General features: G+C 41.6%; 1 pseudogene across 1 annotated transcript; it reads left to right on the plus strand.

Annotated features, from left to right (window-relative positions):
* The first annotated feature begins 1,799 nt into the window (after positions 1–1,799).
* On the plus strand, positions 1,800–47,725 carry LOC307062492 (frataxin, mitochondrial-like; annotated as a pseudogene). Its single transcript has 5 exons — positions 1,800–2,226; positions 3,026–3,089; positions 6,024–6,125; positions 46,687–47,314; positions 47,678–47,725. The product of its transcript is annotated as a frataxin, mitochondrial-like (transcript).
* The last annotated feature ends 24,364 nt before the right edge of the window (positions 47,726–72,089 follow it).

The raw sequence follows: 72,089 nt of genomic DNA on the forward strand, positions 1-72,089 counted from the left end.
TCTCTCCCCCTTCTCTCTATCTCCTGCCTCCTTTTGTTTGAGCCCCATCCACACCCCAAGGGAACAGACCCAGTGGAAGATGATCATTCAAGGCTGATCCCTTTCCTGTTTTCCTGTTTCCAAGGGGAGTAAACTCCTATCTCGGTCAGAGTCTCTATTCACCCCTAAAAAACCTCATTCAAACATGAAGGACAATTTCATGATACTTTTCTGAGGCTGAACTTTACATCAAAGTGGTGATTAATTACCAATAAGGGTGTAATAAAACACTAAAGCATTTTGTAATTAACCAGCTTAGGAACGACATCCTCCATCTCTCCATGAGTGACACGCTCACAAGTGCTCGCGTGCGCACAGACACACACACTCACAGAGAACTTTTTGAAAAATGCTTTATTTGGCTATTAATCTCAGCAGTGCCCTCAATGTATTACATTCTTTAAAAGCCACATATATTTTCCTCAATGAAATATATAATCCATCTCGAGTGTAAGAAAAGCCCCATACATAATTATTTCATCGTGACAGACAGTGAGTTTTTTAGCTATTATTTTTGACGGTGCTGTCATGGATGCCAGGTGTATACAGCGGTGGGAACCAGCCAGCGCTGGGAAACCCACCTGGAGAGCAGGTTCCTTTCTTCTCTCAGAAAAGGTTCCCCGAGTTTGACAGGTCCACCATTCTGGTTAAGCTTAATTAGTCAAGAGAGAAAAGTAACCGACTTCAGAGTGTTAGGGTTGGGGCTCCCCCTCTTTTTCTCCTTTCCACTCAAACTGTGACATTCTTTGGAGAAGACGCAGCCCCAAGTGGGATGTGTGTTTCGCGTGTTTCGACCCTCTCGCCAATTCCCCCGCACGACACGCTTTTCCCGAGATCCGTCTTGTGTCTCCCTGGCCGCTTAGAATGTTCCAGCTTATCTGTGGGGCCTCTACATGAGCAGAACTGATGTGTTGGCTCCAAGAGAAAAACGGATTTATTTCAGGATGAAACTGGCTAAAACGGCAGCCACCAGGATTTGAGCTGGCTGGAAGAGGGCGCCATCCCAGTAGTGGGGTCACACGGCCCCCATTTCTTTGTCTCTCTGTGTCTACGCTGTTGCCAGTGGCCTTCCACACCAACGCTGACCGTGGTCATGGAACTTGTCCTGGCCGATGGGACAAGAGTCCACACAAGCTGAGCTGAGAAACGTGCTTTTGTGTTTCCACTTTCTTTCTTGGACACTTGCTCCTCTCACGAGGACACTGGCTTGTTGGAGGGTGTGGGATGTACAAAGGGGCTAAGCTGCCCCAGCCAAGGCCATGCCCACCGGCCAGTCCCCAGCGAGCCATCCGCTGGTGGCAGGTGAGTGAGTCCAGCCAGGGTCAACAGAATGGCACGGCTGAGTCATAAAGTTGTGACAAATGATAGGTTAGAATTTAAACATGAAGCCTCTGAGTTTAGGGGTGGCTTCTGATGCCCTAGTGGCTTGCTGGTACCCAGGGCTCTTCAACACAAAGGTTCACCCCTCCCACCAGACGCTAACCACTGCTAGGGTTCTCTCTCTCTCCCTGTGGCCCAGCAGACGGTTGGCACCTACTCACCAGCAGGTGTTGGCTGTGTGAAGGACAATTATGGAAATTGCAGGATGGGGAGGTGAGGGGCCAGGCTCGCAGGGAGGGGTGAAGGGGGCAGAGAGGTGCAGACTCTCCCTGGAGACCACGGCAGGGGTTTCTCTGGCTATAAAGTGTAGTCACTGTTCAACTAACCAAACCTCCTGCATCTGTTTCTATTCAACTAGTTAAACTCGACAAGAAGACAGGATGAGTCCCGGTGGGGAATCCGTCGTGGTGAGCACTAAAGAGAGCAGGGCGCCAAGTGAGACCCGGTGGGTGAAAGGCCGCTGGTCTCTCTGCAGAGTCTATGGGGGGCAAAAGACTGGAGAGGGCAGAGAGCTGTTTAGGGTCTGGTTCCCGCCCGCCCCCGACCCCAGGGAGACGGACCAGCGTCGTGGCTGGGAGCTTCGGTGTAAAGTCAGACCCACCTTAGTTCACATCCTGCCTTTGTTCAGTGGCCGTCCGAGCTCTGCCCCCTTAACCTGTCAGAGGGTCCCTGTAAGGATCAAATTGGGGAACAGTGTGGCTGGTCACACACCACCCCTCGGCACAGCAAGTATTCCATGGACAGCAGCCAGCACCATTTTTATTATTGATGTTGTGCCTGTGTCCAGAGAAACTCCTGAGTTCTGGGGTGGGTTAGGGGTCCCAGCCAGGAAAGAAAGATGCATCTCAGGGGCACATTGGGGCTTACAGAAGAGCTCGAAAAGGGACGATTTGAACTGTTGAGAGATCACTGCAGGGTCAAGACCCCCGTGGGGTTCCTTGCTGCCATTACCCAGGCTGTCACCCCTGAACCAGGCAATCCTAATAAGAATGGCTTCAGCGCCTTCAGTTAGTGAGTTTATAAATCACGAGATTTTTAAAAGGAAAAAGTGACAAGAAACAAGCAGAGTGGGTGCTGGCAATTCTGGAAGGGCAGCCTGGGGTATCGATAGAGCCCTGACAATGGAGTTCCTGGGCCTTGGAGTCCCGGCCGGTTGCCACTGGATACTGTCCTCGGACAAAACACCCAGCTTCTGTGAGATCACAGTCCTTCACTTGAAACTGGGAATAATTACAACCACTTCTCTCTCTGTCTCTCTCTGGAGTAAGGTGAGCAGCACACATGGCACTGCTCGTAAAGATGGTTTGAAATCTGTTCGATGCTGAGCAAATGTGTGGAGCCAATAATAATAAGGCTTTAGCGACTCCCACTTGCTGAGTGTTTACTACCTGCCGGTCGCTGTCTCTCCACGGTGTGTCATCTCCTCCGTCGGTCTTCACAACGATCTTGTACAATGCGTTCACTTATGTTTCAGTGACTTTTAATGTCATGATCATCACGTGACATCCATCATGTGTTGCATTCCATGCCACTGTGTTTGGCTGTCCACGCCCCCAAACACTGAGTCATAAAGGCGTTAACCCTGTGACTTGGGCTCTCTCAACAGCTTGGGTTGCTACGTGTTGTGTCTGGATCAGCTCGGGGCGATGGGCCTTTGCCGAGATTGAAGGGTGCTCACTGGCTACAAAACTGGTGATGGGATGGTCGGGCATGAACCCCCCATCCCACCCAAAAAAAAGCACACTGGCATCATGAAATCCTGATAGACAGTTCCCTCCTGCAGATGGAGCACATGTTACAAGACGAGGCAAATCCACACCAGCCACTTGGATGTGGCGAGGCCATAGGCAGACGTCCAGAACTTTCCATCAGCTCAGGGGCTGGGCCTCCTTGTCTCTGTGTAGATTTAGCCTTCCAGGGCTCGTGCAGACAGGACTCAAGATGATATCCTTCTCTGAATGTCCCTCTGATTGCTCTTTGTCACCACCTCAACTGTCATTTGAGCTGAGCATCAACAAGAGGAGAACTGCGTGATCCACGCCATATTCTTTTCCCCTGCTATGATTACACGCAGGTCAGGATTTCCCCCTCTTGTTTCCCTGATACTATAAACCTCTTTTTCAGTCCATCCTAAATACCACAGCTGGACCTCTGACACTGTTTCAGCTGTGGAACACACTGCTCGTACACCCTGGGCAGTACCAATTCTGTCACTGCTGGCAGCCCCAAGTCCCAGGTCCAGACCCGTCCAGACAAGCTTGGATCTCCTCCATGACACCCCTGTCCCAACGTGGACACTGAGACACATGCACACGTGCCGCCCAGGTGCTCAGCGGCAGGCTTCGAGAGGTCCCAGGCTGAGCCCCTGCTCGGCACCCTCACCTAGTCTGTGCTTCAAGTTACACAGGAAATGGGAGAATTCAATACAGTTCTCGACTCCCAGCCACCTGCTTGCTAATGAGTGACATCATTTAACACTGTTTTGAAAAGAGAGATTTAAAGTTGTTTTGAAAACTGAAGGAAAAATACAAATGTTTGAGTGTTAAACATTTTGCCCAAATACTAAAATGTTAATGTCTTTTTATTATGACAGTTCTACAGGAACCAAGCTTCAGAATGCCTAGGGTTGTCAATGAAAATCTGAGCACTGAGTTTGGTAAACATTATGGCAGTAGAGACGCAGCTGAAAAATCAAATTTAAAGAAAAGAAATGAGAGGTGTTCGAGTTTCTTCAGATTTCCCCAAATTCACTCAATATTTCACTTTCTTTTTTAGTCTTTTAACTAAAATTTTTGAAAAGGCCTCAAATTCTCTCCATATCCTATAATTGTTATTTACTGTTTTCTCTGATTATAAAATATATGCTTTCAGGAGGAAATTTGGCAAATACAGAGTTGTGAAGAGTAAAAGAAAAATCACCCCAAATACCAAACCTTAGGAACAATTGTATACATATCCATATTATTTTGAAGCATACATATTATACTCCAAATGCTTAAGAACAAAATTTGGACAGCACTTTAAACAGAAAGTTGTATTCTGATTTTGTCTCTTAATATTATAGTTTTCAAAATAGGGGTTTTATTACTTTTATCTTTCTTTATTACACAAGCTTATAGACTCTTTATAAGAAAAACAAAAATACAGAAAATAAAGATAAGGAAATAAAAATCAGTAAAACTTCCTTCACTTAGAAATGACTACTGTTATCTATTCAGTTTTTGTTTCTATTTTTATACACTTTGAATAAAAATAGTATTATATATGTGTGTAAGTATATGTATATAAATATCATTATATATTTATATAAATTATATATGATAATATATCTTATAAAAGATTATTTAGTTTATATATTATAATTATATATAAATATATATTTATGTAAGCTTATGTGATTATATATAATGCATATAAATATATACACATATACACTATATAAATAGTTTACATAATGATTTAATTTTACAATAAATAATATTATATAACTATAGTGAATAATATTCCATATGATCATTTTTATTAGCTGCATGGTGTTCTACTGTTAAGTAACCTAACAAATGATCTATTATCAGACAGATTGTCATTAGTCTTCTATGATTTTTAATGAAGCTACAAACATAACTTGTGGCTAAATATTCATGGAGACTCCCTAATAATTCATTTCTGAAATAATGCATAAAGTAGAATTTTAGGATCAAAGAAAGAAAACATGATTTTGTTACATTCAGCTGATATTCCGTTATATGGCTCTACCATAATTTACTTAATAATTTTCCCATCTTTTGACATTTCATACATGACAATGAACATCCTTGAAATTTTTGTACTGATTATAGGTTGTTAGGATAGCTTTCTTGAAGAGAATATAGGGTCAAAGGACATGAAGTAATTAAAGGTTAAAATGGAAATTGCCAGATTGCTTATCTCTAGAATCGGGGTCTGAAGAATAGAAATACACTATTTTGGTATTTTTCCTTTTTTTCTGTCTTAGTGAGTCATACTAGCTACCAAAGTAACCTAATGCTAATCCTAATAATTGTATGGGATGGAATGAATGGTTTGGAAAGTACATGATAAAACAGTGTGTGTGCGCTGGTGATATGAAGTCTTGCTAGAAGGGAGAAGAGAAATAAACATGGGAGTACAATGGAAGAGGGTGAGGTGATAAAAGTAGCATTGCACACAGACACTCCAGTTGGTTGTAATGGGGATCGACCTGTATTTGGACTGCAGACCACTGGGATTAGCATCTTTAGATGCCACACACAAACTGACTTGAGCAATTTCACGTGAAAATTTGGGTGCAAAAGAAGTAGAAGCAAAATGAAAGTTTTTGTCTTGGCACAGAGTATCTGAACTGTTAGTAACGGAGCTTAGGAACCTTGTTTACTTCCGGAATTTAGATCATCCACTTACATAGCTTACTTGGATTGAGAGTGTGAACAGTCCGAGGAATGATCTAGAGATTCTGCATGGTAGTCAAGTTATCAGTAGTAAAAGTTAAGAATTTTAATGAAAGAAAAGGTCTCACAAGAGGTAACAGGCTAATGAAAACCAAACTGATAATCCTGTAATGCAGAATTTTCTTCCTCTCGCCCCAGATGTAGCTTCCTCAACACCGGTCAGCCAACTGCAGGAACAATGCACGTGGCGGGCACTGTTCTAGGATGTGGGCTAGATTTTGGAAATACTGAGAATCGAAGGTGAGGTGCTTGCCCTCATGCTCACGGTTTAGTAGGCAGATGGACATGTACACTGATGATTGCGTTACCATATAGCAGGTGTAGTGGAGGCTATACATAGGCTTTTAGTTCCTTTTTTAATGCCATTCCCTCACAGTAACTTTGACACCTGGAAAAATCTTATGCAAGGGCAAACAATACAGATCGTTGAAGGCATTTGGAATTTGCCAAGGTTCCTTCTGTGGGCTGTCTCTGATGAGACATTACAGCCGTGCATCCCCAGCAAGGACCTATACCATAGCTTTCAGAAGAAAGTGCTTAGGGAAAATGAGAGAACTCAGGAACTTGGCATAGACTTTCAGACTCTGCAAAGGAAAGGACAGACACTGTCCTTGCCTCTCTATGCAGCGTGGGTTGGGTGGGGCTGGCAGTCATGGTACAAGGCAAAGGAACTCCGTCCTTCACCCAGGTGGCCTCACCATGGCAGAAACGTCACATCCTGCCCTTGTCATCACACCCCATCATCCACAATTACTCATCATCTCTACACAGACAGCCCTGGAGGAGATCATCAATTGCCATTGCAATTCAGCAGATACACTTCATAAATTTTAATTACATTCCCACTGAAAATGAATGGTCAGAAAATATAAAACATCTGCCATCCAGATCATTTACATTTTTCGTACAATAAATCATCAACAACATCCAAAACCATGGCTTAAATCATGGGAGCATGTTAGGTCATGAAGAAGGAACGCCATCCATCGTGAAATAACGGCTTGGATCCCAGCCCTTCTACAGGGTGTGGGAAGCAGGGCAGAAAGGCTGGGGTGCACCCAACAACTCATAGATGTGGTGGAGAGCATTTTGGCCTGGTCCCCTTAGCTGTGAGTTCCCAGGTCTTATCTAGAAACTGCTAATTGATCTCTTTACTATATCGTGTCCATAGTTAAACAGGAGCTTGTTTAAGTAAAAGAATATTTGGCCAATTATGACTAGGAAAACCAGGCATTTATCACTCAAGTGGCCTGTTTATTTACCCTGCAGGTAGTATAAAGAGGCAGCTTCATTTTCAAAAATCAATTTTTATAAACATTATATTCATAAAACTCCCATTTGCCTCTAAGCATTTTCCACGTCATAAAGCATGACGTGGGAGCATTCCATAGAGATGGGCCTCCTTGGCAAAGCTTGGCAGGCATGGGCCCTACTGCTAAGGAGAAATAGCAGCTCAGCTAAGGTGTCCTGAATTACCCAGGCCACAGCCAGAAAACAACCTGTAATGGACCCCCGGGAAGCAGATGAAATGTCCTAAGGGAAGGTCTATACAGCTACCTGATATGTTACCAACCCCCCCCCCCCTTTTTTTTAAAAAATTCATTTGTGAGGTGTTCTTTCTCTGTCTCTTTTCCAAACATTTGCACCTCTATAGAATGAGAACAGCGATTGGGAGCCATCCCACTTCTCTTAGTAGAGAAGCCTCTTTTCCTGGATTTGGCGGAACTGCTCCCTGATATGCAACGTCAGTGAGATTGTGTCCAATAAAGAAAATGCCCATCGAGCAAGGGGCTCAGAGGTTGATTCAGAGGTGGGTGTGGTGTGAAGCCACTGGTTCTGTGATTCCTGTCATTAAATACGACAGGAAAAATGAATGACTGTTACCTTTCTAAAAGTCAGAGAGACATTGGAGTATTAATTCTAGGTCTTTATGGTTCAGGACACTGGGGCTCACAGAGGTCAAATGACCCACTCAGTCACCAGTGCTCCATCTTCACAAACTGGGTCTCCTGAGAGCTGGTCGAGCACTTATCTGCTCATATTCTCCTTCTGGGTTTATCGAGCATGGCTGTAGACTCTTCTGACCCAAATGTGTGCCTTTAAGACAAAGTATTCACTTGTGTGATACAGAGTTGAACTGGGAAATATAAAAAGGGTGGTGTAAGATATGGTCCACCTCTCAATAAGACAAGCCCCAAACCCGAGTGTCTGCGGAACAGTATATGAGCATGTGATGGGAAGAGTGAAATGGGAAGTGTGATAAGATTGGTAGGTGTTATGTTGAGTTTCGAGGCCCTGGGCTCCTTCTCTCCCTGCCTAAGGTGCCCCTTTGGCCTTGATTCAACACGAGGATGCCACAAGCGTCCTTCACTGTCTCTTTGATCACTTTGGACCACACATTCCAAAATTTAACAGACAATTCTCTTCCTGTCTCCCCAAATTCTGACTCTGTTTCCAGATTCTGGTTGGTGTTTCTTCCTCTCCAGGGCATGTCTCCTTTGACATGGTCTCAGGACACCCCACAGGTGTACGGGCCTTGCTCAGGCTCTGACAAGGTGTGCCTGGGACCCACTTATAAACATACTGGACACAGCCCCTTCCCACAGGGTGTACTTGGAACTCAGAGCTGATTTTGACATGATGTTTTACAAGTTGCTTTTGTATCTCCCCCTAAAGGGAACTGAGATACCTAGTAATTTCAAACAATACAAATGACTTAATATACCTGTAAACTTGATAAAATCATTAGAAGACATCATTCAAAGTTAATGGACATTTAAGAAAATCTCTAGTAGAGGTCATTCTTTTCATAGGCATTTTTCAAAAATAAAATCTTAAAGTTTACTGAACAATGGTTTTTTTTGCTCTATTCTATTTTGAGTGAGGATGTTCTGGCGGCCTAACATTCTCTTTACAGATTCAATTGGATATGGTTCTCCAGTGTTTCTTGGCTCTAATTATAGTAGAATGTGCCTGCGAGGTGTCCAACAGCTGCCACGTCCTTGTGAAAGGTAGCTGCTTTTGAAAGTTAGTCTGGGGCTAGATCTCCTCAGAAAAAGTGAGTTAGAAGTTGCCATATTTGTCTAATAATTAAGAATGCGATGTGGTAAAAGTGGGTCTGAATTTCAGATGGGCGCTTTCTTTCCTGCTTGGATGTAATTGAAAAAAATGCAATTGGTTTGGCATTAGCATATTTCCACCTCCCAGAAAAAAAAAATGTTTTTCATTGTAACTGTATCTGACAGGTCTAGAATTCTCTAGAAGACTGAGGGTCCTATTTGCCTAACAGGGAAATATTCAGCACACCTGTAGAATTTATTATTGAAGGTGGATAATATTTTTCTCCCACTGAGTTTGGTAGATGTTTCTGACCGTGTGGGATTATGAATCTTTACTTTTCTCATAATTTTCTAAAATCATAAGAAAAGAAAAAACTAAAGACATTTTTTGGATAAATTTTTCCATATTTTTCATCTTCTCCCAAAGCATCATTTTTGGGAAATCCTGAAGAAAATTTATTTAACTTTAATAGGTATAAACGACTAAACTGTTAAAACTCTCTAAGCAAATTAGATACATTTTGGCTAAATGAAAAACATTAATATTTCAACTTTTCCTGGTCTTGACTTTAATGAAAAAAGGTCTTCTGAGAAATTTGAAGGAAAAAATAATAAAGAAGATGAATCACAGGTGCACAGTGGGACTGGTCCAGCCATGGGGACTAGTGACCCTTCTTTTCCTCTCCCGTGGACCGTAAACACAGAGCATCCAGTTAGATAGGTAGTTCTGAGATTGTTGTTGTGTTTATAGTTTATAAAAACAAACAAAGTCACCAAAACACATTCACTCATGAGCACTCAGCCAGTGCCACATCACCTTCACATCAAAAAAGAATGTTCCCAAAGTGTCTCTGAGAAACTCTTCCATAGTGGGAAGTGGTCTGGGAGCCCTGTCACCCTATAAGTAAGCTCATCTGAGGACGGAGAGCTGCATCAGAAAAGAGTAAGACAAACATTTAGGTGGTTATTTTAACACATTTTAAAAACCCATTATGCAATTAATTGTTGACAAATGCCCATAGTAACATGGAAAAAGAAGAAAAATGAATGAATCAGGTGAGATTTACTTATATTTTAATATAAGTAATAATTTGCATTATGTGTGATGAGTAAAATTATCAATACAGATGCTCCTAATTCCATAGCCCACCGAGCCTTCGCAAAGGACAGGTAAAAACAACAGGGGCCCCATAGGTTCATGGAGTACTTCCTGTGTCAGGCTCAGCTGTGCTAATGCTTAAATGTTGTTACATTTAACCTCCTCTGAAGCTTGGCTTGACTATCAGATCAGGAAACAAGTGTCAAAGGCTTAAAGAATCTATGAATGGGGTCATCCGGGCACATCACTCTTCCGTTTACAACCTATGATGGAGTTCTAATGCCTTCAAGTAAAATATAACTATGTGAACATGTTATAAGCAATGTATACCTATGATGATGTCCTCTTCCATGTGTCCATGATAATGAAAAATCGAGCCTACTCGTTTGTCTTCCTACCATGTACCTCTGTGTTTATTACTTCCTCAATTCCTTGATGATTACTTTTTCTTAAACTATGAAACTGATCAAATTGGTGACCAGCACTGTTATCCTTCGGTTAGCCTGCTTTATCATGATGATAAAGATTTGGTCTGATTTTGCAAATACCCATGCTGCCACAAACCGAGCCACTGATGTTTTGGTTCAATGACTCAGCTTCTTTCACTTTAAGAATCTTGCTCAGTCACTGTCCTAAAACTATCTTCCAACCATGAGAGTCAGCCAGCTTTGTAACACTGTCTTACAGATCCAGTTCAACTTTTATTGGTCATAATTTGTTTCCCTAAATTTATATGGCTTTCAAACCTTCAAAGTTAGTGATGCTTTCAGCCAGGAGGCATCTGTTTACAGAGCAGAGTGGGTGGTTTTTGGAAGCCTTGCCATGTTAGAACCAGGCTGGGAAGACAACATGCAAATGCTCATTGAATCCGCATTTCCTACTGAGAATGCAGTCCTTAAGACTTTGAGCCCTTTGCCAATAGGAAAAATTAACACCCCTTAACATTGAACCTGCCCCAGTCCTGTGATCTCTGTCCTGATGGCTTCCAGTTATTGTCAGTTCATTTTTTCCTGACGTCATGAGCTATGTGCTTCTGATACATTCCTGCTTTGGCCAGAAAATACACTGCCCTTTCTGGTTGTTGCTTTAAACCATAATGAAGACAATAGTTGTGTATTCACACTCAACCATGGTGTAGTGAGCTGAATTCATCCTCTGAGCCCAACTATGTGGGGAAAACTGTTTCTCATGTTCAGGAAGCAAGCTTTGTGTGTCCCCTTGGTCTCATCTCTAAATGCCGTTGAACATACTAGTTTGGACAAATAAGTCACAAATAGACATCTTCCCTCTCCCTACCTCTGTCCCTACTATGTCCACCTTCATGGTGTTTCCAAATATAGATTACACAAGCAAACGTCACAAACCCAAAAAACCAAATACAAAAAAAAAAAAAAAGAACAGAAAACAAACCACTGCTACCCACAAAAATTAATTGTGTTTTCCATGAATGATTCCTTTAGAATTCATTAGTTTTATATTCTCCAACAAATTTGTGAAGGTAATACACAAAGATACAAACACACTGATATTCCTGAGTTTGAGGAAATATCATAGCTAGCTAAAGTACTGATTTAAAACTCTAAAATAATCCTGGTACCCCAAGCTGAAGGATACCTCAGTCAATGATTTGCTATATCTCTTAAAATTTTGACAAGATGCATGCATGAGTACATGATGTTTGTATTTGGAGCACTTCTCACTTACCTTTGCTCCCTCTTGGTCCCCCTGAATCCCGAGTACAGAAAAGTAGCTGGCTGTGTGCATCCATGGTTCATCTTGTTTGGAGGCCATGCTCGCTAAAGCAGCACGAGCCAGCGTTGGTCAACCTCAGCATCTTTTGGGTCTGATGAAACAGGCTAATCATGGATCCACAGAGAAAATGTTAATTTTGACTGGGAGCCCTGCCATTCTGTGACTTTATTAGAAATAAAGAGACGTACGGTTAGCCTGAGGATGTCTCTTTTCTTTAAGACAACAAAAATGCCATTGATAGGACGTCTCTAAAAGGCTCCTTCTTATTCACTTCATGTCCTTCCAATGTTCCTCCACTATTCCATGTCGGGGGAAGGAATTGGGATATGTTACTACAGGATCATGGGTAGGGATGATACAGGATTTTAGAACATCTTTCACACTATTTATTACCCATTATGTAAACCATTGATACTACAGAAGTCAAGCATTGATGCAAAAGATTGCTCCTAGAGTCCTGCTGCCCCAGCACAGGTGCCCCTGCCTGTCTTCCCTGGACCAAGGAATCCTGTCTTCTCTAGCTGCCCCCTCCTCTACTATTTGTCTTTTCCTTCAAGCTTATCAAAAGCATTTCTACCAAGATTTTTCCTTCTAATTTTGATTTGATAAAGTCAAATACTTGTTATCATTTCGCATGCAACATCCTTTTTCTTAGACTCTTTGCCTTTTGTACTCTTGTCGTTTTGTTGTCTGGATTGACACTTCTTATACCAGGACCCTGTTCTCATTCTACACTGGACTGGTCCTTTCAGGGGTCAAGGCTCAGTCAAACACAGCTATTTCACATGGTCGGGGTTCATTACAAGGACTCAAAGGGATAGAGTGACTGCATAATATATTGTCCAAATCAGAGCTCTTTGAGAATGAAGAAAGGCACCCTTAACTACCTGTCATGAAGCAGATATACTGAGACTGTCCTGGCCACACTGACACAGGTCCTTCCTCTTTCCTCTTTCTCCTCTTCAGCCTCTTTTGGCTCCATCTCCATCTCCTTTTTTTCCTGCCCTGCTACCTCCTACTCATAGGAGAAGTATATATACCACCTCTCTTTCTTTTGTCTATCTATCTATCAATCAATCTATCTACTTGTCTATCTATCTATCCATCCATCCATTTATCTATCTAATCACCTATCTATCCATCTGTCTATCTATCGATCTTATCATCTATCTATCCATCTTCTAAATCACCAGTCAATAAGTTTCTTTACAGATTTTGGGTACTAGACCAATCCAATGTTGGGCTCACTTGCTAAACTTTTAGATAAGTTCACAATGGAGAGGAATGGGTTCTAAGTAGTTTAGGCTATGGATTAAACTGTGGAGACAGAAACACAAAATAACGGTGGCCTAAACAACTTAGAGACGTGTTCTCCTTTCCCATAAAGGTCTAAGCTCGTTCTGGTTGGCAAAGTTATAAGGAGGTCAAGGTTCTCCTATGTCACTGCTTCCCTCTCTGGGATGTTGTTCTCTGCACATGGCCCGGGGGTGCAGGGAGAGTGGGGATCTGAGGGTGTTCTCTTCTCTGATGTGGTCTACTACCATTCACATTCCTTCCGTACAATCACTTCACTTCCATTCATATCCCATTGGCCAGTACATGGCCATCTAGCTTCCACTAGCTGCAAGGAAGTCTGGGGACTGTAGTTTTTCCTCTGCAAAGCCATATGTATAACTAAAAATTGGTCATTCTATTAATAAGAGAGAGCAGGAGCAAACAAGTACTTGGGGTGATCCACGGTTGCTGCTACACTTCGCAATATGACACTGGAGGATTTACGCACATTGAAACATAAAATTTTTGCCGTAGTTGTCTTTTAGTAATGACACTGTGCATTTTGTAGTCTTCATTTACTGTATCATGATATATGTTATAGCATCTATAAAAGCATTCTTACTTTAACTCAAAAGTTCCAATTAAGAATTATGCAAATCTCCATCTAATTGTGAAAGTATTATTTTAGTAGATTACATGAAAAGCTTACCAGATATACCATTCATTTCCTTACCTTTTTATTTAACTTAACTACAGAATCTCAAGTTTTTCAAGTCTAATACTTTTTGAAGCTCTTTTCATTTTGTACATCCTGCATTATAATTTATAGTATAAAGCCACCTTTCTCAAAGTCTATAATTATATAATAGTCTGAATTTTTCTTCTTTCTAACCTTTCTAAACCTCCCTTCATATCAAGGAGATGACAAAGCTCATTATGACCATTAAGATTCAGATGCAATTAAGTTTTATTCTGCTTTATGTGATAGGTGTATGATTCCTTCTTGGAATGGGATCATTTTCTACAGGCCCACAACTTGTATACCCTCATCAATTTGCAAGGCTGTTTTAGAAAAAATATGTTCTCGACTCTGAATGAGGCACCTCTCCAACTTTGACCAAATCATTGCATTAATGTTCTTCAGATTATAACATCCCTTTAAAAAAATCCCTTGACATTGTCCCCAGAGGAGCCCATAAAAATGCTTGTGTGCTTTGTTTGTGGCCACTTAAGTAATAGGAGAGCTCCCCCTACCGATTGGCATCGGGGAATTAAGGAGGAGGGGCCCATCCCAGGGCCTTGGCTCCAGGTAACTTCGCGAAAGCTCACGCGCAGACCAAGAAGAAATGGCTTGTTTGACACTGGCTTTTGAAATACTTAAAAACATCAGCATTTGTCAGGTAGAAAGATTTTCATTTCCAAGTTCTAACAGGTTATTATTATTCCAAGCAATGGAGAGTTAAAAAATGTTGAACAACTGTAATAATGGTGGTGTCTGGATGTGAGGAGTGATTAGGTTTTACTGATTGTTTGTATAAAACTCTCTCACCTGACTTTGTTTTGGATTTGTTTAAGAGATGTGTGCTAATTAGACCATGCAAATCACTTAGTTTTCTCAAAATTAATGAAGCTTTCTGGCCTTCCCATGTTACAGGGGCAGGTCACCACCCACACGGTTCCTCTGGGTTACCTGGGAGGCAAGCCTGTCTCACGCTGAACTGTCAGAAGATTCCATCATGGGAAGAGTGGAGTTTAGTAATGCGGCGTTTGAAAGCTTGTTCAAGTTGTAAAATGTTGGATTCTATTTTTATTAAAAATCACTTAAACTTTCAACATTGTGAAAAAGATTTATTTAACATACAATTCACAAGCCCTTTTGAATGCATACTTTAGGGGAAAAATACAGCAGAGGATGTTTCTAAAACTTAAGTTATTGTCCTGAAGGGACAAAACAGATGAGTTAACTGCTGAAATCCTATTGTTTCATTAGACTGTCTGTAAAAAATTTAACATTTTATATTTGTAGTGTTATGAGGAAACTATATATCCATCTCCTTCAAATATACAGATATAAATACCCTTTATTATTTGGGAATATTGCATAGAATCTACATAAAGCTGTAGAGGCTGCAGAGAAATGTTTTATTGGAAGAACCCCCAAGTAGAGAAACTAAACTCAGCAGCTGGAGAAGCATATTACGCAGTAAGCTTGATAAAAACACCACATCTGTGGGAGGGAGGGCCATTTTTTAGACAATCCTTTTTTGTATCTGAATGGGTTTTTTAAAAAACTGCTTCACTGAGATATAATTTACGTACAATAAAATTCTCGCATTTAAAATGTACAGTTCAGTGTGTTTAGCTTATTTACAGGGTTGTGTAGCAATCACCACAAGCTAGTTTTTTAAAATTATTTAATTAATTTATTTATTTTTGGCTGTGTTGGGTCTTCGTTGCTGCGCACGGGCTTTCTCTAGTTGTCGCGAGCAGGGGCTACTCTTTTTTGTGGTGCGCGGACTTCTCATTGCGGTGGCTTCTCTTGTTGCCGAGCAAGGGCTCTAGGCGTGCGGGCTTCAGTAGTTGTGGCTCATGGGCTCAGTAGCTGTGGCTCATGGGTTCTAGAACGCAGACTCAGGAGTTGTGGCACACGGGTGTAGTTGCTCCGCGGCATGTGGGATCTTCCCGGACCAGGGCTCGAACCCGCGTGCCCTGCATTGGCAGGCGGATTCTTAACCACTGCACCACCAGGGAAGCCCACTACAACCTAATTTTTAGAACATTTTCCATCATCTCCAGAGGAAACCCTGTATCCATTAGGGGTCACTCCCTGTTACCTTCCAATCCCCTCAAACCCAACCCAGCCCCAGACAGACACTGATCTACTTCTGTCTCTATGGATTTGCCTATTCTGGATACTTCATATAAATGGAGTCATATAATATTTGATCTTTTGTGACTGGCTTCTTTCATAGCATAATGTTTGAGGTTTATTCTTGTGGTAGTATATATAGGTACTCCATTCCTTTTTTTTTTTTTTGCATTGCCATTACATGGGCATACTGCAGTTTGTTTATGCCTTTAACAGTTGATGGACATTTGGATTGCTTCCATCATTTGGTTATGATGAATAACAGCTGCTATAAACATTCATGTATGAGTCTTTATATGGACACACATTCTCATTTTACAGGTAGTTACTAGGGTTAGAATTTCTGGGATACATGGTATCTTTATATTTCACATTTTGAGGTACTGCCAAACTGTTTTCCAACGTGAATATACCATTTTACATTCCCATCAGCAAAGTGCATTTCAATTTCTCCACATCCTTGCCAACAATTGTTATTGGCTGTTGTTTTGATTTTAACCATTCTAATGGATGTGTAATGGTCTCTTATTGTGGTTTTGACTTGTGTTTCCCTAATAAGTAATGACAGTGAATATGTTTTTCATGTGCCTTTCCCACCATTTGTATATCTTCTTTGGAGAAATGTCTGTTCAAATTCTTTGCTCATTTTATAGTTGGGTTATTATAGTTATTATTATGTTGAAAGGGTATTTTGTTTTTGTTTTTGTTTTTTAGTATGGTCTGGATACAATGAAATTGAAAAGAGGAAATCAATAGAGGAAATTTTAATGAAAACCTCAAACCTGGTTTTTTGAAAAGATCAATGAAATTGATAAACCTTTAGCTAGGCTTACTAAGAAAAAAAGAGAGAGGACAAAAATTACTAATAACAGAAATGAAAGAAGATACATCACTTCATATCCCATAGGCATTAGAAAGACAAAGAATACTAAGAACAACTCTATGCTTACAAGTTGATAACCTAGATGAAACGGACCAATTCCTTGAGAGACAAATTCTGCCAAAACTCACAGAAGGAGAGATAGACTATCTGAATAGGACTATATCTGTTAAAGCCGTTAATTCAATAATTAATAACCTTCCAAAAGAAAAATTGCCAAGCCTAGATGGGTTCACTGGTAATTTCTACAAATTCTCTGCAGTCTCTTTCAGAAGATGCAAGCAGAGGAAATACTTCCTAACTCATTTGATAAGGCCAATTGAGGCCAACATTACCCTAATACCAAAACCAGACAAATACATTACAAGAAAACAACAGACTAGTATCTCTCATGAACATAGATGCAAACACCCTGTAAAAGTTATTAGCAAATTGGATGCAACAGTGTATAAAAAGATTTATACACAATGACCAATTGGGATTATTTTAGGATTTAATTATTCAACATTTAAAAATCAATTAATGTAATCAATCTCATCAATAGGCTAAAGAAGAAAAATTGCATGATCATATCAATAGGTACAGAAAAGAATTTGACAAAGTCTAACACTCATTCGTGATAAAAAAAACTCTGCAAACTAGAAATACAAGGGAACTTCCTTAACTTGGTAAAGAACATCCACAAAAAACTTGCAGCTAACTTCATATTTAATAGTTAACTAGAAGTTTTCCTGCTAAGACCAGGGATAAGGCTCAACATTGTACTGGAAGTCCTCGCTAAAGCAATATATATATGTGAGAAATAAAACTATCTTTGTTTATAGATGACATGATCATCTACATAGCAAATTTGAAGGAATCAACAAGAAAACTCCAGGAACTAATAAATGATTATAGCATGATTGCATAGTATGATGTTAATATACAAAAGTCAGTTGCTTTCCTATTTCTGGCAATGAACAAGTGAAATTTGAAATTTAAAACACAATGTCATTTACATTAGCAACCCCCAAAATGATATTTAGGTGCAAATCTAATCCAATATGTACAAGATCTACATGAGGAAAACTACAAAACTCTAGTGAAAAAAGTAAAAAAGAACAAAATAAATGGAGAAATATTCTATGTTCATGGATAGGAAAATTCAATATTGTCAAGTTGTCAGTTCTTCCCAAATTGATCTATAGAGTCAATGCAATCACAATCAAAATCCCAGCAAGTTATTTTGTGAATATTGACAAACTGATTCTAAAGTTTGTATGGAGAGACAAAAGACACAGAATAACCAACTCAGTATTGAAGGAGAAGAACAAAGTTGGAAGACTGATGCTACCTGACTTTAATATTTACTATAAAGCTACAGTAATAAAGACAGTGTGGTACTGGTGAAAGAATAGACAATAGATCAATAGAATAGAATAGCAAGCCCAGAAATATACCCACATAAATATAGTCAACTGATATTTGACAAAGCAACAAAGATAAAACAATGAATACAGGTTAGTTGTTTCAACACATGGTGCTAGAACAATTGGATATCAACATGCAAAACAATAAATCTAGACCCAGACCTTGCATCCTTCAGAAAAATTAACTCAAAATTGATCATAGACTTAAATGTACAATGAAAAGCTATCAAAAGCCTAAAAGATAACACAGGAGAAAACCTCGGTGAGCTTGGGTGTAGTAATGATTTTTTAGATACAGTACCAAAGGCATAATCTGTGAAAGAAAGAATTGATAAACTGGGGTTCACTGAAGTTAAAAACTTGGAGAAAAAGTTTGTAAATGATAATCTACGTTACTGTTATTCAAAATGTACCAAGAACTCTTAAAACTCTACAATATGAAGATGAACTCCTCAATTGAAAATGGGCAAAAAGATCTAAACAGTCACCTCACCAAAGATACATAGATGGCCAACAAGCATATGAAAAGATGTTCTACATCATATGTCATTAGGGAATTGCAAATTAAAACAATAATAAGATGCCACTACATATCTCCTAAAATGGCCAAAATCCAAGATACTAACACCACCAAATGCTGGGAAGGATGTAGGCACCTGGAACTCTCATTCCTTGCTGGGAAGAATACAGAATGTTACAGCCACCTTGTAACACAGTTCAGCAGTTTGTTACAAAACTAAACATACTCTTGCCATACGACCCAGCAATCATGCTCGTTGGCATTTACTCAAAGGAGTTGAAAACTTATGCCCACACAAAAACCTTCACAGAGATATTTATAGCAGTTTCATTCCTAATTGCTACAACTTGGAAGCAACCAAGATGTCCTTCAGTAGGTGAATGAATAAATATACTGTGGTCCATCCAGACAATGGAATATTATTCAACATTAAAAAGAAATGAGCTAGGAAGCCATGAAAAGACATGGAGGAACCTTAAATACATAGTACGAAGGTGAAAAGATCCAACGTGAAGAGGCTACATATTATATAATTTCAATACATGACATTCTGGAAAAGACAAAACTACAGAGACAGTAAAAGGATCAGTGGTGCCAGGGGTCAGCAGGCAGTGAGAGGGGAATGGGTGGGGCCCAGAGGATTTTCAGGGCAGTGAAGCTTCTCTGTATGATGCTGCAACGATGGATATGTGCCATTTTACCTTTGTCCAAACCCATAGAAGGTACAACACCAAGAGTGAATCCCAATGTGAAATATGAACTTTGGGTGATTTTGATAGGTCAGTGTAGGTTCATTGACGGTAATGAGTGTCCCACTGTAGTGGGCGGTGTTGATAATGGGGGCAGGGTGCATGTGTGGGGATGGGGGATCTATAGACATCTCTGTTCCTTCCTCTCAATTCTGTTGTGAAGCTAAAACTGCTCTAAAAACCTCTATTAAAAGGAATTAAAGCCAATATATGATAGTTGAAAAAAATGTGATTTTGTATGTAAAGTACTTAGAACAGTGATGAGCACCCAATAAATGCTAGCTATTATTATTACATCAGTCTCCCCTCAGCGTTCTAACAAAACTGGAAGTTGAGTCCATTTTCTCCCCAACCCTGGGCAGAGAGAATTTGAACAAAGAATTCAGACAAAAACTCAGATTTTGTGCCATAAACCTATTCTTTCTTCCTACATCTCCCCTCCACATCCTTTTCCACAACACGTCAACTTAGACATATTGTTTCTTCTGTTATCTCTCCTACTTAATCAACCATTTCCCTGGATTCAGCCCACTGGAAATCATTCCCATCAAAATTAATGACAATATGTTTTAGCCATTTGAATGAACTCACATTTTCGTGAATTTTTTTCTTTTTGTCTGAGGATGTTAAAACCTTATTAGCTATTTAACAGTGGACTAAGTTATCAGAGGTGAATCTGCATTCATAAGGGCCCAGGGACAGAGTTTAAGTAGGGGTTGTTGACATTCACAAAACCCACACTGACTTCTGTTCCTGTCATTATGAACAGCAATAGTACAGGCATCTTGGTGAACATTCCCAGGATTCAGCTTCTACAACCGATAATAACCTCTAAGTAGTTAATAAGACTATCTAAAGGACCCACTGGCATTGATAGTTCTAGCCTTGGGATTCCAAACTCGTCCTGTCCTGAGATGGGATAGATAGAGAATAGGCTAAGAGGCCGAATTTTATCATTTACAAGGAATATTTGGTTTACATGTAGTTGAAATGTAGAATCTGGTTAAAATGACAATACACAACAACTACAACAATAATGAATATTAACTTAAAAAAGGGTACCATGCCAGCCAGATGTTCCTTTTTGTGCTGCATGTTATGTAATTCTAACAACCTTTTAAAAAGAAACATCCTTACCCTCATTTTACTGATAAATAAACGGAAGCAAAGGAAGTGACAGCTTGACCAGGTCCTGCTGCTGTTTAAGTGGGTTGGGTCCAGATGCCAACCCAGGACTTCTTGAGTCCAGAGGATCATGGCATGGCTGTGCTGCAGAAGGACAGATGTTCAGGGACTGCGGTCATGGGGATGCCAAAATTTCCTTGGATGGAGATCTGGAGGAATGTGGGATCCTAGCCCTTAACTGAGAGTGAGGTAGGGGAGAGCCCACTGCAAGGACAGAGAGCTGAGAGGTGCTGGCTGCACACAGGGAGGACCCAGGGCTGCCAGCCCTGCTCTTCGAAGGTTAGGATGCTGACCTGCACATCCCACTCTCCAAGGTCCACATCCAGGCAGGAACAAACATGGCAGGTCTCCCTTCATGCCCAGGGACCAGGAACCCCTGCCGGCAGCAGCATCTTGCACAGCGATAGACCTTTGGGGGAGGCTGACTGATCCATCATTTTGGTATAGTCTAAATTATCGATCCTCTTCATCTTTATTTCAGCTTCTATTTTATGTCACTATTGGTTTCCATCACTACCCTGTTGATGGTTTCACACTTGGAGTCTTCATGGAGTTTACTTTCTTGTGGGGCAAGAAAGACAAATATGTGAACAAATCCACGAGATGCTTTCAGTTAATGACAAGAATGACATTTCAGCCCTACGTACGTCCACACCACCTCTGTGTTCTCACTTCTACTTCTGTGCTGGAGTTAGCTGGGCAAAAGAGGGTCCCCCCTTTTCGGAAGATTTTCGTTCAGTGTTATATGGACTGTAACTTCCTTTGCTCTCCCAGCCTTTCTGTTGCTGTCGTTGTTGTTGGTTTTGTGACAAATTATTTTTGCGTAAGAGTTTGACGAGTCTCCAGGAAATATGTCACAATTCCTAGTTTGCTATTCCTAGTAATATGCTCTTTCTGAAATCCCAACCTGGGCTATGGGTAAGGAGGTTTTAATTGCTGGTTACTTCATTATTGTCATAATGACCCAGAAGATAGTCTCAATAAGCATAAGAATTTAGTGATGTCACCTTTGCACGTGGTACCTTTCTTTCTTGGCCAGGTAAAAATGTATTTGAAATGCTTTTGTATAAACCATTGGTTAAAATAAAACACTTCAATAATTTGTTAAGGTAAATTCAACATTATATTTCTTAAATTTTCTAAGGAAGTTTTTTTTGAATCAACGTCAAGTTCGATGTACCTGAAACCAAATGGATCCCTTTCTATAATGTATAGATAGGCTCTAAATTCTTTGAGGACAAGGATCACATCTGAATCACGTCTTTGTCCCTAATATTTAGCATAATGCTAAATGTTTAATAGCATTTGCTTAGTAATTTCTGAGTGACTGAATTATTTTAGCTGTAAAAATGCTGGTATGAATTGTATAATGCTGGTGTATGCATTATTTTCCCTATTAATCAATGTAGTAAGGATATAAACTGGTTAAAAAAAGTCAATTTGGGATTTAATCATTAAAAAATACATATTTATCTAAAATTAAATTGACAAGTTCTTTAACAAAATAGTCCTTAGATCTCTTTAGAATAAATGGTCTTTATCTTGACATGGAGTGGATCTCACTGTCGTCTAGCCTATCAAATTTACTTTCCCGACTTTAAATGACTCATTGTCTACCATGTTGCTTATCATTCTCTCTCTCTCTCTATTATCTATATCTATCATTTATCTATCTATCTATCTATCATCTATCTAATCAAACTATGACTTCAATATTATTTTGGTAGAGAAATCTTCCAGAATACTATCTTGGAAAATTTTAGAATCATGAAATTTTGAAATGAGCATTCTATAATCTCATTTTAAACAAAAGCAATATGATGAATCATATATTCCAAATAAAAACAGACTGGAATTTCCAAACCAGATATTAAAATATTTATTAACATGCACTCTGTGTCTGCCTACATGTCAAAAGGAATTATGTTTTCATTAGACACTGCTCTTAGTTCTTGCTCAATTCTTTTTGACTTGGGTCCAAAGGGGTTCATACAGTTATCACTGGGAAAAATGGACCAAGAGAGAGGAAGAAGTTTCATTATTTGGAGATTTTGTGTATCTAAATAGTGAGGGATAGTTCTAGTTGGGAGAGAAGCAGTAGATGAAGTGAAATTTACCTGGCTTAAGTTTTTTACTCCCTTGTTTATTTATGCCAAATAAATAATTATTTATGTGGAAAAATGGGGACAGGGTCAAGATTATGTTCTATTAGTTCCTTTTTTAATTATTATTTTAAGCACAAGGGTCATTATAGAGACTAGCATTTACCGGAGTATTGTTTTGGAACATTAGTCCTGCAAATAAATTTGATGGTTTAAAATGCACATTAATAATAAACTTGTCTAAGTTTGTTCAAGTCAGCACTTCTCAAACCTGTTTGACCAGAGACCACATTTTTTTCACCACACCCCTGACATCCTACAGATCTAGTGTTCCAGGAACACACTTTGTGAAAAGCAGGGATGCAGCTGTTGTGTGCCAGGCTCAGATTCTCTTCCTTGATAATGCACAGTTTCCCTTGTGTGTGCACAACACACCCACATATACACACATCCATCACACAAGGATAGATCTGAGTCATATTTTAAATATCCCTTGGCCAACAATTTTCTCTAGCTTTTATTTCTGAAATCCTCCTACAAATGTCCTTAATTTTGCACAGTTGTACCCTACTGACATCTTTGCCCCTGTCTGCTTAATTCCTATTTACCCCATTAGGGAGGAAGGGATCTGCCACCTTAAATAGAAAGACGGCCAAATACAGAACACCCGAGACAGAATGGATGAAATAAAGCAGACGTTTATTCAGTAAACATACATGCAGCCCCAGAAGAGGCCATTGCATGGCATGCAGGCCTACAAGCGTGGTGCACTAGGGAGCAAAGAGAACCAGCAGGGGCAGTCAGAAGCGGGTCTGTAGTAACAAAAGGGAGAGGTGGCCCTGGCCCCTGTGGGAGGATGTGATTGGCTTGTTTGAATAATTCTGTGGGCTGGCAGGGAACGGAAGCCTGTTAGCTGAGAAGCAGCAGGGGCACAGCTGGTTCATCTGATAGGGCGACCGGCTGGTGGAAGGCCTTTCCTGCTGTGGGAGGTGCTTCATCTCTGGTAAGAGCAGGGGCGCTCCTGGTTGAGTTGTGGGGCCCTATGAGATGCAAAGATGTCAAGGCAGCACCTGAGATGTTAGGTCTTACATACAGCCTCCCCCATGTGGCTCCAGGGATGTGCTCGGTGTGCTCCGGATGTGGTACAAGCAACACGCCTCTCCTTCCTGCTCCAGGGCAGAATGGCTCAGGCTGCGTCAGCTTTCTGGGTCCCAGATCACAGCATTGATTCACTTGGTGTCCAGAGGCAGCCACATTTCTACCCAACACCGTGTTCTGTGATCCCCCTGGTGCTGTGCCCTGCTACCCCACTTGATGGAGGCTATTATGCTTGATTCATTACATGCCATTGATCTTTGAAATTTTGATTAATGACAGGGAAACCGGAAAAGTTCAGAGTTTGGCTTTGGTTCAAATGAGCACCCAGAAGTTCAGATGCTTAATTCAAACTGTCTAAACCTCTTGGATAAGCAAACATGGTTATGCAAAATGAGTCTGAAAAATCTCCTGGAAACACCCCTCTGTTGGAAATTTGTGGTATTTCCTGCTTCTACTTAGACCACAGACTCTAAACCCTACGAAGACATTACTTCTTTCTTTCATTTGTTCTGTTCATTTACTTCTGGCCAGAGCCCAGGTTTCTAGGTTTTTTGGGGACAGGTAGCAAATCATGGTGAGAAAGTTCAGGATGGCATTGTTTGACTGTCGTAGTTCCACCAGGCGTAGGTACATTTTTCATGTACCTGGGCACACGGAGAGAGGGAAGCACATCACCTCCCAGGGTCACAGTAAAGAGTTATATATTTACCCTTGGCAAACTGACTTTTTTTTTCTTTTTTTCAGATTCATGAGAATGTGCTAGTACAGTGTGAATACGCAGGTGTCATCAAGACAAAGCAAGAGGTTGATAAATGACAGTGGGAGAAATTCCCTCCAAAATGTACGGTTAACTCTTCTCAGGTCTCCTTTGCTTAATTCAGGCAGGCAAGCCTGAGAAACAGCTTGTCTAAGGGCTGTGCTCTAACGGTCAAAAAGGAGGCACTCTCTCAGGTTCAGAGGAAAAATCATTAGAGAAAAATGGCTTCTGAATGAGAACACTCAAGAACCTTCTCTACCCCTAAACACTCCCTGCGGCCCTGATGTTCAAACCAAAGGTTCATTAGCCAGAGTTCACTAGTTTATCCAGGTTTTGGAGTTTCGCATGCGGACTGTTTTAGAGTAGATGTGGCAAAATATCCTTCCACAGGTTTGTTTGCACTAAGTGACCTATTTCAATTCCTTTGAGACCAAACAATAGTAATAATGTCTGCATTATAATGAGAAATTCTAATAAGATTTGGAATATCCTGAATTATTTAGAAAATAAATAAAAATTTCTGACCTTGGCTATGTGCATGTGTTTCAAGTATGTTGCAAATCTCGGGAAGCATTAAAACAAGCATTGACCATGAGCCTGCAACTCAGGATTCTGGGTGAGTCTTCACCCTGATCTTCACTCTTGGCCATAGCCTGTTCACCCAGATGTAAATAACGCCTTCTTTATACCCGGAGGAGGACAGGAGGACTGGTAATAATTTATATTTTTCCAAATTGCAAAACTGTCCATTTTGAGTGAAACAAAACCCAGAGTCTCCAGCTTCTGCTGAGTAGAAAAGGAGAACCCACTTGAACACCAAATATCATCATGGTATTTATAATATTGCTACATTATGCCCATGACGTGCTTCAAATTTGTTATCTGAACAATAAAACATATAGTAGCTTTGGACTTTAGCTACATGTTCTCTTAGAAAGGAATACACAGACTGATTACTGGACAACCAATTAGCAAATTCTGAATGATTCTAGAGAGTTATGGACAATCAGTAGAAGATTTTACTAAGTGGTTTTATGTAATAATTTAATTTTGAAATTAAAGTTAATGCTTAAGGGCTATATATTTCCATTTTATTATTTTTATAAACACAAAAATTTGAAATTCTCTTTTCCTATTTTATATTAAAGTATAATAATAATTTTTTAATTATAAATGCTTAGAAGGCTAATACACTAGCAAACATGTAAAGAGACATTTCTGTGCCACATGTCCAGTGGATACTGTTCTATTACACTGATATTGTATTTGATTTATTTATTAGACTTTACAATTTCTTTTTTTCTCAGGGTCTTTCTAAGGAGAAATTTATGAAAGTAAATGGACTCTTACTGGATTGGCACATAGCCATCTTCTCCACAAAATTCTACCCTATTAGGGCACGATTATGGCCTATGAATGGTAAACATTGATATTCTCTAAAACTCTTAACTTTCTCTTTCTGGACCTGAGTCCTTAAGATCAATTGGTGGCCCTTGAGGAATTGTGACCTTTCTCCCCTTCTCTTAGAACCATTGTTTCCTTACATAACATGACCTGAAGGTGACCTCCTGGTCGCCCTTGTAGGTCTGGCCACATGAGTTCAGGAGGTCCCCAGGTGGTCACAAAAAGCTTGTTTTGTCTTGTACAAATGCAGGAATCTTTGTTCAGCCAATTGCCCTTTGGCATGAACTCTCATGCTTAACTTTCTGGGTACTGACCCTACAAGCAGCAGATACTGAGGCAGGAAAGGGGGAGACTAGAAAAGCACATGGGAAAATGACTTTCTGGTTTAAGGAAATGTTACCAAATGCCAACAGCTTTTTTTAATTGACCGCAGTTCTCTTCAACCATGACTGCAGGAGAGAGTTTGGCAGTAAAGGCTTCCGGGAGCAGAAAGATGGTACAACTGGGCTGTTCCTCCACCCCCGTCTTGCTCGTCTTTCCTCCTCCACCTTCCACCTCCCGCTTCCCATCCTACCTCCCACCATTTAACTTTGTCTTTTTTAACACTTCCAGAGTCTCTGCTAAAACTTTAATCCTGACTGTAATCCCAAGGCTCAAACAATGAGTTTAATCAATCATTGGTTCAATGATTGAGACTGAGTTTGGATTAAGGTCCATAGGAGATGAATGAGCAGCTCTATAAGCCTCATGGCACTTGGAGACCCACCAAGTACACATGTCTCTGATTATGTAGGTCTATGTCTCTTCCTCCACTTACCTGTACTGCTTGCCAAAAGGTGTGCTAGGCATGAAAACAAGGGAGCTCTTCTTGGTGGACGGCTGGCCCCGGGTGGGGCAGCCACTGGATAGTTTTGTGCCCCCGCGTGGTTGATCCCCATGAGCTGTCACCTGTGAATCTAATGAAGAATTCGGTCCATGCTGTGCATTTCTTATCTGACATTAGTGACACCTACATTCCACAATGAGTCCGTTCCACATAATTTAACATTAAAAGATTTGGGGCACTAGAAGAAGGCCTTGTCTTGATATGCTCCCCTAATCTTCATATATCCTCCCAGAATTTCCCCTTTCTTTGAACAAATTTATGGAATTTCCTTTCTCCAGCATCAGTGTGACAGTGAACTCTGCCACAGAATGATTTGCATAGGAATTAATACACTCAAACCTTGAAACAAAGCTGAGGGAGCTTAAAATATCACTTCCAGTACCTGCTGAATATCACATGTATATAATTAAAAACCAAACATTTCTTTTTTCATATCACTGATAGAACAAAACAGCACAGTGTAGATTTAGCTTGTTAGAAACAAACAAACAAACAAAAAGGTCATACTCCATCATCATGTTCCATGTGTTTTATTCTGCTATGAAAACTTTATATACAGTAAATATAGAATACAACCTGGTTAAACATAGAAGCTATTCCCAAAAGCCATCTGGGCCACATCCCGGCAGCCAGGAATGCTTCCCTCCCAAGCTGATGGCTCCCCACCTTCAAGGAAGAAACGTCATCAACATATTTGAGAGTATATTTTCATGTGGGATGATCTCGACCAGGCAGCTCTTGGATAAAGGAAAATAAAATTGCTTTGGAGGATCAGATTTAGAAAAATGAACTCATGTAATTTTAAATAAGAAATAAAGTAGAGGGTGTGGAGAAAAGGGAACCCTCCTGAACTGCTGGTGGGAATGTAAATTGATACAGCCACTATGGAGAACAGTATGGACGTTCCTTAAAAAAATAAAAATAGAACTACCATACAACCCAGCAATCCCATTGCTGGGCATATACCGTAAGAAAACCATAATTCAAAGAGTCATGTACCACAATGTTCATTGCCGCTCTATTTACAATAGCCAGGACATGGAAGCAACCTAGGTGTCCATCGACAGATGAATGGATAAAGAAGATGTGGCACATATATACAATGGAATATTACTCAGCCATAAAAAGGAACGAAACTGAGTTATTTGTAGTGAGGTGGATGGACCTAGAGTCTGTCATACAGAGTGAAGTCAGTCAGAAAGAGAAAAACAAATACCATATGCTAACACATATATATGGAATCTAAAAAAAAAAAATGGTCATGAAGAACGTAGGGGCAAGATGGGAATAAAGATGCAGACCTACTAGAGAATGGACTCGAGGATACAGGGAGGGGGAATGGTAAGCTGGGATGAAGTGAGAGAGTGGTACGGACATATATACACTACCAAGTGTAAAGTAGCTAGCTAGTGGGAAGCAGCCACATAACACAGGTAGATCAGCTCAGTGCTTTGTGACCACCTAGAGGGGTGGGATAGGGAGGGTGGGAGGGAGGGAAATGCAAGAGAGAAGAGATATGGGGATATATGTATATGTATAACTGATTCACTTTGTTATAAAGCAGAAACTAACACACCATTGTAAAGCAATTATACTCCAATAAAGATGTTAAAAAAAAAAAGAAAGTGACTGTAGGTTGTGTTTTATAATACAAATGCAATAAAAATATATCATAAAAATTGTGCAATTTTCTGGTTTCTGAGTGTAAAGTTTTCTCTTGGTATGAGGGCCATTTCAGATATTGCATTTGACCCTTTCAGGCTGCCAGCAGGCCCTTCTGTACCCACTTGGAGCATCTTCTTAGCGAATCAGAGCGTCTCAGGGCTGAAAGGGATTATAAAAGCCATCAGTCCACCCAGTTCAGTGTCCAAATCCACAGAGTGATTTGCCAAGTTTAGATAATGCAGCTGAGATTGTTTATATGTTACAAGTTGTCTGAATTAATAGGTTATAAAAAGAATTAATAAGACATAAATACTTCACTCAGATCCCTCCCTTACCTAATAAATAGTGAAGCTCGAATAGTTGTAAATTCTCTCAAAAATAAATTACATTACAAATGTGAATTTGAATGGCATGACTGATTTATGGTTTCTGCTGATTTAGAGTTTTTTCTGTATTGCTTGGTCGGTCCATCTGGCTATTTTTCAGATTCAAAGTTTTATCTTACTTTGGTCTGTGTGAGCTACTTTATTCCTGGAAAATCAAATATAACATTTTAATCAAAAAGAAAGGAAAACCGTATCATGTGACTTCTATACAAATAAAGGAGAAAAGCATATTCATCAACATAAAAGTCAATACTGAGATAAAATTGGAACTTCCTGGCATTCATGCATTTTAAAATGAAAAGAGAAGACTTTTAGAAAAAATAAAGCTTTATGAAATAAATACATTTGTGGATATTAAAGAAATAATGAAACTTTACCAGTGAGTTGGGGAACACTTAGGATTACAAATAAAAATATTTTTTTGTTAAACTAAGATTAAGAAAGAAGAGTGTGACATTATTTACCTTCCCAGGTCTTTCAAACACTAACCAAATTTTATATCAATACTCATTTGCAGAAGTTCAATATTATGTTATATCCTATTTTAACTTAATTTGTGGGTGTGTGTTTTGTGAGTAAAATGTGGATACTGCCAAAATCGAACTAACGTTGATTCATTTAGTGGCTTTGGAAGTTTGAGATTTACAAAGTTGTTTGCTACTTTAAAATCAAATGTAAATCTGCCCTTGTTGGGTGCAGCCTGTTCCTTTGGAGATGGTTTTCCAAGTAGGGTTGTGGTCATTCAGAAAAGGAGGTATGAAATGTCAGAGTTGAGCGTTTGCAGCTACAGAATTTCATAAAATGTTGGTCTGAAGTTTTGAATTGATAAGATCAGTGAGCACATTTTTAACCAAATGATTCGTCTGCTTTTGGATAACCGATTCCTAAAAACTTGGTCTTGATGTTAAGTTGCTTTATAGTCAGGGCAATAGAAGAAAAAGGTTAACATGTATAATTCTCTATGAAAATTCAATGCAAGTCATTTTGAAACAAACATGTGGAAGAAAGAGTTAAGATGAAATGAGAAGACGTTGTATAACAGTTCATAAACGTCTCAGGTGTTTACTCTCACAAGTGGCTTTCTAGTAGATGGATTTACAGTCTGACCGATTTATAGATTTCAGATGTCTCTGTTGGGAGCTTCGTGAAGTGAGGCTGCTGTCCGTTCTTTAAGAGAAGGTCACGGTGCCTGAGGGGGACTCCGTTTGCATCTACACGCAGGGCTGTGGGCTGCTGCTCTGCTTACGTGCTCAGGACAGCGCAGTACCCTGCCAATTATATGGAGTAATTTACATGCTGACACGTCTCGAAAACGTACTGACAGGAGTTTTCAATTAAAACCTACTTCCTCCCTGAAAAAGGCATAAGAAGAAGGAGGAGGAAGAGAAAGAAGAGGAGGGGGAGAAGCAGAAACATTTTTGCTGGGTGCGTAAAAATAGCTTTGATTCCGAGTCTTTTCATGCAGATCTAGAATGCCAACTCTCTGGAAGGTGAAGGGGTGCATAAGAAACCTCATGGAATTGAGGTCCCCGGAATTAAACAAACATCGCAAAACCATGTGATTACAAAAGGTGCTTATCTTGCTTTCTTGAAACCATGCTTCCTTGAATATACTCTGCAGATCTCTTTGGATATCATATTCTTTATGCAGGTATAGTAGCTCTTTCTTGTCTTGTATTTGAATCATTCCATCAAGGATTTAATTGGGGATAAGACCTTCGGGAGCATCGAGAAGTCCAATGTTCTGTGACTCAAAATGTGGTCCATGAACTACAGCATCAGCATCACCTGGGAACCTGTTAACAACGGAGGTTGGCAGTCCCACTTCAGCCCTACAGAATCAGAACGTGTACTTTAATAGGATTCCTGGGTGATTCATGCGCACAGTAATGTTTGGGAAGCACCGATCTCTCTTCCCGTCTCTTCCCAATCAGGTTGGCTCATAGATTGGCATTAATGGGAGAGTTTAATAGAGAAACCAAGTCGTCTGACTGGAGCATTTATGACGCACAAGTCCGATTTCCAAGCCATGAGGTTGTTTTGTTATTTATGTAGAGCCATAAAACACGACAGGACTTTTAAAGTCTATTTATATGCATAAAGCTGGCATACATATTCACAAATCAAGGCATTTGTTTTCATTATCCTTGCATGATAGCCAGTAACCCATAAATTTTCAATCCTGTCATTGCCACCTCTGAAAATCCTAAAATTGGGCATAATGAAGTTTTTGGGTGATTGAAATGATTACCCTAATAACGTATAATAATTACTTTTATCTCTGGCTCTTGGATTATAACGGATCTGCTTGTACCCATAATTGGTAAGAACATCATGTCTGTACATCTACACCTCAGGGTCAAATCAGAGCCTGTACCATCCGCTGGATTATTTCAACTCTCTTGACAATAAATCCCAGTTTCTGTGTCTGTGTCAAGTAGCAATTTGTATGATTCATAAAGGTGATTTGACTGAGACCCAGCCAAGAAGATGAGCAAGTCACTGGTGGGAATGTAGACGCTTTGTTATTGAAAAGGTTACATTCGGCAATTTAAATCTTATTTAAGGAAAGAGAGAAGATATCTACTGAATTGCAAGACCAACCAAGATTCCTACTGATGGATGACTTGAAAGGAAGGATGAACTGAATTGCAGGATTAGGAATTCAAAGCTGTGAGCACCTGTTTACGTTACATAAAATGTCTACATGTTCCCACACGTTCCATACCTCCCCTCGGATGCAGATGCTCGCGGGATCTACATGGTTTCTGCGATGGCCATTTTGCCTTTCCACTTGCCAAGTTTTTGTTCTCTGAGATAGTTTAGACCAAAGTCTAAATAAAATTTTATAAAGGCTATCTAATTAAAAATGTAGGGCTTCCCTGGTGGCGCAGTGGTTGAGAATCTGCCTGCCAATGCAGGGGACACGGGTTCGAGCCCTGGTCTGGGAGGATCCCACATGCCGCGGAGCAACCAAGCCCGTGAGCCACAACTACTGAGCCTGCGCGTCTGGAGCCTGTGCTCCGCAACGAGAGGCCGTGATAGTGAGAGGCCCGTGCATCGCGATGAAGAGTGGCCCCCGCTTGCCGCAACTAGGGAAAGCCCTCGCACAGAAACGAAGACCCAACACAGCCAAAAATAAAAATAAATAAGTTAAAAAAAAAAAGTAAACTATTTCTAGATTTTTCTTTCTCTTTGCTAAATTTCATCAATAGGGTACCAAAATAATTGGATTATAATTTCTTGCAGAGTGGAGAAAGAGTAATTGGGCCAGAAGTTTTTTCTTTCCTGCTGTTAGCCAAGCAACCCTTTTAGGAAGCGAAAGTTGTAGGATCAGAGGGAAAAAGGTGAACTAGGTTTGTCTTCGTATTGCTTTTTCAGTGTTGAGCACATAGCTGGCATTCAATAATTACTTATTAACTGGATTACACCTCTTAGCCTAATTCCTACTGTTGATAAACAGCCACGAGGGTCCCCTGGAGGGAGAAGGGGATGCTACGCAGTGCCTGATTGTGTACAATGTGCCCCTACCTGAGTCCAAATGCTGACATTGTTGTGGGAAAAGGGAGCAGGTTTTTATAACCTATAGGTTTTTATAACCTATTAATTCAGACAACTTGTAATATAATAACTAATTATAAGTTATTAGGGTGATAATTTCAATCACCCAAAAAGCCCATTATGCCCAATTTTAGGATTTTCAAAAGTTGCAATGACAGGATTGATAATTTATGGGTTACTGGTTATCGTGCAAGTGTTGTGGGAACAGGGGCGGCTCCTTACATTCTCTAAAATACATTTTTTCTCATCTATTAAAAGGAGTTACCCTATATCACAGTGTGATTCTAAGCCTTCAAAATTATATCTAAAAGTGCTTAATACTTTGCCCAGGATGCAGCAAGACTCAATATACAGCCGTCACTTCATCATTTCAGAGCTTTGCAAAGGAAAAGTACCGTCTTTGTCTTTCCCTTTTCAGCCCTTGACATGGTGGGAAGGGAGAGGAGGGGTAGGGTGGAGGAAGCCCGAGGGGGAGTGTGTCAGCACCACTGCTCTGAGGGTGGACCCCCGCCTTGATCGCTTGTGTGTTCCTGGTAAGTGTGGACCAGCAAGGGAACCTGTCTGTGAACACGTGACTCTCCTTTTTCAACCCCAGGAGCCACCTTCCAACAAGGCTGGCTTTCCATAGTCAAATCCTGGCATCCTATTGATGCAATGAAGAGTAAAGTGTGTCCTCACAAGGTTGCTGGGTATTCAAAAACCTCGGGAATGCTCACTTTGCTGTACAGCAGAGATTGGGACAACGTTGTAAATCAACTATACTTCGATCAAAAGCTAAATTAAATTTTAAAACATCTCAGGAATGGATCAGTAATGTTGCTCCACAGTTCAATCTCATCTTTTGGCATAGTAAAGAAAACTGGTACGTTCTCAAGTCCTGCAATTTTCTCAGTTGGCTAAAATGAAGACATTCATTTCAAAGGAAATAATTAGATGGATTTTTTTTTTTAAGCAAGCTTTGAGGAAAGAGAGGGAAAGGAAAGGGAACATGTTTACTATAGTTGGAAGAGCATATGACCTTTTTTTCATCACCCTGAAAGGCTGAAGTCATCTATCAACTATCAGAAATGTCATTCGGTGTGCAGTCCTGTTCTCTTGCTTATTTTAGGAGTTGGCCCTGTGAGGCACAATTATCTGTAGCTTGAACTTCAGGGATTATATGTGTGATTCTTAGACTGGTCTATGGTATATCAGGAAACTTTTATGTATCACCTATCATCAAACCTTTTCAAATTGTTAGATAATTTTAGCCCCATGTTTGTTAGCTGCACTTGGGAAACCATGCCTATATTCTCACGGAGCTTGGGAATGGATACAAAGCTGCTTGAGATGATTATGTTGACGTATGTCTGTTAGTGTGTGGCTCCATCAACATATGAATCTTATAGAGTCACCTGGTAATATTCCTGCAAAATCATTACAATTCATCCTAGGTTGTCTTTTTCCTCTTACTATTTCAAGATGAAAGTTTTCAATACTAATGCTGCAAAGTGGGTATTATGTTGACTTATGCTAATCAGTTTCATGGATGCTGTCATATTGCATTGTTCAGCAAAGACACTGGTGAAGTTGGCTTGTGTCTACCGTTATCTTGCAAACAGCCCAGTGGTGTGAGAACACAACATCCAGGGACCCTCTGCCTTGTTGTGGGATAGCTTCTGTCCGGAGAGGTTTGCTAGGAATAGTGGGAAGGGAGGCAGAGAGGGCTGTGTCTGTGCTGTTATATGTCCTCTTAAAGAGAAAACAGTGTAAAAAAGGGCCGATGTATTGTGTGCGGAAGCATGTGTGGATTTATAGTGGCTTCATTGCCACGTATTATTTTCATGGCAGCACTTCTGTAAACAGTGTGTCAGTCCCTCCTTGAGGAGCTTCTGGCTTTAGGATTTTACCACCAGCCCATAAACCAGGGAAACTCCACTGTTAAAGCTAAGGGTTCCAGAGGCAGTTTTCAAAGGTAAGTTTATTTGAAAAGTCTGCAAGGGAGATTGATTTGGCGATTTTCAATGCTGCTTCTGCAAACCTTCTTGGGCAGAGTTCCCACCGTTCCCACCCCCGCCCTGAACAACTGAAGCCACTTTATAGGGAGCTCAAGAATTGTTGGACAGAGGTGGTCTTCCCTGTAATAAAGGCACTGCCAACGGGGTCGGTCCGCAGGAACGGGGTGGGCAGGCAAGGTGGGTCTTTACAGCCCTCCTGCTGGTGGGCAAACCTACTTCATGGTCAGCATCTCCATGAAGTGCCCAGTGTCCCAGGGTGCCTGGGTCCCCCTTGCTCTTCTGGGACACCCCCCTCACTGGGGCAATGCATTCCATCCCTACTCGCTCTGCCTGTGTGCCCCCTGACCTGGGATCTCTTTGGGTCATTGGCTGTCTAATCTAATACGGTCATGCAAAAGAAGACTAATGATGGCTGAGAACTTGACATGTTGTCACTCCAAGATTTCAGGGGTCCCTCGAGTGCTTGCTGATGCCCTTAGAGCTGCAGTAAGATCCAGGAGACAGGAGCTACGGTACAGCTCTTTGTGAAGCCGCAGCACCCTTCCCCTGGATCATGTGGGTGGCTGACGACCGAATCCTCCCCGCCTGTCACAGTGAACTTGAAACTTGATCACCTCAACAGTCATGGAAGAGCCATACTATGCACAGTCTTGTAGCAGGAACTGAGAATCCAGGGAGAAAGAGGAACAGCCCTTGTCTCCCAGGAACTAAGATCCAGAAGGTCACTCCATTTTATTGTAATTACTGGTTAATGTGGGTGCGTGTGTGTTGTGTGAAGGCTTGAGTTGGCCTGTATTTATCTCCATGTCACAGAAACCTCTATCCAGAGATTTTGGAAAAGTAGATACTCCGCATGAGTTTAATAAAAACCATTAATCGTGTAAAGAAGACTGTGGTAAGTGTGAAACTTAAGTCATAAGTTTCTTGCATCTGCAAAACATGCAACAGTATCTAAGAGGAGGGACATTTGTAATAATGGCTGAATAGATATCAAAGGGCAAAGTGATGTCATTTCATGGGAAACTCAGGTCCATGGTAATTCAAAACCAATCACTAAGAAGGAGCTCTTCTTGGGACCCTGTTTTCCATGTTAATACTTGAAAATCATTTTCACACAAGATCTGTTAAAGTAGACCAGTAATGCTTTGGTCTTCCCATGTGCTGTGAAGTGTCCCCTCCGAGTCGAGATTTTAGCTCCGTCACTTCTCACCTAAAGCAACCAGAGATTAATGATCTGCTCCTGGGGCTCTCTTTCTGGTCACCCCATTAATTTAACAGGAGAGTTTCTACCCAAAGCCAAAGGGACCCTGGTTCCCTGGGAGAGGAGGATGCACAGACGCCGAGACCCATGACCTCTTGCCCAGGAGAAGATGGTATAGACTCAGGGATCTCCACCTGCTGCCCATGGAAGGGAGAGCAGCACTTGGCCATTCCTCTCACTCCTGTTTGTTGAAAAGGTGGACTGAGTTTAATCAAAAGAATGCATTGGCCATTTACTAGCGGTGGTTTTGCCTTGCCAAAAAACAAACAAAAAAAGTAACTGCCATGTCACTGCTGGTGATCCATGAGGGAAAAACAAAGGATGGATAGTGAGGGGCCCTCCCCCCGACCCCTGCATTTCCCCCCTTCCCTCCAGTGTGTGGGACCCTCCCGTGTTTGGACTGTAAAGCTAGAATAATCACCATGTGAGGTACCAACTGAAAATTAAACACACACCTTTTCTTTAGACATCCATGATTTATTTTCCTAAAGAGCTTATATATGTAGGGATTCGGGAGGGGAAGATGGAGGGGGAGGTCTGGTATTTACTTCACGAATAGTGTTATTCAAAGACCAGGAAAGAAATCCAATGTTTGCTGCGGCTTAAATGACAGTATTTATTATGTACTCACAAAAGGGTAGAAAAAGCGACTGTTGATTATTTTGACATTAAATTGCTTTCAATACATGAGGGATTAATTATGACATGGCACACTTCATCCTGCCACCTGAATTAGCTGGAGTTTTAAAGAAGGGTCTGTATTTACATCATTTGTCACATGGGGAGAATACGGATGGCTCTGTGCTCTTTTCTGTACCAGGTTTGATCAGGAGTCCAGTGGCCTCACTGAACACAGGCACTTCTCAATCAGATCGAACAAAAATCTATCGCTGGTCTTTATGGAGAATCCTCTAGTCTTTATGGAGAACCAGCATTTCCAAACTCTGACCAAGCTTTCCCTGACTTGACTTTAACTGACAGTCCCATGGAGACAAGTTTCCATCTTTTGGGAGCAAGGTGATGAAGGCTCCTTCTCAGGGACCAGTCTCCCCAAACACGTGTTGGGGTATAGAATGCGATGCACCATTGGTCCCCAAGTAGACGACTGATGAGTTTTGTTGGTAAAGGGGCTGACATTTAGGTACAAGCACCTCTGGGAGAGGAAGGGAGGAGAGGGCACTGGGTCTTAGTAGCGGGAGGCCAAAGCCAACGCCCAGGATGCCTGCATGCTTTTGGCGACCAGAACAACTCTCGCTTTCATCTTGTTGCTTTAACAGACTAGGCGATGTTCTAGCCCACAGGCAATGAATGCAGCTCTTAGCCCCATATCCCTGGACTTATTACCCACAGTTCTCAAACTTGAAAGTAGAGCAACCTCAAAGACCTGGCACATCCTTTTAAGCGTAGAGAGCCAGAACACCCAAATCATACCAGAGAGAGGAAAGAACCGCCATGAGTAATGGAGCAAACATGTTGGTGTTCCCTTTTCCGTCCTTGAATCTACATCTCCCGGAGGAATGAAAATACCCAGAAAGCTGAGGGCACGGGCACCACAGCCCTAAGAGTGGTTGAGAGAGGAGAAAGGGGATGGTCTCGGGACTTGCTTTGTTATGATCAGGACCTGATGTTTTCCGATCACAGGGTTCTGTGGGTTATTCTAGCTGGAGTCCTGGTGACTATCCCCTTAGTTATTTGAAAGAGCATCGTTATCAAAAAAGAAAAACCCAAACTGTTAAATTCCTCCACTGCTGACTATAAAGAGTCAACATGATGAGGGGCTCAGTTTGTAGCTGTGGTTTGAAATATGACTTTACAGCTTTTTGAGCACTTTGTGTTTGAAAAATGCTTTCCCATCACTCTGAGTAGGTTTTCTTTGTGACAGTTCAGCAAGGTCACCTGGGATGGCCTCTGACAGATAGAGGAGGACACCTGGGTGAAGGTCACATGATGGGCACACAGTGAGACCTGGGGATGGTTCTACAGTCTCTGTGACCCCAAGTGTGTGGGGCACCATTGAGCCCAGATCATCTCTGAGAGGGCTCAGGATGAGGTGCTTGGAAAGGCGGAGTGTGCTTCCCATTGACTCCGTGTTCATTTCTATAATAGAGGGCACAGCGCCTCTATGAGTCAGGTTACTTCGTGTTCCGCTCTCAGAAGCCAAGGTGTGAGGGAGGAGAAGGCTGGAGGGACCCGTGTGGAGAAATCCAGCTCAGAGAAGGAATTACATCTCCAGGATCAGACAAGTCACAGGATTCTGCCCAGGGCAAAAGTCCTTTGTAACAGAGGAGCTGAGGCTCAGAGTAACACTGGGGGGACCCAATGTGATTTGTCCGCTTCACCCGCGGGAACTTTACATTTTGTGAAAAACGTACTTACTGCGAATGTGTGATGTCATTTATTTAACAAGAAAGAAAGTTCATCTTTTGTTGATGAACTCTTACTGCTTGGAGGGAAATACTAGAATATCTTATCCTGGGATCCAAAATAACTGTGATCCTTGAAAGAATTTCCCTACCCTGTTTCTGTTCATCTGTGGTATTTCCACATCTAGCATAAAAGAAAAATCCAATAGCACTGAAGTTAAATAACACATTTTTCCCTCCCAGAACCAATAAATCTGTTTAAAGATGCATTGCTACTTTTCTTGAGGGATAATTTAGACTATGTATCAAAAAAGGAAAATCAATAGTTTTTTCTATTACAAATAATTGCCTGTTTGACTCTTTTCCACTTTTTCTTTTTTATTTATTTTGGTTTCAAAATATGTCTACTGAGACTGCCTCATGTTTTAAGTCTAGACCAGCATGAGTTTCTATGAGACAATGTCTGCCAGTGGATCAGACCCTGCTCTCTCCTGCGTTTGGTGAGGTTCCCACACATAGTATCAGGGGAAAGGCAAGCAGACCCAGGGGCTCATGGGAAAAGCTTTGAGTTTAGTTGTAAACGAACAGAGCGTGCTCTTGGGGGCGCACACACCCCCATGGGCACGCAGCACAGAGCGCTCCACCCCCCTGGCTGATTACCTGTGGCCCCATGAGCATCAGCAGCATTTATCCTTTGTACCCAGGTTTGAAATTGTCAATTAGAAAATTGCTTTCTGTGTAAACTTTGGCCTGGTTGGCACAATCCAGGGTCCCTCTTTAAGTAACTAGACATGACCAGATGTTACGTGAGAGTATCCAGTGTGCAATACCAGTATCCAAAAGAATATCTGGTTTGCAGTACCTACTGGTGTTCTTTATTTTCAGACATTTTTATTAGAGAAAAGGGATGACTTGACAGGAGCCAACAACACACAGGTTGAATGAGAGAGGGGTTTATTAGACTGACTTCAGCTATTCACCATTCAGCCACAGCAATAATGTCTAAGGATCTGAGGTCAGGCACAGAAGGAGGAGACAAACCTCGACCACAAATCTGTGATGCTCAGGTGGATAGGAGCATCCAGAGAAGACTGAGGCCAGATCTACAGGGGTAGATGGAAAGGCTTTCTTGAGGAGGTGACAGCTGATCTGAGCCCTATAAGGCTGATGCACATTGGTTAAGCAGAAGAAAGTTGAGGGGGGCGTGGTGAGGCCATCTCACAAAAGAGCTGAATGGCAAAGGCAAGGAGCGTAAAGCAGCAGGGCTCCTGGGGAGGTGGGGGGCAGCAACCCAGTGCTGCAGGCTGGGTTACTGTTGGCAACCATCCCCCCTTCCCTCCCCCATTGCGGGCACAGTGTACTTCCCCACATCATGGATGCCGGGTTTTGTCCTGTGACTTGCTCTGGTCAATAAATATCAGCCATGAAAGAGCAGGCACCAAGTGGTGACTGTGCCTTCAGTCTGGGCCCCAGAACACACACAAATGGAGCAGATTTAAACCCAAACTACAGTCTTCAGCCCACTTGCCAGCTAAGCCCATCTTAACCCACTGGAGTCAAATCAGACTCATCCTGCAGACCCAGGCACAAGGGGATGGTTGTTATGTGACATTATTAAGGCAATAGCTGACACTTACATTCATCAAGGCTGAAACATGGGGTGTAGATCAGGAGACACAGGGCCAGAGGTGTAAGCAGGGCTCCTCGTGGACAGTCTTGTATTATGTTAAGGTGTTTAGCCTTTACCACTGACATTCAGGGAGAAAGGGATCTGGTTTGCATTTTAGGAAGAGAATTATGGCAGCAGTGTGGCAATTGGCCTTGTGGATGTATGACTCAGAAGCTGTGTGATAATTAATTATAAGAGTTGACATCTACTGGACCCTTCCTATCTACCAGGAACCACGTTAAGTACTTTACCTCTTTCATCTTATTTAATCCTCAAAGCAACCATACAAGTGCTCAGATCACTTCTGTTCTACAAATGACGTATCTGTTTGCTAGATACCCTGAACTCTTAACTGTGAAATCGATCTGTGTATTGCAAAGTTAAGGTAAAAACAGGTCTGAATTATGGCAGTGTGGTGGGAGGGGAGGGGAGTATGATCCAAGAAATTACAGGAAGAATCAGCAGGATATGCTCAGTGATTACATGTGGGATGTGAAGGAAGACTCTAGCATTTCCAGTTTAGGGAACAGAGCAGAAGACGGGGATTTGCACCAAAGAAGAGAATGAGGAAGGGAAATAGGGTGTGTGAAGACGGCTTTGGGACATCTTTCTGAAGGGACACAGTGAGCAGCTGACAGTACAGGTGTGGAGGCCAAGAGAGGGGCTGAACTGAAGGTGTGGTGCTGAAAGCACCAGCACATCCCTCCTGGGAGGGGCATGTGCCCTGAGAAAGGCCGCAGGATGGGGAGAGAAGACAACCCAGACTAGACCCCAGGGACACCAGTGTGAGAGGCAAGGGCAGAGACAGAGAAGGCAGACAAAGACGACCTGACCATGACGCCTCAGTGCGGCTCCCTCGACATTGATAATGACATTGATAGTGAAGGCTGTGCCTGCGTGGTGGGCAGGGGGGCATGGGAAATCTCTGCGCCTTTCTCGTAATTTTGTCGAGAACCTAAAACCTCTCTATTATCTATTAAAAACAAACAAACACATATATAAATAAACTTTAAAAAATACGATCTGAGATGCAAGGGGAAACCCAAGAGAGCACAGTTCCTCAGCCAGGCAACAGGCAAAGAGCAGCAAAGATGCTTTTTAGGGGGCACAGTTGGGGTTGCCGGCTGCTGTTGGCTTGGAGAAGAGTCTAGCAACGTGTAGGGAGAGAAGATTGAGTGCAGGGGGTAGGGGAACGATTGTGGGAAGGGGAAGGCCAAAAGGAGGAGAAAAAATATTGATAGGTTTGATTCCATCCACATTTTAAAAAATCACTTCCATAAACAAGAAATGGAGAAGCTGGCAAAGGTATTCCTAACAAACTAGAATTAATAGTAATAATGCATAAAGAGTTTTTTCTTTTAATGAGCAAATAAGGACACTAGAAACTGTTTAGATGGAAAGTGAGAAAACACAGCAGGACAGACTGTTTTCATAAAGGGAGACGCAGCAATGGCAAACGCAAATGCAATAACATAGTTGGCCTCAAACTAAAATGCAAACATTTTCACTCCTTGGGTTGGCTATGAATTAGCAAGAATAGGGGGACACGGATCCTCTCCCACACTGCTGTTTGTAGTACATGTTGATTCAACCATCTTTTGAAAACAATTCAGCAGTTATGCTTCAAGAGCCTCCAAATATGTGCATGTCGCTTGGTACAGTGTTTTGAATCTGTGTTAATTCCACATCAGTAAAGAACGTACATGAGAGCTGGTGGTCCAAGAAGCTCTCACAGAACAAGAAAATCTAAACCCCTGGACTGAGCACCAGTGAGGATGTGACCACGTACCTTTTGGCATGTCCAGAAAGTGGGATACCAAGAGGCCATTTAAAAACCATGTTTTTGACATGGGAAGAGGTTCATGATTTACCATTAAGGAGAAACAACAGAATAGAAAAATGTGATCCTAGTTTTATTTTTTTAAGTGCACATATGAAAAAAATACACATATGAATGATGAGTTATTGCCAAGTTGTAGGACTACATGCGATTTTTATTTCCTCTGTATGCTTGCCTAGATCTTCCAAATATTCTGCAGTGAATGTGTATTATTTTTGTATTTAGAAAAAGGAAAACAATAAATGGTATTCTTTTCCAAAAGACATAACAATGAATAGTTGATGGGGAAGGATTCCAAGTCGCTTGGTTCTGTGAAGGGAATGGTTAAGATGGATCCGAACGAAGATGACAAGGCAGAGGGAGGGTTATAAGGAATGGCTGAATGTCCCAGGTTCAAAGGCTTTAAGAAAACAGGCAGCAGGGAGGAAAACATGAAGAGTCCAGGAAATAATTCATGGCATAACATCTAAATGGATAAAGAGGGTATAGAATCAGGAGCACAGCGAAGGCTTAGCCTGAACAGGAGAAAGGGTGGTTCCTCCTCTGAGAGGACAAAGGTGTGGGAAGTGCAAACAGACATTTGTTTGATTGTTCGTTTGTAGACAAGTGGCAACTGGGGTGTGTTCTGGGTGGTGGCAGAAGTGACTACCAGGTGAGGGTGGTCCAGTTTGACCCACTGTTGTCATCACAGAACCGGGAGCCCAGGGGTTCATACTACATCTGCCTACATTGAGGTGGCCATGGCCTGCTGCAAGGCAGGTTGGGAGATGTAATCGTCACGTGCCCAGAAATGTTCCCTGTTCCATGACTGAGGGAAGTGCAGAGAATGGAGGCTGAGGGCCAATGAGCAGATCTGAAAAATGTTTCAGCTGGGAAGCCCATAGGATTTGCTGGTGGGTTTGATATTGGAGTTTCAATGACAAACAGGATGAAGAACAAAATAGGTGTTTTAGGGGATGTGGAAAGAAATACGGCCGGGGATCCAGAAAGAGATCTCAGTATATATTTTCCCAGCAGGTAATCAATTCTTTAGAAGGAGTGACACTGATGTGCTCAAGATTGTCACCATAATAGGGTAGCAACACTAGATCCAGAGGGTCACAACCTGTGACAGACCTGTTGCTTTCAGTCCAACCTACAACCAGGGCTGTGCCCACAGGCATGGGTCTGGGGGACCCTGCTGACAGGTCAGCCACAAAGCCACAATCATGACCTCCACTGTTGTTCTAATGAATCCCCGAATTGGTCCAATTTCTCAAAACAAAGGGCACATCACTTCCCAGGTGTGGACACAGTTCGTACCTGAGTTCTAAAAACTCCTTTTCTGATGCTTCATTTTTTAAAATTTAATTTAACTTAATTTTATTTTATTCTATTCTATTTTATTTTTATTGAAGTATAGTTGATTTACAATGTTTAAGGTGTACAGCAAAGTGATTCTATATATACCTACTCTTTTTCAGATTCTTTTCCATTATAGGTTATTACAAGATACTGAATATAGTGCTATGGGGTAGGACTTTGCTGTTTATCTATTTTGTATGTAGTAGTGTGTATCTGTGAATCCCAAACTCCTAACTTATTCCTCCCCACACTTTCCCCTTTGGTAACCACAAGTTTGTTTTCTTTTCCTTTTTTTTGGCCATGCTGCACAGCTTGTGGGATCCCACTTCCCAGACCAGGAATTGAACCCAGCCCATAGCAGTGAAAGCACCGAATCCTAACAACTAGACCAGCAGGGAACTCCCATAAGTTTGTTTTCTATGTCTGTGAATCTGTTTCTTTTTATAAGTAAGTTCATTTGTATCATATTTTAAATTCCACATATAAGTGATATCATATGGTATTTGTCTTTCTGTGTCTGACTTACTTCATTTAGTATGATAATCTCTAGGTCCATCCATGTTGCTGCAGATCGCATCATTTCATTTTTTTTATGGCTGAGTAATATTCCGTTACATGTATGGACCACATCTTCTTTATCCATTCATCTGCAGATGGACATTTAGGTTGCTTCCATGTCCTGACTACTGTACTGATGGTTCTTTTCTACTGGAAGACTTAGAGGGAGGGGCTACAGGAGTGCCATCGTGTGCCCACAGCCCTTCCTGCCCTGGTTAAAAGTGAGTCACACACTCACATGTCCTTAGGTGCTTTCCTTTCTCAGAATTACCTGGTGATGGATGGGGGCTCAGGTCTGGTTTTGGCAGCCCCGGGGCAAAGACAGTGCACCCAAGTGCCATGACTACAGAGGAAGAAGCTCCCCCAAGGCCGTGCTAACACATTCAGGACGAAACTGGGGCCACTTAGCAGGGTGACGGGCTGCATGTGTCCCTCCCCTCACAATGCAGAGGGTTGCCCCAATTCCATCCCTGTCCTCTCTTTCAGGACCACAGTGACCTGCTAACAGGATGAGTGACATGAGGGACATTCATTCTGAGATGCACTGAGACATAAAAGCAAATCCTAGACCCTCCTTGGAAACATGACCACTGTCTCATTTTCCCCAAATGTTCACTTTTAAAAAGTGACATCTCATGACTAACTTTAGCATTTGGGAATGAACACTGAGATTTTAAAATTTTTCCTAGAAAAGCAATGGATTTATACGGTAGCACAAGCCCCATCCATATCAGAAATCAGGTTTAGATATCCCAGCAGGCAAGTGGGAGGACCTGTGAACATTCCTTGTTTTGGGGGGGTGAAACTGAATACCTAATTCTGTGCTGCAGGACATTCCAAGTAGGAGCCCAATGACGTGGAGACGTGTCCTTGCCCCAGTCATGGAACGAGGGCGATAATCCCCAGAATTATCACGTGAGCAGGTCACACACACTAAAGGACACAGATACTCATTTTCAGGGTCTGCACAAAAGTCCTGATGAGAAAAACCTCCTGGAAATGGAATACACTTTATTCTGGCCGAAACACCTAATGCTTTCCATCTACCTCATGGGAATATATGTTTTACAAGAGAGATGAATATTATCTCACAATCTGCCACAATACCTAATATCTATCACATTTCAAAATGAATACAATTAATGCATAAATCGCAGCATCGGCAATTTTCCTCTCTCTCTGGAAAAGTTTTTTAATTGAAAGCATTTTAAGGGTTGAGAGAAAATGCACCATTTATTTCTGTTAGATACTCTAAATGTATTTGGTTACTTGGGAATAAAATAGTTCCTCCTTCAAAGGAAAAAAAATCCTTTAGGCTTATGTGACAATTGTATTTGGTAGAACAATGAACTGGAGTTTCAGGGGCTAGAATTTACAGAATGAATGATAGCACCATCTATAAAAGAAAATCAAATTCAGAATCAAAAAGCAGAATCAAATTCTCCAGTGACAGGAATTTCTTTTACAATTTTGAGAACAAAAGCATTCATGTAGAAGAAAACCTACATGGATGTGCTTTGCTATTCATATTGTTATAGCCTTTCAGTGCTAGAAATCTTGAAATACTAATAAAATAAATTTCACCATTAGCCATTAACTTCCTATATGAGAGCAACATTTCTGTTAAAGATTTAAGCCCTGTTTTCTTTGATAAGGTTGGGCTGTTAGTACAGAATTACCTAATTTAAGGTGAGGAAATTCAGCCCTTGCCATGATTTCAGCATCAGCTCTATTTTCTTTTAACTCAATTGAAACCGTGTTGTGTTTTTGAAAATTGCAAATTATTCAAAACGGTAAAACTATAGAAGTTATTGAGGTCTTCTTTTTTTTTTTTCCTACAGGAAAATCATATTTGGGTTACACAGAGCACTGTCCCTAAGCTAGACACTTCCATCTCAATTTCAGGTGACAAATGAACTCACCATTTTACCTGCTACTGTGGTTTTGGTGGTTACTCTTGAAAATATTATAAATTCTTTGCTCTCCCAGAGTTGATAAACAATCAATCCACATTATACTGGGACCAACAGAAACTATGTTGATTCATAATAACTGCTCCTGTGGTCCTGGGGTGTTTAAGTGGAAAAGAAGAGAGAGCAGTTTGCTTCTGGGGCAGGTGGCTGCGTTTAGAGTCTGAGACACCTGCGGACCATCTCAGGAGCTGGATGCTCACGGGGTCAAGGGCAGATGTCGTGAGGATCAAGAGAAGGCAGATTCAAATCATCTCTTCCTTCTCATCCTTTCCTGTCTGTTTTGGTCATACTTTTCATTGACCCTTAACAACAAAAATATCTTCAGAGGAATCATTTAAGGATTTCTGTCTAAATATGATCATCAAAATCCTGGAACATCTCTGAGATTTACAGGATGGAAGATTTTCCATCAGACAGAACGGTGTAGAAATTCCATTTCCCAGATTGGTCTGCTAACATTTATTAGCAACTTTGGCATGTTTCTTTATTTTTCTGCCTTTACGCTTCTCCAGCTATGAAGGGGAAGTTATAAAATCTACTTCTCAGAGACCTTTGGAGAGTAAACAAAATGGTATGGAATGTACCAGATACCAGCAGGATTATTTTTGGAACTTCGTGGAATAATTCAAAAGTGCAGCAGGAAGAAAAAGAATAGATATTCCTATTATTTGAAGTCCTCCATAAATCAAACAGTAACGCTACAGTAGAAATATTTTTTGGTAAACAGATTAAAAAAGTGAAAGAAGTTTAAATGAAGATCAAAAATATAATAAAGGATGCATTATAAAAGAAGAGGAAGGGGATGTTATCCAACAAACAGGGTTGGAAATATTTGCAATTCAGGGGAAACAAAGTCATATCCCCTCCTCCCCACAAACCATGCTTCAAAAAAATTCTGATAAATTAAGGATTAAAGTAAAAAAGGAAACCATAAACATATAAAACTATATATATTAACTCTTTAACTGGTTCCAAGATAGGGCAGGACTTGCTGTCATACAATTAAAGGCTACAATCCAACAAAATGACTGATAAATTTGACTGTATAAAGGTTAAGTTTTTTTTACATCAAAAATCATAACCCAAACTAGATGCAAATGACAAATGAAGACAAGATCTGCAACAAACATGAAACTAAAGGGATAACATCCTGAGCACGTGGACTCTCGGATGCCCCGTGGCTGCCAGCCTCTTGCCCCGCTCGCTCAGCGCCCCCCAGCTCTGCCCAGACCCGCGCCGGGGCCCCGCGGCCAATGAAGGACCCCCGCTGTACGGCTGCCAGGGCCTGCACACCGGGACCACCGCAGCTCGCGCACGCAGCCATCCCAGTCTGAACTTCCACTGCCTCAACCAGACCCTGAATGTTAAAAAGCAGAGTGTCTGCTGGATGAATTTGAGGACAACGGGAACTTTGGGTGACGCTGGCCCTCTGGACGATACTACCTATGAAAGACTGGCCGAGGAGACGCTGGACTCCTTAGCAGAGTTTTTTGAAGACCTTGCAGACAAACCTTACACATTTGAAGGCTATGATGTCTCCTTTGGGAGTGGTGTTTTAGCAGTTAAACTGGGTGGAGATCTAGGAACCTAAGTGATCAACAAGCAAACCCCAAACAAGCACATCTGGTTCTCTTCCCCATCCAGTGGCCCCAAGTGTTACAACTGGCCTGGGAGAAACTGGGTGTCCTCCCACGATGGTGTGTCCCTCCACGAGCTGCTGGCCACAGAGCTGACTCAAGCCTTAAAACCCAAACTGGGGACTTCCCCAGTGGTGCAGTAGTTAAGAATCAACCTGCCAATGCAGGGGACACGGGTTCGAGCCCTGGTCCGGGAAGATCCCACATGCTGCGGAGCAACGAAGTTCATGTGCATAACTACTGAGCCTGCGCTCTTGAGCCCACAAGCCACAACTACTGAAGCCCGTGAGCCACAACTACTGAAGCACCTAGAGCCCGTGGTCCACAACAAGGGAAGCCACCACAATGAGAAGTCCACGCACCGCAATGAAGAGTAGCCCCTGCTTGATGCAACTAGAGAAAGCCCACACACAGCAATGAAGACCCAACACCGTCAAAAATAAATAAAATTAAATCTTAAAAAAAAAAAAACCCACAAAAATCCCAAACTGGACTTATCTTCTCTGGCCTACCCTGGAAAAGGCACTTGCTGCCCAGCCTAATGCTAAAGACATTAAACAAAGACCCCAGCTTTGTTCTGCAGCTGAATGGCTAGCTTTTTCCATTCATGCTTTTGAGGACAGTTGTGTGGTGTGTAACGGCTCTGTGAAAAGACCGTGTCACCTCCTGCCCTGCCCCTGAGTTCAGATTTTTAATTTCCATAGCTTTCTTTGGATTTATTGTCTGATATCTTTCGTGATGTCTGTATGCCCATACCTTTATATATAACCTCACAACAAAGGAAAAGAAGAAGAAGGACAAATTCCAGGAGGAGAAATGAATTGGCTTCACCATTCATTCTTTGAAAGACTTACTACAAAAACTGCATGAAGAGCGTCTGGCCAACCTAGCCATCCTGTCTCAAAATGAGACTCATTAAAGGGAAAACTAAAACGTTCCTACTCCCCTTGAAAGTGTAAACACTTCTAAGCCCTTTGGTATTGAAGCGTCAGTGGCAACTCGGGAATTCTCAAACTGAAGACCATTTTCTCTTTGTGCTTTGTGACTGCCAGGGTGTGGCCCATATAGGGTGACACAGGGAGATGTGGTGCCGTGTCTTCCATATGTGCATATAGATGTACACACACATTTACATGTGTGTGTACATATATATTTTTTAAATTTAAGGGTCAGTATAGAATAAGCTATTGCAACACTGGTCTGAGGATGCAAAATATCTCCCAAAAGCCATCTCTGTAAGCTCATGGATATAGTACAATAAATGAGGTCATGGAGCTCAGGAGGTGCTTGGCAAATTGTGAAAGGCCACATAAATGAAAAGATGTTGGTGCTAATGAAAGGAACCCCACTCTTACACTTGGCCCAGCCCAAAAGTAGTTGTCTGTCTCTGGGCAAGTGTCTCCAACTCCCAAGACCTCTGTTTTCCCCTGTTAACAGAGAGGGTTAACCTAGATAGAATATAGTCAATTCCCAATTTAGACATTTAGTGTTCCTGTCAGGCAACTTAACAGGCCCGCTTTAATACCCTCCAGTAGAGGAGATGACAGTGAACAGTTTTTTTTTAAGCTAGAGAGTAAGTATATGGCTTTGGGTTTTGCTTTACTTGAATTTCAGTTGAATTCATGTTCAAATAATCATCCTTTATTGTGCCATTACCGTGCTAAGCTGGGCCTGTAGGCTGAATGCTAAGGTGTTGATCCTAACCCCCAATCACAGCCCTCATAAATGCGATTAGTGCCCTGAGAAGAGAGACCCCAGAGAGCTCCCTCATCCCTTTCACCATGTGAGGACACAGCTAGAAGACGGCTGTCTATGAACCAGGAAGCAGGCCTTCACTAGACAACCAGTCTGTTGGGGCCTTGATCTTGGACTTCCCAGTCTCCAGAACTATGAGCAAAAAATTTCTGTTTATAAGTCAAAAAAAAAAAAGAGTTAACATCCTAACTCTGTAGATAGCAGTCCACAGAGAAAACATTTTTATTCTTTTTTTTTAAAGAGACATAAACAGATATTTAACTGAGGAAGAAAATAGAAATTTATCATTATGTAAAAAAATCCATTTTTTTAGTATACAAAAATGAAAATTAATAGGATATGCTATTTAAACTCATCAACTTGGCAAAGATAAGATGTTCTAAGTTCTCAGTGCACTTGCGGGGGGGATGGGCACTGTCCCACTTTGCTGTGAGGGGCAGGTTGCTGCTGGCCACCTGGAGATCTCGCTTGCTTGTGTGGTCAGAACCCTGATAAGGTGCACACCTGTGGATCCAGTAATCCCCCTTCTCAGGTACCCACTTCCTTTAGGTCTCCTGGCCACCCCATCAGGAGTAACTCTCTGCTTCATCTGCTGACATACAACTTCCAGCCCTGTGGAAAGCACCTTCCACCAGCAACTATTCCTTAAAGACCCCAGAAAACCTGCACAAAACCAAGTAAGAGCCACAGTTACAGTTACCATGGAGACCATAAAGCCTTCTCCGTCTCCTGTGCTCAAGGGGTGTCTGGAGCTCTGCTCGCCACTCTTGGGCCTCACCTGCCTATGCATCATCCACAGCAGGCTTAGGTCTCCATGGGCTTCCAGCTCTGACCCTGAGGGGCACAGTGGCATCTGTCTCTGGTGGCCCCTCTGTGTCTGGCATCTCCTGGAAGCCCTCCTGGAAACAGTTTTCTCTTTTGACCACTGCCCTTCTCTTCTTGGAGGTCAGGGTCAAGTTCATGGGGTCAGGCAGACAGGCATCCTTCCCAGCCCCATGGACTCCATTCCCAGAAAGGTAACAGGGAAAACTTCTTCCTCCCTCTCATCCTCCACCCTGATCTCCTCCAGCAGACTGCTCTGGGGCCCTTGCTCACCTGGTCAGCAGGCTTGCCCACCTGAATCTGAATCTCAGTCCAGGCTCAGACTCTGACGCCTGCCACGCAGGTCCCTGATGTTGGTTACAATGTCAGAAACAACAGATAAACCAAATGGCTGCCGCCATGGCACACATGTATCTGTGTTTCTAATGCTGCATTTCCTTCTCTCTCCATCCTTCTGCATCTTCTTGCTCCCAGCTGTAGCTCTAGAGCTGAGCTGAGGACCTTGCACATAATGAACGCTTACTAACCATCTGTTGACTAACCGGTGCATCCATGAGAAGGAGTGTTACACAGCATGAGGAGAGTGTTCTCGAATGACGCTTAATAATAATGCTCAAAATGAAATAAGTTTTAAAAGCAGAATAAATGGAAGCAACCTAAGTGTCCATTGACAGATGAATGGATAAAGAAGATGTGGCACATATATACAATGGAATATTACTCAGCCATAAAAAGAAACGAAATTGAGCTATTTGTAGTGAGGTGGATGGACCTAGAGTCTGTCATACAGAGTGAAGTAAGTCAGAAAGAGAAAGATAAATACTGTATGCTAACACATATATATGGAATCTAAAAAAAAAATGTTCTGAAGAACCTAAGGGCAGGACAAGAATAAAGATGAAGATGTAGAGAATGGACTTGAGGACATGGGGAGGGGGAAGGGCAAGCTGCAATGAAGTGAGAGAGTGGCATGGACATATATACACTACCAAATGTAAAATAGAAAGCTAGAGGGAAGCAGCTGCATAGCACAGGAAGAGCAGCTCGGTGCTTCGTGACCACCTAGAGGGGTGGGATAGGGAGGGTGGGAGGGAGGGAGATGCAAGAGGGAAGGGATATGGGGATATATGTATATATAGAGCTGATTCACTTTGTTATAAAGCAGAAACTAGCACACCACTGTAAAGCAATTATACCCCGATAAAGATGTTAAAAAATTATTAGTAGGGGCTTCCCTGGTGGCGCAGTGGTTGAGAGTCTGCCTGCCGATGCAGGGGACACGGGTTCGTGCCCCGGTCTGGGAAGATCCCACATGCCGCAGAGCGGCTGGGCCCGTGAGCCATGGCCGCTGAGCCTGCGCGTCCGGAGCCTGTGCTCCGCAACGGGAGAGGCCACAACAGTGAGAGGCCCGTGTACTGCAAAAAAAAAAAAAAAAAAGTAATTATGTGCAGTCAATGAAATTACAGGCTTTTAAATTGTATTGTTTGTAATTTTCTGGATTTCTTATTTAACAAGATGTATTACATTTACAGTTAGAGAGAATTCTGTAGGTATCTATATAAAGCATATCTATTTGTCAATAGAGTTTAAGGCATGTAGCTATGGTCACAGGTAAGTGGCAAACAAAGATCAGGTTATTCTTAGAGAGTTTTCTTTCTTCTACAAAGAGGTGCCCTTGTTCTCACTGTATCAGCTTCAGTGCCTCTAGAGTATTTGCCAAATCAGACCACAGTGGTCTTACTGCGCTGTCTTTCGTCTGCCTAAAGGCACCTGATTTGTAAAGATAATCTTACATCCCTTCCAGGTCAACACTATTAAATGATATTTTAATAGCAAAGTCATTGTATTTGTGCCTCAGTTCATTTCATGTTGTTCTCCAGTGCCTGGTACAATGCCGGATACTCGGAAGCCGGCATGAGGCAACCCTTTCTTATCTTCCAGGGTTTACAATACGGGCAAAAGCACACATTAGAAATAGGCTTGTATATCAAAAGGGAGACATAATTTAGCTTACGATTCCTCCACCTCAGTGGCCTCTTTACATGATGTTTCCATGTCCATTATCTTATTATTTTTTGAGTTTTCCATAAAGTTATCCACACAATGTACATATCATTGTGATTTCATTCTCATCCTAAACTGTTATATATTAATTTTGCATAAAATACTCCACACATGCTTTGTCATTCTAAGACTTCTTTTCCCCTGATCTCTCAGACGGTTTTTCTTTGCTCCCTTTGTAATAAACCCCATGACACTGACCTCTGAAATGGGGGGAGGCCTCCCCCTCTTCATCATTCTTCTTACTGAATCATTTTTTATTTCTTACTTTTTGAACTGGAATCTGTTCACCTTCCAAATGCCTCTGCCAATTTCTCTGGCTTCTGAAAAATTAATTTCAGCTGTTAGCATCATGTAAACAGAAAGGGAGTCTCTCCCACCTTGCACATCTTGACTCTCCTTTCTGGCACATAAATCCTGTCAATGCCATGGGCTGCTTCCCTCCCTCTCTCACTAGAGTCCCAACTCTTTATCTCTGTATGCAGTTGCTTCTTTCCACCGGCAGCCCTAGAGATGGAGACGAAAACGTTACGAGCGAAGAGACCACGGGCTGGTTAAATCATCTTCCGCTAACTAGCTGCATAACCTCAACCACAGGGAGGCGGAATAAGAAACCTCAGGCTGCAAACCTTTCCTCCAATAAAGGAAAGGCTCGTCGCCTATGGAGAGACTGTAACATGTTCCCTGTCTACTGGTCTCCCCTTTATTCTTAGCTACCTGTGTACCCACTGCATTCTTTGTTCATCCACTCACTTGTTCTGCCCCTCTGCAAACATCTCTTGAACCAGGGATTATGGAGGGCACAGATACAGTGGAGAAGGCAGGCTGTACACATAGGCAAGCACAGCCCATGGTGACAAATGCTCTAATGGAGTTGTCCTCAACAGGCTGTGGGGCACAGGATGGAAGAAAGAGGTAATGGCTGAGCTGGATGGGGCCTTAGAGGGATGGGTAGGAGTTCACCATCAGAGAGTAGAAGTGTGTCCTGGTCAAGGAAAGTGTATGTACAAGTCATACATGAGGGAAGTAGCACAGAACAATCAGAGGTACCCACAGGGTAAGAGGCAAACTCATGACCCCACCCGCTTCCGGGACACCAGGCCCCCTTGCTAGAGTGCGTGCCCCATGAGCAAACAGGGCTCAGTGGGTCTCCCGTCCCTCACGGTGGTCTGGGGTTCCCTGGTTCTCACCTCCTTTACCTGGAATGCCACTCCCTTTCTTCTCAAATTCCCACTTATCCCTCACAAGGCAGCCAGACATCAGCTGTGCACCATCCCCCCTCCCCAGCTGGGCAGCCAACCCTCATCTGACTCTTCTGTTTCTGCCTGTTCATTCTCCTGTCTGCCCCTCAGGCTGGGAGCCTGAAGAGGGTCCTTCTTTCCATGGCCCTTGGAGAGGGGTCAGTAAGTGCTGTTGAGTCACTAGCAGGTGTGATGGCCCCTGCGTGGAGGGAAGTGGACGGACGGGGAAAGGGCTGCACACGTCGGCCACTGGACGGGGCCACCTGCCAGGGGAGAGGGTTCTGACCAGCTCGTCCCACCTGCCTGTCTGTCCCTCAGATGCCCCTATGGTCAGCCCACTCTCTTTGATGCAAAGCTTCCGTTTCCATGGACACATCCACTTCCTTTTCTGGCTTCACCTGCTGCTTTAGTTTCCCGGAGCTGCTGTAACAAAGCATCACAGACTGGGCGGCTTGAACGACAGAAACGTGTTTCCTCACATTTCTGGAGGCCAGGAGGCCAAGATCAAGGCGTCAGTGGGTAGTTTCTTCTGAGGTCCCTCTCCTGGGGTCGCAGACAGCTGTCCTCCCCCGTGTCCTCACATGGTCCCTCCTCTCTGTGTGTCCACGCCCCAATCTCCTCTTCTTATAAGAACATATTCAGACTGGATTAGGGCCCACCTGTATGACCTCATTTGACCTTGATTACCTCTTTCAAGACCATCTCTCCAAACGCACATCCTGAGGTCCTGAAAGTTAGGGCTTCTAGATATGGATTTGGCAGGGGGACAAAATTCAGCCTATCAGACCTGCCATTAGTTGGTTTTGCCTGTGCTTTTTCAGTTGTCCCTGTTCCTTGCTTTGTCCCTTTGAGAACTTCAGAGAAAATAATTTCTTTTAGAGTTGAGCCTCCTTGAATCTCACCTGCTATTTTATGACGACGCCCGTGCTCGGCCACCGCCATGCTGCTTTTGTTTAATTCTTTTTTTTTCAGTCTACAGTCTCTATTTTCTCCTCACATCTCAGAATCCCTGTCTCACTGTTTCCTCTCCTTTTACGGCCCCAGGTGACTTCCTTTCATTTATTTATCTTGGCAGGTGTTACCAGCTTATTTCTTTTATTTCCCCTTTGCCTCTGGTACTTAACACCGGACCATCTGTGCCAATCTTACTTATTATTTATTCACCAAACGTTCCCCAGCCCCTACTATGTGTCAGTACGGCACCGGCAGGGCCCTGGCTCTTAAAGGTGAAGGAGTCCTCGCTACCGTCTTCCAGGCGCTGGAATTCCACAGAGTGAGACTCAGGGTCGGGCCCATGAGAGGCTGTGCTGAGTGCGGCTCTGCGGTGTTCTTAGCATCTGGTCCTTGGACCCCGTGCATTAGTCTCACCCGGGGTGCTGAGGAGGCACCCGCCTGGTGCATTAGCAGTTCGAGGAGCTCAACCAGGCATTGGCACTGTGTACACACCCTGCAGGGGTGGCCATGCACAGCGAACATTAAATATGGCTTTGCTGCCACAGCAAATGAGGGAAGGATGGAGCGATCATTGTTACAGTGGTGAGTGGTGTAAGGTGGTGAAGAGAGGAGGTGACTTGGAAGCGTGGCCTTGGAGCATGAGAGATGGCTCACCTGGGGGGACTCTGGGAGGAGAGACGCAGCAAGAACACGTGGGTGTGAAAATGCATGCAGGCTCTCGGACCCGTGCTGAGTCTAGAGCTAGAGAAGGTGTGGGGATGAGGCGGCCCTGGACTGGGCAGGCTGGGGTGACGCTATGTGGTGTGAGCTGGGTGGCCAGTGGTCTCCCAGTTGAGGGGTGGCTGGGATGGGCATCAGGCATGTATTCCCCGGACTCAGACCCTGGCCTTTCTGCCCACAGGCCCCTCCCACCCACGATAGAATCGTCTGTGATACTTTTCAGAAAGCAGGACACACAGGAAGTTCTGACTCAGTGGGTGTCTGTCCGTGAGCATCCTTCACAGATGATGCTGGCAAAGAGCTGCAGCCGAGGACCACGAATGACACAACTCCCACCAGCCGCTCCCCCATCTCTACCTCTTGTATCCCAACGGACACACAGGTTTGGCCTCAAAGGGATCTACTGTCCTCTGTCCTCCACGAAAACCGACCCCATTCTTTCGCTCTCCCTTCTCTCCTTTCCTGCTGCAGCCATGAGGAAGTAGTGTGATGCAGTGAAAAGCACATGGATGCTTGAATCCGAGAGATTTGGGCACAAATCCCTGTTCCCCTGCGAAGGAAAGACACTCCTCACCTTCCGGAGCCTCTGGTGCGAGGACAGTAACACTCATCTCAGAAGGTGACTGCTTCCCCCCGACTCTACTCCCTCTGTCCCCAGTATTCCTCACCGTGTCCCCGTCCCTCGGTATTCCCAGCAACACTGGCTCATAAGCCCCACCCTTCCCTGGCCATTCTGTCTTCACGCCCACCTTCCACGGGCCAGTTGCCATTACTGCTGAAACCCCCCCAGTTCACCTCTAAGGATCTACACGACATGATCTCAGGCCGTACGCTGCTCTCCTCCTCGGCAAGCTTCCCACCCTTGGCTTCTCTGTGTGTTGCTGGCGTGAAGTTTGCAGCTCAGCCCCTGCACAGGAAATGCATGTGATCATCACCTGCCCAGGAGGGAGGTACAATAGCCAATATTTCTTCTTTTAACAGTGGAGAGACTGACTCAGTATATTCAGCGGATCTAGCCAAGGTTGCACCATAAAATTCTCCCTCTGTCTTCCCTAGTCTGGGCTTTCAGAGGAAATTTAGTGCTTTTCTGTCTTGTTTATGAATGGATTTCCAGAGCATTTGAGCCACTGGCATTGTTGCCAAAATGGAAATCATGGCGGGGTGAGTGGGAGGGCTTGAGGGAATGTCTTTTCCTTTCTTGAAAAGAATACTCACGTAATGAGCAGTGCATGGGAGCATATGAGAGGCAGCATTTTGTCAGGGTGGGGTCCGTTCACCCACAACCAAGTTAGTTAACTCCCCCAGCCCCTCCGTCAGATACCTGGCTTCCTGGTGGTCCTTGCTGAGCCCCGAGAAGAGAGATGACCTCTCGGATGCACCATTAGCCCACACACCTGACCCCGGCTCATTAGGAGAGAAAATGACTCACGAAGCGGGTGGGGTTATCCTGTTGGAGGTGATGCATCTGGAGCTACACATTTCAGAACATCTGGAGAGTGGAGAAAAAAATCACCCAGAGGCAAGGCATTGGAAAAAGTCAGCTGTTTATTGACTTTCCTATTTGGAAGCAAAAGACTAAGCAAAACAACTGGAGTTTGACTCTGAAAACCCACGGCTGGTGGCCGGGCGGTGGTGAAGAGGCCCTGTCTCGGGATGGGATGAGCACCACCCAGGAGGCTGAGCATCTCCCAACTGCTCTTCCTCCCCGTGCGAGCACTTGCAGCAAGATCCTGCCATAATGAACCCACTGCTATTGTTACACTAAACACCAACAGTACGGGTTATTTTAATGGACATATTGCTTGAAACTGAGCGTTCACCATCTGTTCAGTCCCTCATTTTGAATGCAAAAAGAACATATTTCACAATTACATCTGTAAGTAATGATATAAGTAATTTAAATGCATGTATATGTTCACACAATGCAGCAGACAGCTGGGATATTTTCCCCTCACTCTTCATGTTTCAGGCACAAATCAAGGGAACTATTCATTCGTTCCGTATAGAGTGCATTTCCCCATTGACACGAAGTGGTTTTTGCAGAAAACAAGGTTTCCTGCCCTCACTGTACCTAGGAGTTCAAGGCAAGCTCCATCCACTAGATCACAAAGTCTTTTTTACAATGCTTGCCTTGTCTCCGTCCAAATCCCCCCTGGCTTGAATGACAGCTTGGCAGATGCCAGGCATTAGATCCATCAGTTTCAATAGATGTTCATGAGGGGCCAGCATTTCTTTCACTCCCTCCTCTGGAGACAAGGCTGCGGGATGTGTCTCCAAAGAAGGAGGGATCTGAGGGCGGTCGGCATGCCCGCTGCATGGGACGTCCAAGATGGGGTGGCACAGAGACCCTGCCGAGGATAGCAGGTTGCTGAGCGGAGGCTCAGTACAACCCAGGGAATGAGCGTTCGCTGGGCCTGGGGAAGTGGTAGGAGAGGGGTTGGGGAGAAGGATGCTGGTAGCTGGTGATTTGGAGACATGGTACCAGAGACAGAGATAGACACCCCAAGGCTCAGGAAGGCCATCGCCACACCTCTGGGTCCAAGTTCAGAGGCAGGGTCCAGAGAATAGCACCCCAGATGCCGAGTCATATAATGTGACAAACACACAGGATTCCGGGGTGACTTCGATGGGGAATCTGCCAGATGGCAACTCTGATATCCACTTTTCTCTTTTGAAAACTCAGTCTTTGAATACCATGTTACAGATAACACAAATTGTGGTTGCTTTTTTGAAAAAAGATTTTTTTTAACCCATCATCAGCACAAACAAAAAAATATTTGCTTTTGTGATGTCCCACGACCCGGTAAGAAGATAGAATTGTTTAAAGGCTTTTGTATTGTCCACATTCTAAGCAAGGAGAAGCTTATAAATCTTCCAGTGTGACATCATTGCCGTTTTATATCTATATACTCTATATTTATTGTGCCTGCTTTTTTTGGCATCTGTGACATAGCCGACAGAAGTGGATTTGCATGGGGACTTATGTTACCATTTGCAAAGACTCCCTATAGAGATGCTTCCTGAGCTTGCTGTAGTTTTGATTTTTTAACTGCTCGTCGGCAATGCATTTATTATTTTTTTTTCTCAGACAAAGGTGCTAGCTTGAACTGATGGAAGGTTTATTTTTGGAACATTATTAGCAGCTTAAAAATTTGGAGATGTTGTGCAAAGGGATAAAACTATATGAAGAATACTACATAATATATTTTTATTGACTGTTCTTCACGAAGACCCAGGAGACTGGTCAACCCTATTGGCCTCAATTTAACAGATGTTATTGTGGATGGATATTTAGACTAAAAAAAACTATTTACAGTCTTTGATTATTTAAAGGCTACTTGTTTTTCCCCAATATTCATTTATTTTGAAGAACTTTCCACTCTGATTTCATTCTTCATTTAGTGTATATTCTAAATTGGATCAAAATTGCCAATGAATCGCGTCTCCAAAGAAATCTAGTTTATTGTCTAATTACACAGTCCACCTAAATGGGTTAAAACAAAATAGAGTCTAGGAAGTGGAAATGCAATCATTGTTCAGTGTTCCTAAGTCGAGCGGAAATTCAGTCCGCAGTCAGGTCGTCAGGAGTTTTCAACTCACAGTTGAAACTCACGATGATTAGAGAAATGCAGTAATAAAACGTTGCTAAATTTTCAGCCTGTAGGAGGGAGCTGGAAGAACGTGTATTTTGCACAAACCTTAGTGATGTTTGACCTGCGGGGGAGGCCTTTAAAAGTGTAAACTTTTGCACCAGACTCTGGGTTGGTTAACTTCTTCTGCCTCAGTTTCCTTAGCTGCAGAATGGGGAGAAACGAGAACACAGACCTCGTTCATACCAAGTACCTAAAAAAGTACCTGCACGGGGCTTCCCTGGTGGCGCAGTGGTTGAGAGTCCGCCTGCCGATGCAGGGGACACGGGTTCGTGCCCCGGTCCGGGAAGATCCCACATGCCACGGAGCGGCTGGGCCCGTGAGCCATGGCCGCTGAGCCTGTGTGTCCGGAGCCTGTGCTCCGCAACAGGAGAGGCCACAACAGTGAGAGGCCCGCGTACCGCAAAAAAAAAAAAAAAAAAAAAAAATTCCTGCACGGAATGAGGGCAGCCTTCCTAAAAGCCGATCATCACTGGTCAGGGAGGTTTCACAAATTTGTGGTGAGGAATCTTTGATGCTTCATCATGATTTCAAGACTGACATTTTAAGGAATTTGTATCAAATCCCAAAGTTTGCCCTCCAGCTCAGACACAAAGAGGAAAAAAGGCTATGACTCTGGTTTATCTGGACTACCATCGGTAACGGGCATAGCAGGCACTTCCTGCTGCAGGACATGGGAATTCCATCTGGTTGAATGAGCTGTTGAAACGCAAGGTCTGTACACCGCAGACCCACGGGAGGAAATCACACGTTTGCATAGGATGGTTGTAAGGGCTGAGAGATTTGGACACCACGGCCAACATTCTGGAATTGTCACTCAGCATTCACCAGCAAAAAAAAAAAAAAAAAAAAAGGCAAAAGCAATATAATCAAATTAAGGAAATGAGTAAAGCACCAGATGTGAACGGAGGTGGAGGAGAGACACAGAGCACATTTCCTCTCTATATTTTAGGCAAGGAAAAGGTTTTTAAGACCTCATGAAACATGTCAGAAGGTCAGCACTCAAGTGAGGCCCAGGAAAATCTAACACTGAACACCTAGAAGGTTTAGTGGTGTGGCAGAGTGTTCTTTCAAATGAAACAGAGATCAAACATCACATTAGGCCTTCCTGACCTCATGCTTTAGACTTCAAAAAAGGTACCAATGCTTTTAGCAAAGGGAAACAAGTAGGAGTCTTGCTTCATTTAACGGTGACTAGTTTACCAGTCTGCAGAGCAGGTAAGCCCTCAACATCAACATAACTCAGAGCAAATGTTTGCCTTGCAGGGTTACTGATTTGTAAATGACACTACATGTGGTGTATTTCAGGTTCTAGGTGTGAGTTATATTCTCTCTCTATTGTTGAAGTGAGATTTTTTTCCAATTCTAAGACATAAAGAGAAGGTGAAAGAATTTTCTAAGCTGTTGGAAGAGCCAAATCCTAGAAATCCTTGTGACCTCTCCTGAAAACACATGGGATTTGTTGTTGGCTTTAGACCATGCTGGTGGTGAGCAGATAAGAGTTTATCCGGACATTCTAGCAGTCTGGCCTTTTAAGCCAGTGGCAACAGAGCACTTGGAGCAGGTGAAGTGTGAGTCCCTGAAGACAGCAGAGCAGCTGTGCTGCTTCCCCAGCGCCTTGCCTACCTACCGAGTGTGTCAGAGCTCGTGTCGAAGTCCGTGTGAATGATGGATGACCTGGGTGGAGGGGGACCTGCAGAAGAACAGTGGCCTGGGCAAGGGAAAGGCCAGGGCTCTTGGACTTGAAAGCCTGGGGAAGGTTGGGGGAAAAGCAGACCTGAAATAGACGTGGGGAGTTTGGGATTGAAAAGCACACTAATAAACAGATAAAAACCCTCACTAAGACCCAGTAACCCAATGCTGGGAAGGTGACAGGGTGCCGCGCAGGCAGTTGCAAGCCAGATGCAACTTTACTGCTACAATGGGATTCTCGCTGAGGGACCCCAGAGTCGAGCATGATTGTCTGAGTTTACTAATTAAGCAGCCGTTAAGAACACCTACATTAAATAGCGGATTCCGTGTGGAAATCTGGAGCTGCCTGCTACGGGCCAGCTTCTCATCTCCATGGATGCATCCCTTAGTTTTCATATGGCAAATGGGAGAAATCCATGGGGCAGGACGCACACAGACACAGAGTAACAACCTACATCACGTTCCATGTTGGTGCTGGTTTCAACACGAATATTTAGGACCATGGAGGGCATTTGAATAATCAGCCCAAGGATTTCAGTAGAGTTGTACAGAGAATCTTGGTCAGTTCTCCCCCCATAGACATATATTCAGATTGGACATAATGACAATTTCACATACATAAAGGGAACAGACAATGGCGGTGACTTGGTGGCATTCTTCTTCTGATGGGGACACCCTACTGGTACCTTAATAATGAATGATTTTAATGATCCCTAAATATATCTTGTGTTCCCAATTCTTAACTTATTTAACAATCACTATTTTAGATATATCGCATTTCATAATTTGAATACTGGTGAAAGAAAGAAAAAAATGACGTCAATAAAGTTTAAAGAATATTTTCTCTTTTAATCAATGGAACAGTGCCATTTAGAACAGAAAACGACACAGATGGATTCAAATGTTTATGCTTTAGTTCATGGTGTAAAGAGACACTTTCAGATAATTTTCATGGTGCAAAAGAGATACTTTTAGATAATTTTGCCTATATTTTAGGCTTTGGTCAAAAACTAGGTTTTATAGTTCATTCATCATTCCAAAATGCAGGTATCTAATTCCTGCCAATTTGAAATCAATGTGAATGTGTGTTCAGGGTGGGGGAGGGCAGAGATCCAGAGAAAACAAATCTTTACAAAAATTCAGTGGAAATTGTTCTGAGATGGAATATTCCCGGGTAGTTTTGGGAGCTCTAAACGCAGGAATATAACTACTGAACCCAAATACGACAAAATAATAGTAGCAGGAAATAGAAAAGGAACAGATTGCTCCTGCCAAGGTGAGAAAAGCAAATAATTTAAAAAAAATTATTGGTAAAGAGGAGAGCGATTTCAAATAGTTCACTTTCCGAGCAACAGAGGGGCAGATGGCATATGTTGCCAGCCCCAGGGCCCTGTGTTGAATTCCAGCTCTGCCCTAGAAGAAGGGTTTAGGGAAGTGGGCCTCTGAAGGCTTCCTAAATATTGTCTGCGGGTCCCCTTGGGGCTGCACATACCCTGCCAGCTGTGGAGGTACTTGTTCTCTGATGGACAGCTGGATATCAGAAGGCTGTGATCAGGTTTTGAACATTATATTAGTACATTTTTTAAAATATCTGCTAGCTGCTACTCCAGCTTAAAAACATCACCCAGACCCAAACAGCCTCAGAGAAAGGCATCAAGTCTAGATATCCTTTAAACTTGACATTATCATTATACAGAACATGATATATAGACACACCAACGTACATCCAATATGCATGTGTTAACATTTTAAAGATATTTAAAAACTTGCACTATAATTTTTTTGTGGCAGGCATAATTGTGGATGCTTCCTGGAGCGCAGTTATGGAGCAAGCTCGCACGTGAAGTGCAACCAGCGCCGGCTGCTTTTTCTCTGTGCACATCACCTGCGGCCCCCGCCCAGCCAGTCAGTACTGCAGGCAGCACTGGTACAAGGACCTTTTACGGATAAGGAAACTGGAGCCCAGAGATCTAAAGGAACTCCCCCAAGTTGAGAGTTGAATCCAGATTTCTGTGCTCACGATCTGATCAGAGTTTGAGGTCGGCCTCTGTCTGATGTGTTTACTATGGAGATGTTTATCCCCAAGGGTAAGTCTTTAACCTATTGGTCTTGGCCAAGTAGCCAAACAAAGTAAACATTAAATATATTTTTTTGGGGGGTGGTTATTATAATTTGGGCCTTTGCAGGATACACTTGAGTATTTATTATTTTTTTTTATTGGAGTATAGTTGATTTACTATGTTGTGTTGCTTTCTGCTGTATAGCAAAATGAATCAGTTATACATATACCTATATCCACTCTTTTTTAGATTCTTTTCCCATATAGGTCATTACAGAGCACTGAGTAGAGTTCTCTGTGCTACACAGTAGGTCCTTATTAGTTATTTATTTTATACATAGTAATGTGTGAGAATTCTTAAAATTGTCTTTACAGGGAATGCTGTACTATGTTCATATTGGCCAAAAAATAAATAAATAAATAAAAGTAACAATATCAAAACAATGAGCAAAACAAACATTGGATAAAACACATTTCTGGCCTCCTGGCTTCCAATAATATATAACATATAATCATTTAAAGAATATAAGGTCTGCAGTTCTACTTCCTTTCTTCACGAATATATCCCTTTTCATAGAAAAGCACCTGGCACACCGCCAGCCCTCCCTAAGCACTTGGTGAAGGAAGTGGTGGGTGTGAGATTCCTCACATTCACTACACTATGAGATGCATAAAGACATTTCCTATTTTTATTCAAAGGACTTCTCCCTCTAAGATGTGGCCGGAGAGAATGGTTCCATCTTCTAATTTTTGACCTCTGAAAATCCAAATAGACCTGATGTTTCTTCTGCACCCAATTTACACTCTTAAAAATATTTAATTTTAAGGCATCCCACTATTTTCCAGTCATCACTCATTGAGACCTGCACCCCCTTATTCTATTTTTGGGAGGGATCTCAAGCAGGCTTGAAGGAGCCCCAATAGGAATAACGGTCCCTGAGTCCTTCTCCAAGTGTCTGAGGTGGATGTAGGGGGCATGGAGGATGGGGTGAGTGGAAGGCCTGCCTAGAATAGAAATTGAATCTAGGACCAGGGTCTCCAACCTGGGACATGTTATGGCACTGGACAGCAGAGAGGGAACAGGCCCAGGACAAGGGAAATGGCTGGGCTTCGGGGTTGCTTCTGAGCCAGGCTCCCAAGGAGACACAGGTGGCCCTGAGTTTCCCTTCCATATAAGTCATCCCAGCCTGTCTGGGTCAGGAAGAAAAGTCAGTCAGGGAATAAGCTTTGTCCAAGGAACATTTAGCAAGAAGATGTCATGTTGTCATGTCCCCTCCAGATTGACCTTTGCAGTGAGAGCCTGGAAAAGCATGGAACTCTGATAACAGTGTACCCATCTTGCACATCTTTCTTCAGATTTATCCCTAAGTATTTCATATCTTTGATGTTATTGTAATTTTTTTCATTTTAATTTCTGATATGTATTGCTTGTACATAAATATGCAAGCGATTTTGGTATATTTATTTTGTATCTTACAATCTAACTAAACTGACATAATAGTAGTCTCTTTTTTTCATTTTTAGATTCTATAGAATTTTCTATATATACTGTCATGTCATCTGCAAATAAAGACATTCTTTCCAATTTGGTTGCCTTCTATTTCTTTTCATTGCTTTCTGACTACAATTTCCAGTATAATATTGAGTGGAAGTGATGAAAGTGGATATTCTTCCCTTGTTACTGATATTAAGGGGAAAGCATTCAGTCACTCCTGTTGTTAAGTCTAAGATTAGCTATACTTTTTAAATAGATATCTTTATTAGTTTGAGGAAGTTCTCTTCTGTTCCTATTTTGTTTTATGCACCAGAATTTGGTCTCTCAATAAATGTTTGTGTGTACTAGAAAGAATGTGTACTCTACTCTTGTTAATACCAATTAAGTCAACTTAATTGATAGTATTGGTCAAGCCTTCTATACATTTACTAATTTTTTGTCTACTTGTCCTATCGATTCATGAGATAGTGGTGTTGAAATCTCCAGCTATAATTGCAAATTTATCTATTTCTCCTTGAAGTTCTGTTAGTGTTCGTTTCATGTATTTGAAGCTATGTTGCTACATATATAAACACTTAGGATTGTTATTTCTTCCTGATGAATTGATCCTTTATTATAAAATGACTGACTATCCCTGAGAACTCTTTTTTCTGACACCTACTTGTATCTGAAATCTGATATTAATATAGTCACTTGAGGTTTTAAGAAATAATGTTGTTATGGTATACCTTTCTCCATTTTAAAACTTTTATCCAATTTGTGTCTTTATATTTAAACTGTGCTACTTGTTGGCAGAATATAGTTGTTTTTCTTTTTAATATCCAATTTGACAATCTCTCTCTTTTCATTGGAGTGTTAAGATCATTTATATTTAATGTAATTATTGATATGTCTGAGCTTTAATCTACCAAGTTGTTATTTGTTTTCTATTACGCCATCCATTCTTTTTTCCATTTTTGTCTTTTTCTGTCTTCTTTTGGACCATTCTGGCATTTTTATCATTTTATTTTATCTTTTATTGGCTTATTAGTTATAACACTTTGTTATGTTTTAGTGGTTGCTGTAGAGTTTATGGTATCCGTCTTTAACTTATAAAAGTCTATTTTTATTCCTTCACATATAGCATAAGAATCTTATAAAAGTATAGTTTTATTTCTCCCCTCCTGGCCTTGTGCTATTGCTGTCATATATTATTTGAACACATGCTATAAATCCCTGACTACATTATTATTTTTGCCTAAACAGTCAATTATCTTTTAAAGAGATTTAAATAATAAGAAAACTGTCTTTTATATTTACCCACATAGTTACCATTACCAGTAGTCTTCATTTTTTTAGTTGATTAGTGACTCTCAACCAGAAAAATTTTGCCCCCTCCAGGGGACTATTGGCTATGTGTAGAGACTTTGGTGGTGACATCTGGGGTAGGGGGAGTATCCTAACATCTAGTAGGTAGAGGCAAGTGGGTAGAGGCAAGGGATGCTGCAAAATAGCCCACAGGGCACAGGAATCCCTCCACAACAGACTATTATCTAGCCCAAATATAAATAGTGCCACAGTTGAGCAACCCTAGGATATATCCAGATTTCCATCTGGAATTATCTTCCTTCTGCTTGAAGAACTCACTTTAACATTATTGTATGTAGTTGGACTGATGATGGATTCTTTCAGTTTATGCATGTCTGAAAAAGTCTTTGTTTCATCACTGTTTTTGAAAGCTATTTTCATTGGTACACAGAGTAGGTTGACATTTATTTCTTTACTTTCCTCTTTAAAAAAATCTGTTTTGCTTTTCTATACTTTAAAGATGCTCTTCCACTACCTTCTGCCTGTATTGTTTCTGACAAGAAGTTACCTGTAGTTTTTATCTTTGTTCCTTGTACATCTGTTGTCCTGCAGCGCACCAATACTGTTTTCATTTTTAAAATAATTCTATTTTCTTTATGCATTTTATTTTGGATTTTTCTATTACTATGCCTTCAGGTTCACTCTTCTTTTTTTCTGCAATGTCTAATCTGCTGTTAATCCCATCCAATGTATTTTAATTTCAGACACTGTGGTTCTTATGCCTGGAAGTTTTATTTGGGCTTGTAATATAATCTCAATGTCTCTATTTAATATGCCCAGTCTTTACCTAGCTTCTTAAGCATATGTGAAAATAAGCATACCCAGCTTCTTAAGCATAATATCTCTATCCACTAGTTGTTTTTATCAGTTATGTTGTTTTGAGTAAGTTTTGATTGAATGAAATTTCATCTTAATATTGGCCACATTATCCTGCTGTTTTGCTTGATTGGTAACTTTTTTTATCGTATACTATATATTGTGAATTTCACTCTGTTGGGTGCTGAATATTACTGCATCCCTATAAACATTCTTTTTTTTTTTTTTTTTTAACGGTACGCGGGTCTCTCACTCTTTTGGCCTCTCCCGTTGCAGAGCATAGGCTCTGGCCGCGCAGGCTCAGTGGCCATGGCTCACAGGCCTAGCTGCTCCACGGCATGTGGGATCTTTCCAGACTGGGGCATGAACCCGTGTCCCCTGCATCAGCAGGCCGACTCTCAACCACTGCACCACCAGGGAAGCCCCCCTATAAACATTCTTGAGCTTTGTTCTTAATGCAGTAGTTATGTGGAAATAGTCTAATTCCTGCCTTTTTTGCATTTTATCTTTGTTAGGAAGGCTTAGATTAGCCTTTAGTCTACATTTTCCCCAATACTGTTAAAAAATCCTTCTGAGAACTCTCCTAATGCACATCTGAAATCATGGATGCCAAGAGAAAGTAGAATAAAACTTTCCAACTGCTGAAAGAAGAGAACTGTGAAGCCAGAATCTTATATCCAGGAAAAGCATCCTTTAGGAATGAGGGGAAAATAAAGACATTCTCAGAGAATAGAAAAACCAAAAGAATTTGTTGCTAGCAAGGCTACCCTTAAATATTGATGAAAAGAAGTTCTTCAAACAAAGAGGAAATAAAAAAAGAAGGGCTTGGACCATGTATAAGGAGGAATGAGCAACAGAAAGCAGAAATATGGACATACACAATAGATTACCCTTTTCCTTAAAGTTTTAAAAATCTTATTTCATGGTTGAAACAAAAATTTTAAGACCATCTGTTACTCAACACAATGCTATTTTAAAGTATGGAAGGTTAAAGGGAACATGGAGGTAAGATTTCCACACTTAAGGTGGTAAGATGTTGATACCAGTAGACTCTGGTAAGTCACATATGTATATTTTAATACCCAGAGCAACCCCTACAAAAACTAAACAAAGAGATAAAAAACAGTATAAATAAATCAATATAGATTTCTAAAAAATGTATAACTTATTGGAAGTCAAGAAAAGAGAGGAACCAGAACCAGAGGAAATAAATAGAAAACAAATAATAAAATGGCAGAGTTAAGTTCTAACATATCAATAATTACCTTAATGTATGTGGATTGACTATTGTAATCAAAAGTCAGAAATTGGTAGAATGGATATGGAGTGTTATTCAAAGCTGGTTCAGTTTTTGAAAACCAGTCAAAGTATTCCACCATACTAATAAACTAAAGAAGAAAAATTGTGATTATTCAGTTGTCAATGGATGCAAAAAGAATATTTGACAAAATCTAATACCATTTGTGATTTAGAAGATACCCTCAGCAAGCTAGGAATAGAAGGGAATGTATAAAGAACATCTATAAAACCCCTACAGCTACCATAATACTTAATGGTGCCTTCATGCTTTCCCCCTAAGATCAGAAACAAGGCAAGGATGTTTGCTCTCACCACTCTCATTCTACCTAGCACTGGCGGTACTCTCCATTGTGATAAGGCAAGAAAGAGAAACAAATGCATGCAGATTGGTAGAGAAGAAATTAAACTGTCTCTATTTGGAGGTGAAATGATTGCCTATGTAGAAAATCTCAAGGAATTTATGCATGCATGTAAGCATCTATAATAAGTGAATTCAGCAGGTTTGTAGGACACAAGATCAACACACATTTCTATATAATAGCAATAAACATGTGGAAACCTAAATTTAACACATAATACCAATTATAATTGCCCCAAAGACAATGGAATGCTAAAGTTTCCACTTAACAAAACATGTACAGGGTCTGTACGCTGCATATTAAAAAATGCTGATGAAAGAAATCACAGAAGATCTAAATAAATGGAGAATTATACCATGTTGATGGATTAGTGGAGTCAACATAGTAAGATGTCATTTCTCCCCAAATTGATCCATAGGTTAATGCAATTCCTATTGAAATCTCAGAAAGATTCTTGAAGATATAGACAAAATTATTCTAAAATGTATGTGAAAAGACACAGGCTGTAGAACAGCAAAAATAATATTGACAAAGAAGAATAACATAAGAGGAATAACTAGCTGATATCAAGGCTTATGGTGAATGGATAGACACATAGATACATGGAACAGAATAGAGAACCCAGTACAAGAACCTCAAACATATGCTCAACTTATTTTTGACAAGGTAAAAAAGCAATTCAGTGGAGAAACAATAGATTTTTCAAAAAATTACTTGAGCAACTGGACAACCATAGGCCAAATTTTTAAAAATAGACCTCAACCTGTCTCACATCCTATAAAAAAATTAACTCAAAATGGATTATAGAATTAAATGTAATACATAAGATCATAGACCCTTTAGGAAAAAAAGAGACAATCTTTAGAATCTAGATATAGGCAAAGAGTTCATAGACTTGACACTAAAAAGAAAAATTAATTGGACCTTATCAAAATTAAAAATTTTTCCTCTTCAAAAGCTCATGTGAAGAAGAGAAAAAAGCTACAGGCTGTTCGAAAATATTTGCAAACCACATATCTGACAAAGGACTAGTATCTAAAAGTTATAAAGAACTTTCACAACTCAACAGTAAAAATGTAAACAACCCAATTAGAAAATGAACAAAAGACATGAATAGACGTTTCACTGCAGAGGAGATACAAATGGCAAATAAGCATATTAAATGATGTTTAACATTATTAGCCATCAGGTAAATGCAAATTAAAGCCACAACTAGCAATCACTGCAGGCCTGTGAGAAAGGCCAAAAAGAGAAATAGTGACGGCGTCAAACCTGGTGAGGCTGTGACTCACTCAGGCATCGTGGTGGGAATGGAATTGCAGTATTTTTTAAGTTCCACATACAATTTCCATGCAAATTAACAGTTGAAAATCTCAGCAGTTATCTCAGAGACATGAAAAGATGTTCACCTAAAACCTGTACAAAAATATTCATATTCCCTTTTTTTCAAAACTAGCCCCAAACTGGAAACAGCCCAGATATCCTCTAACAAGTTTACGGTTAAACAAAAAGTAGAACATCCATACCATGGAGTGTTACACCCCAATGAAATAAAAACTACTGATACACACAAGAACTTGGATGATGTCCAGGTAACTATGTGGAAAAAACCCCAAACACCACAATTCAAAAGGCTCTGTACTGAATGATTCCACCTACATAACATTTTTTTTAAAGTTCATTTTTTTTTTTTTTTTTTGCGTTATGTGGGCCTCTCACTGTTGTGGCCTCTCCCCTTGTGGAGCACAGGCTCCGGACGCACAGGCCCAGCGGCCATGGCTCACGGGCCCAGCCGCTCCGCGGCATGTGGGATCTTCCCAGACCGGGGCACGAACCCGTGTCCCCTGCATTGGCAGACGGACTCTCAACCACTGCGCCACCAGGGAAGCCCCTAAAGTTCATTTTAATTATAATTTCTTATACATCTAATTCATGATAGTTAGCATAGTGTGTATGTGTTTGTGTGTTTGAGTGTGTGTGTGTGTGTATGTTTGGCCACGCTACTTGGCTTGTGGGATCTTAGTTCCCTGACCAGGGATTGAACCCAGGCCCTTGGCAGTGAGACTGAAGAGTCCTAACCAGTGGACCACCAGGGAATTCTCCTACATAACATTTTTAAAAAGACAAAATTTTGTAAAAGGATAACAGATTAGTGGTTCTAGGGGTTTGATATTGGGAAAGGCCTGGGAGGAATGTGGAAATAGGCACCTATACGTGTGGTAAAAGTGTATATAACTTAACACACACACAAAAATGAGTACAAGTAAAATTAGCTACGTTTGTGGTCATTTGTTATGGAAGCAACAGAAAACTAACACTATGCTACATGATTCTTCAAGAAGTTAAGAACAGGCAAAATGATCTGACAGAAATCAGAACAGTAGTTGCCTGTGTGGGCAGGGAGTGACCAGAATGTTTGCTGTGATGGGCATTTTTTTTTTTTTAATCTTGATAGAGTCTTGGGTTACACAGATGTATGCATTTGTCAAAACTTATCAAACTGTTCATATAAGATCTGTGCATTTCAGAAAATGTAAATTATACTTGAGCAAGAAATAATAGTATCTGATTATGATTTGAAAATTGGACGAAATTTTCTGAATATTTTGTAAATGAAGCTAAATGAAGTCTGGAAGAATGATTTCTCTAGCTCATAATGGATATTAAGTTCAAATTTAAGGGCTTTCAGTCAATTGTTAATATTTGTGTAACAACTGTGTAGTACCAAACTATTGAAAATATAAATGAGAAATAAATCATGGTAAAGACCAAATACCTGCTCTCATTTGCTTTGTGACCCTTCAACTTATTGGCTCTTGGTTTTTAGCAATTTACTTAGTTTCTCTGAGACTCAGTTTCTGCCTTGACAAATGGGATATTAGTGTGAACTTTGCAAATTTATTGTGAGGATACATGAGAATATATATATATATATATATATATATATATATATATATATACTCAAAGCACTTAGTATATAGTAGCTATTCAATAAGCTTGATGGCTCTTGCTTTTTCAAATTGCAGATGTTTGTGATATGACATAAACATTGGTCATAATCTAATGGAAATTTAGTGGGAAATAATAGTGGGAAAAAACCCTCTTGATTTTAGGGTTATATTCACTCTTCATTTTAAGATAGCACCTAATAGTGGGGATGGCTTATCGCCAGCTATACCTTTCCACAGCCAATGGGATGCCTACTCAATCCATTTTGGGAGTTTGAAATAGCTATGAAACCAAAGTGTTGGTGAATGCCAAAGTGACTTGTGGAAGTAAAGATGGGGTAGTTCAAATTCAGCATGTTACCCCTGCTGCGAACAACAGAATGGATGCTGGGACTCTGATAGGAGACAGTAGGAAGCCCACAGCTGTTGTCAAGCAACTTGGAAGTAACAGTTGGGTGGATTTCAGCCATAGCCTTTGATATGAGAAAAGAAGCAGCTGTATTTTACTGCTTGAGACTCTGCCTGGGTGCAGAGTGGCTGGGTTCTCCTAAGCTTGGCCTGCAAAAATGACCCTGCAAAAATGCTGAGCAACCTCCCCGTGGAATTGGGCCAAGTGTGATCAGAAAGCCAGGCCATGAGGAACTACCTTCCCTATTTCTTTGCCATCGCTTGGCTGTCACGGTGTAGTCATCAAACAGAACCAGGGTGTACTAATTTTAACCTATATTTTGTATTTTATTCCAATTGTGTAGAAATGTGTCCTAATGTTTAAAACACCTCACTTATTTAGATGGGTTAGTCATGTCCCACAAACAGGGCTGGTGCTTTCATGAATATCTTGGAGTTTCAAGAAGCCCACCAGCCTCACAAAAGAATAGCTTTTCTCAGTGGAAATTCGTTTGCAAACTCCCTGATTTGCTGAGCCTGCGTGGACAGTGAACAAATATGCTGAAATGGAGAATTAAAATAAAAGGATTGGGGTAGAGAATTTTTTTCCCTCTATGTGAAATTAGGACTATAAAAGAATAAACAATGGCTATTTCTTGTACCACTAATTATCTATAGAATGAAGCGTCTACAGCAGATGTGCCTGCAGGTCTAGCTCAACATAGGTTTCAAGATTTCAATCAGAGTGTGACTCACAGTTAGTGAAAGAAAAACAGTTCGGGCCATTCAAGAGGAGCATAAATATTATGTGTCACTTGCTATCATAATTAACTGCATGCTTCAGATATTTCTTTCATGTCTGCTTTCACAATAGGTAATATAATTTACCATTAATAGGATTAAAATGTCTTTTTTTAATAAAAAGGTAAATACTTCAGTGGTTTAAGCTGTTTTCTATTTGTTTTGTACTGATACATATTTTACCACAGGCAGTCTCTTTATACCCTGCAGAAGAAAATAATGAGGAAAATTGGACCTAATTTATGCGTCCAGAAGCAAAAGCGTTTCATGATTATTATTTCTGCTTTCACTCAATAATAAAGCGGTCTCTTTCTGTGAGGCATCAGGGGGAAAACATCCTGACTTCTAGGCTGTTGTACAATTTGAAAGATCTAAGGTAAAGTAAGAAAAAAAAAACCCCAAACCATCACTGCATGAAGACAGGAAATTTACCCTGGAGAATTAATGCTAGCGGATCAGAAACCCCCAAACAGAAGAGCACCCACGTGCAGGCTACTTTT

This window comes from Hyperoodon ampullatus (assembly GCF_949752795.1).
Source record: "Hyperoodon ampullatus genome assembly, chromosome: 13".
NCBI classification, from domain to species: Eukaryota; Metazoa; Chordata; class Mammalia; order Artiodactyla; family Ziphiidae; genus Hyperoodon; species Hyperoodon ampullatus.